The sequence below is a fragment of the Lathyrus oleraceus genome, chromosome 6, assembly GCF_024323335.1.
Source record: "Lathyrus oleraceus cultivar Zhongwan6 chromosome 6, CAAS_Psat_ZW6_1.0, whole genome shotgun sequence".
NCBI lineage: Eukaryota > Viridiplantae > Streptophyta > Magnoliopsida > Fabales > Fabaceae > Lathyrus > Lathyrus oleraceus.
In genome coordinates this window covers 256,144,743-256,216,831 of record NC_066584.1, presented here as the reverse complement: position 1 = coordinate 256,216,831, position 72,089 = coordinate 256,144,743, and the positions used below count along the sequence as shown (strand labels likewise).

At 37.4% G+C, this 72,089-nt stretch overlaps 2 protein-coding genes across 2 annotated transcripts; one reads left to right on the top strand and one right to left on the bottom strand.

Moving 5' to 3' along the window:
• The first annotated feature begins 29,181 nt into the window (after positions 1–29,181).
• Positions 29,182–52,727, top strand: LOC127095018 (uncharacterized). Its single transcript, XM_051033769.1, has 2 exons — positions 29,182–31,881; positions 52,434–52,727. The coding sequence occupies exons 1-2, from the start codon at positions 29,182–29,184 to the stop codon at positions 52,725–52,727; spliced, it is 2,994 nt and encodes a 997-aa protein (XP_050889726.1).
• Positions 52,728–58,382: 5,655 nt separating this feature from the next.
• Positions 58,383–59,933, bottom strand: LOC127094588 (alkane hydroxylase MAH1-like). Its single transcript, XM_051033407.1, has one exon. The coding sequence runs from the start codon at positions 59,931–59,933 to the stop codon at positions 58,383–58,385; it is 1,551 nt and encodes a 516-aa protein (XP_050889364.1).
• Positions 59,934–72,089: the final 12,156 nt, after the last annotated feature.

The following is a 72,089-nucleotide window of genomic DNA, read 5'->3' as shown; positions in this document are numbered from 1 at the left end:
TGATGAATGCTGACAAAACAGACAATTCTAACACAAACAAGTTCAGGAACAAAACGTCCGGTATTATACTTCCAGGGAAATAAACCAACTGGAGAGCCAATCTGCGGAGATCTACATGCTGTAAAGCAAAGATCTGCAAGTACTGCTGAAGAAGCAGAGAATCAGAGATATCGGGAAACAACCCAATCAAGGTACAGAAAGTCACAACGGGCAAGACAGCCACCAAGACAAATCTGTAGGGGAACAAGAGAAATCCCAAAGTATATCTGCAGGGGATCCCAGTGTCAACTGAGAAACAAAAATGCGTTGCACAAGCACGAACTGCTGTAGAAGCAAATCCACATAACTCCGCTGGGGGACAACCCACTGAGGGAGAGTGATATCATCCAAATAGAATCTAACTGCATGAGCAACTCTACTGGGGAAAACTGTCGGCTACTCTCTTGGGGAACAAGCCACTGAGGGAGGACAGATCAAACAAGTAGATTCTGCAACAGACCAATCCACTTGGGGAGAATATGCAAAGCAAACTGATCACAACAAGTAGATTCTGCAATATAGCCACTCTACTGGGGATCACAAACAGTCAGGAATTCAATCCGTTCACTGGAGGCTAGAGCCATCATCCGACCATACCGGAGATTGAAAGAGTATTCAACAGGCGAAACTGCCACAACAAACATTCTGCAGACTATGCTGAGGAAAAGATGATTGTAATACTGGGATGTCAACCCAAATCAAAACTGCTCAGGAAAATAAATCCTGCTCTGCTGGAGAGAATAACTCTGATGGAGAGATAGCAACAATTCCGCAGACGACTTCGCCGGGGAAAAAGGTAAAGTACCGGGTATCAAACCACTGACTTACCGAGTCTTCAAAAAGAAAGCGATCATGCTGAGGAAACAGACAGTTCCGCTGGCACACTGCATGGGGAAAAGCGGTAACAACTCCACTTGCAACCCTGGTGGGGATATTAATAACAGCTCTACTCGCGACTCTGAGGGGAGTATCAATCAATCAGCCATACTCATGACTGCGCTGAGGAGACAAATAAAGTCTGGGGCATACAACCCACTGGAGAAAGTGACGGGGCACCAAGGTGACAAACCATCAACCGCCGAAACTTCACAAGAAAACACCCATGCTAGGGGAAAACTGCTGCTGGAGGAAACAAAGTCTTCAACAACAAATCACTTGCGACTGTACTGGGGAATAGCCCCAACGACAACTCTGTCTGAGGGACAACCTCAACAAAGATCTGAAGAAAGAAGATACAACCAAACCAGGAATATGAACCAATGTCTTACCTGTTGGAAATCATGCCACCCTCGGGAGAGCACTGAGATATTCTTGAGTATCCTTTCAATCTTGTGAATGTTCACTTTGTTTAAAACAAAAATTTTGAAAAATTTGATTTGTTTAAAACAATGACATTTTTATCAATTTAAAACAATGCAAAACATTTGTTGAATTGAAACAAATAAGAGTGCAAATAAATTGGATAAAAAGCTCAAATTGATGTGATGGAATGGTAGCCTGCAAATGGCGAGACTCCATAGATCTGTACAAATTTGAAATCAGTGATATATATTGGAAGAGGGCTACATTGAACATAATGATCCTTTCTCTACCAATTTGAATCTCGATGTATCCGAAGCTTTAGTTGACGACGAATCGAGAATCCTCTGACGAAATGACGACTGATGAACCAGAAAGTCTTGTCGGGATGCAGTTACTTGCCAAAATCCCTAATTTTTGCCTAGATTGCCCCAGGGTGAGGTACTCAATCTAGCGGGATGCAAATATTCTTTTTTTTTCAAGTCTCTAATTTTTGCCTGGATTACCCTTGCGGGTTCTCCACCGAGACGCTCATTTTTGCCTAAGCCGCCCTTTCGGGTTTTCAACTTAGCGAGCTATTCTGTTTTTTCATTCTCTTTCTTCATTTGCATATACTTTTTTTTAGGCAAAGTATCTCTTGACTGCATCTGAATTCACAGGACGAGTGAAATCCTCCCCATCCATTGTTGTAAGCATCAAAGCTCCGCCTGAAAAGGCTCTCTTCACAACATATGGACCCTCGTAGTTTGGAGTCCACTTGCCCCTGGAATCGGGCGCGAAAGACAAAACTTTCTTGAGCACAAGGTCACCTTCTCGGAACACACGAGGCTTGACCTTCTTGTCGAATGCTTTCTTCATTCTCTGCTGATATAACTGACCATGGCACATGGCAGTTAATCTCTTCTCTTCGATCAAATTCAGTTGGTCATAACGACTCTGAATCCATTCAGCATCAGTCAACTAGGGACCTTTGAGGGTATAATCTTTCTTTTTTCCTTTGGAAAAATTTTGAAAAAATTTTCCTGGTTTTTGATTTTTTTATCTTTTTCACCCTCTTCTATTCTTTTTTTTCTTTTTTTGATTGATTGATTTTTTTTTTTTTTTTTTGATTTTTTTTTTTTACCCCAGTTTGACTGTCTCGCTGATTCTCATGATACAGCTGAATGAGCTTCTTTTGTGCTCAAGAAGGCGGGTAATCTCGTCAGGAATCCCCTTCAACATCATCTTCCTCTGCCCCAGATACAAGGACTTCAAGATTAGGAGATGGCGTTGGATCATTATGTTCAATGGGTTTAGAAATCCCTGCATAATGATTCTGGATAATGAAAAGCATTTGTATTTTAAACAAGCAAATCATTTATGCAGATGAAAAAAAGCTGTTTTTGTTTTTTCATGGTTTTTTGTGATCACTGATTTCATGCAAAAGCAAAAAGTGAAAACAAATGGAAAAACAAATGTTTGACAATGCATTAATTGAATGAAAACATCATTGTATTAAAATGCTGCCAACAATGTCATCACTTCTCCTTTTGGCATGGGAGAAGGGTTTTAAACAAAATGAACAATTACTCTGATCTATGGATAACTGTAGGAACGTCCACAGCGACCCAATTGTGGCAGACACCACCAGGAATAACAAAATTGTTCAAATCTTCTGCATCTTCTTCTTCAATGATAGCAACAGCTTCCTCTTCTGCAGGTTGATCAGCATGAATGAATCCTCCACTGGTGAACAGACCTTGCTCATTGCATGCCCCAGAACCATAGCCAATGCCAGCCCGGGAATGGTTAACCAGGAATAAATCCATCAACAGGAATAAATCCATCAACAGCACTAAGGCTGGCAAAATATCCTCCTCGGAGTCCACAACTCTCTTGCTCAGGATGATCCATCAATCTGGCAGAGTTGGCTCTGGTATAATACCGGCAAAGTGCGTCTTCAAAATAAATGAAGATCGCAGGGTCAGACCACAGGACGGGAGACCGGACCAAAACACCTGCTTATGCAAATGATGCATGAAGTGCTTATGCATATGCTTGTTTTTTATTCAAAGGAACCCGAGGGTTTTATTTGCAAACTTTGAAATATTTAAGCATTTTGATCATACATGAGAATGTCTCATCAGATATATCAGGTGAAAAAATTTTCCCGGTTTTTTCATGTTTTGAAAATTTTTGCAAATAAACTCCTTTGAGTTCCTTGAAAATTTTCTTTTTTCTGATGATATGGATGTAGATGAATGCATGAATGCATGAATGCAACAATCACACTCAAGGATCAAGCAAAGCACGCCAAACAAAGGTCGTGGGAAAGCTCATTGTATCCCTAATATCAATCATCCATTTTGGTGGATTTAGGTTTTCACCTTATCGACACCCAAGTTCCATTGATATTAACGGTACGTGAACCGGTTCAAACATTCCTAATATCAACCAGCCGCTTTGATGGATTTTAGGTTTTACACCTGATCCGGGATCCATTGATATTAACAATGTTTGAACGACTCAACCACGAATCACGGGTTTGTTGAGAGTCACGAGCATGGAGTCTCGGTTAAGAACCACCCAAAGGGAGTGTACTAGGGTTTAAACCTGCCAGACATGTTCTATCAGAGGTTCCCATAATCATCGTTCCATCTCTCGAATATTATCGGAGGAACGAATACTCGTATTCCAAGAATATTCTCAAGAGAAACTCTTATGAGTGTAGTATCGCGTAACAATCGTATCAGAACTGACATCTGAACGACCTCCGCACTACGGTCCTAAAAATAGGCCAAGATGGGTTTGGTAAACTAAGGTCCTTGGCTTCTGCGGAACATGATTGAAAGAATAATGCCTAACCACAAATAACTTGTGTGACATTATTAGTTCAACATGACCTCCACCAAGTGAATGGACTCGCAAGTCAACTGGCTAAGGACTACTCCACACCAGTCGACAAGACTATGCCATTCTCCTATCCTAGAGAGCACTCGAGTTCGGGTATAGAACTCATCTCACAGATCACCAAAGCACACAGCAAATGTATATCAAGCAATTCACACATTACAATCAATACATTCATCCCCAATTGTACAAAAATATGTCAGATAAAGAATAACAATATAGCACAACAAGGGTGAAAAGTAAGCAATACAACCAAGGATTCTGGTGAGAGTACTCCTTCATCCCCAGCAGAGTCGCCACTTTTCTGTGACGGTGTATTCGTCGCTATATGATCTATTGATTAAATCATAAGCAAGGTATACAATGAAATCGAGTCGCCACCGCACTTTTATTTATCCAAAGGACTGGCTAAAAAGCGAACAAAAGCCTAAGAAGTTTTACACGTAGAAAACTAATAAAAAGATCAGAGAGTCTGGGTAAGGGGTAAATTACGCAATGGGAAGGTGTTAGGCACCCACTACGTCCTAGGTACTCCTAGGGAGCCCTTTTCACACTTGTTGTGCTAAATGATTATTTGTTATGACAAAAATATTGTGCAAACATGATTGGGATGGTGAGAAAAGAATATACATTTTTATTATTATTGGGTATTGGGTTCGAACGGATGAACCCGTTGCCTACGTACCTTCCATCAAAGGTAAGGATCAGAACGCCGTAGTTCGGCTAAAAGATTTCCAAAAGTGGGTTAGGTTCAATTTTAAACACAAACCCTAGGTCTTACGTTATCCACGGGAGAAAACTCAACCTTATACAAACAACAACGTCCACCATGTGAGAAAAGCTTCAACTTGCCAGGGAGGGGTTAACCCTATAATAGGCGAGGAAGACTTACAATTCAATCACTAAAGACAGAAGGTGAGATTAACATCAACCACTAAGATAAATCAAACCTATAGCTCATGTATGAAAAGATTAATGGACAAAGCCAAAACAAGTGAATGAGTGAAGTTACTGATTATGATTAGGAAAATGGAGTCAAAGTATGATTAAGATCAATTCAAATAAGTATTATGAAAATGAAGTTTGAAAAAGAAGTCAAGGACTTGAGTCCAGGTTTTTAGTTAGAAAACATGAAGATGTTTGCACAACACTTATGCCAAGTTTAAAAGATAAAGTGTGAAAAGGTTCTAAGACGTAATGAATGATGAATGGATGAAGATGGATAGTAAAACTTCTCAGAAGGTTCACTTCTTGAAATCATATAGCAGATGATTCAAGTGTGTCCTTTGGAATAGCATTTAATAATAACAATCAAGCAAAGCAAGCAAAAGCGGATATCGGATGCCAATCACTGGTCTTATACCAATCTCCTAAAACAAAACGGGATATCAGAGGCCACTCAATGGACTTACACTAATCTCCACAGGCAAAGAAATAAAAGCGGATACCGGATACCAATAGATGGATTTACACCAGTCTCCTAAAACAGAACAGGATATCAGAAGCCACTCAATGGACTTACACTAATCTCCTCAAAAGAAAAACAAAGATGAAATGTGGAAGTCAACTGCCAATCTATCTGGACTTAGGTTAACCCCACAGTATGCTCACAGGAAATCCAATGCCACATCACAGGGACTTACAATGGATCCTCACATACAAGAACAAAAGCAACAGTATGATCACAGGAATGCAAATGCCAACTTACAGGGACTTATAATTGCAACCTCTCACACAAACAGATGAACAAACTATGATCACAGGAAAGCAGATGCCAACTTACAGGGACTTATAACTGTATCCTCACATACACACAGATAAACAGAAGATATGAGTGACCAATGAGGTCTTACACTCTATCCTTCCATATCACAGGAACAAATGCCAAAGCAATGGACTTACAATTGTCCTCAATGGGTAAACAACAATAACAAAAGTCACACAGACAAATGGTATGATCATGCACTAATGGCAATTGATGATGATGATAAATGCATAGCATACAGGCAAACAAGTGCACATGAAGCAATCAATTAATCAATGAATATCAAACAGCACACTCTATAGCCAAACAATGGGGGGCTCACACAAGAGGGTTTGACTTTGAAAGTCCACTGTAATGGGTGAAGGTCGCTCTTAACCTGGCCATTGAGGGACTCAGGTGAAGCAGATGAAAAGGAGATGAGGAGTATGCCTCATTGCTTCTATCTCATATCAGAGAGAGCATCAAAGAAAGTGTGGGAGTTCAGAAAGTAGGAACTCTCTCCACATTATTGACTCGATTAGATCTTGGGTATTTATCTCATTGCTTCAACCAGGTACTGGGAGCAAAGAGAGGACACACTGAATAGTGGGGGATAGATTGCTTATCCCTACCTTCCACCAATTGCCTTACTTGAAGGACTTTTCCTGCTTAGGACAAATATAAACAAACACAGGCATTGCCTCTTAAGGAGGACTTCAGACAGTTTGCCCGGTCAAATAACAGACCGGGTCTCCAGACTACATGAAGAAGAAAGGTTTATACCTCAAAGCAAATGCTAAAAAGCAAAGCAAGCAATCAAGTTCAAAGAACTTAGGCAACTAAAGTACCTGCAAAAGTCAGACCAATTATTAAACAGCTCAACAGTCAAAATCAAAAGACAATGAACCAAATAGTCAACCACAGAGGGACCAACTGTGCAAGGCACAAAGACTCAAGCATATGAGTCACCTACAAAACAAATGTTAACACAATATAAACAATTCAAATCAAGCACATTAGAATGATCCTCAAGGCATTGATGCTTAACCTGAAACAGATGAACTCAACATAAGCTTAGAAGACCACTAGGACTAGCCTAGGGTCAAAGATGAAAGAAAAAGGTCAAGGCAGCAAGAAAAGGTCAACCCAAACCAAGTCTAAACATTCAAGAAGCATTCTCAATTAAATTCATAACCAAATCATGTATCATGGTCATTTCATATGCAAAAGGATGCAAAGCATGGCAAGAGAAGCATACAAAAGTCAACAGCAAAGACTTCATTCAAAAGTCAACTCAAACAATCTCAAAAATTATGAAATAAATCACACTCAATCCTAACATCTAACATGGCAAGCATGCAAAATTTCATGGCATTTGGATGAGAGGAAGGCAGTCAATTAAAATCATGAAGTCAAGCCAAGTTCAAGTAAGCATGGTGAAAGTCAACAAGCATGGGTCAACTTCAAAAAAATCATATCAAATTGAAAACAGAAGAGAAATGAATGAGATTAACACCAATGCAAAGCTTGAGATGTCTAGTTATCACATATGAAATTTCATGATCATACAATAAGATATGAGAATATCACAAAAGATTTGGCAATGTATAGCACAAAAAGTCAACAAATGACCACATATGAAAGAAAATTCACAATCAAATGGAAAACAGCAAGATTAATTCCAAGAAAATTCATACACAAACTAGACATGTGATAGATGATTCATGCAAAATTTCAAGTGATTTGGGTAAGAGGAAGCATGTGAACAAAAATTGGGAAAATACATGATCATGGTATAGCACCAAATTCAACACATAACTTCAAAAAATCATAACTCTCAATCCACAAATGATAAATGCACAAACTTTATATGGAAATGAAGGTCATTGTGTCTAGTTTCACCACAAAAAATTTCAAACTCATTGGATACAACATGAGAATTTCACAATTGAAATGGCACAATGTATCATTTATGCACACATGTTGGAAAATCATTTATCATTTAAAATCCAGAACATGAAAAATTAATTAAAATTCACCATAAAATACTAGACACATTCATGAGTTAAATGCAAAAAATCTCACAATTTTTGGAGTAAAAATGAATTTAAAATGAATTGTGGAAGTTGATGAACATTTGGATGAAATATGAAGAACATAGCATAGCAAGATGGTCAACAAGGAGTCAACCGATGGCAGACTAGTAATTCTGCAGTCACTAATCAAAACTGCAGCGTTTTGAGGGAAGGGAACGAAATGTTCCTATTGGCTCTCAGCCAATGGAACAGTGTAATGCGCCAATGAGCTCAAAATCTGGTTTTTCAAAACCCTAAGGTTTCTAACAGCAAGGTTAAGGCATTTCATCCAAACATCAGCACAAACTCGACCAACATAAAACGGCATAGCATTCAGCAATGTTCACCCATCAAGCAATCAACAGCATTCATCAGCATCAACAATCATCATGCAATCAACATGCAAACATAACCAATCAAAATCAACACAAAGCATGTGGAATTTCTGTTTTAGCTGGAAAATAGCAAAGTTCAACAGCATAGCAGCATAAATTCATCATCATGTAACCAAACAAAATGAACAACAGCATTTAACAGAAACAAACATAACATGAATCAAGGTGGATTTCTGGACATGGCAGGTTTAAACAAACAGCAGCATGGTTCAGCAATAGCAGCATAGCATTCATCATCATGTAATCAAAACAACAGCACATAACAGCATAGCAGTTGTACTCAACAGCAACACAAAAATCGACCAGCCACAACAGCATTCAAACTCATGTATCATTAACCAACAACAGCATACAACCTATTTCTCATGGCATAAGTTTGAAAACAACAGCATCATGGAATTTCAAGCATGTTCATCATCTTTAATAAATAACATTCGAAACAAACACCATTCAAAAGCATGGCATAAATGGTTCATGTAGCAAGCAGGTCAACAGTATACAACATAATCGAATGGATTTTCAGGGCAAAATTCATGGAGTTTCAAAAATGCAGCATGGTCATATCAGCAATGGTATCAACATTTGGTTCACCAACATCATTATCAATTGAAATTCCAGCAAACCAACAACTAACAAGCATGTTCATGGGAAATTCTGGGCAGCTCATAAGTTTGGGGCAGCAGCAGCATTTGCTCATCATCATCATGTTATCAAACAAAACAAACAACAGCCAATGTTCATGCAGCATTAAGGTGGTAACAAGGTTAATCATGACATGAACAACAAGGCAAACACAAGCAGGAAAAGTTATGGGCATGGTTTGGTTGTAGCAGCATCAATTTCATCTTCATGTTCATCATTAGCATCAAACAGGTTTTGAGCAAAATCACTCAATGGCAAGGCATATGAACATCAAGCAAACATTAACCAATCAACCAAACAAACATAAATCATGGAAATCCTGGACAGGGTAAGTTCAAGACATCAAGGCAATGGTTTCATCATCATTATGTACTCATCATAACAAACAGCATGGTGCAGTAACAGTACGTTCATGCAATACCCAAAACAGCCAATAAACCAAACACAACAAGCACAATTCAATGTGGATTTTTAGGACAAATGTTCAAGGAGGCTTCAAAAATGCAGCATGGTTAAGCATGGCATCATGTATTCATCACTAATCATCATTCAAACCACCAATCAAACAATCAGCATACATCATATTCAAGAGATTTCCTGGGCGGCTTATGGTTTAATAGCAGCAAAAATTTATGTTGTCACCAACATCAAAACAAAATGTCTCGACCAAAACACACAATCAGCATGGTAATGGTATAGCAACATCATTCAGCAACATTTATCAACCATGAACAGAATAAAGCTAACCAGCCTCAATGCTCATGCAATAACTAACATCAACTAACATCACTCAACAACAGCATAAACACATATCATGAGATTTTTCTGGGCAGGGCAAGGTTAACAGTAGCATGTAAACATTCAATTATCATGCATTCGACCAAGAACAAAAATCCCAGAATCACCAATCAAGCATCCAAATAGCATCACCAAGCGTTCAGTATTACAAACATGGCATTGCTTTTCATCAAATCATTATAACCAAGCCAAATCGAGGGAATATGCATTTGTTCACCAAAATGAAAATCAAGATATCTCACAGCATAGTCATCTGTTTAATGTGATTCAAAGCTTAAATCGAACTACCAAGTGAGACCTACATGGAACATGGCATGGCTTAATGAATGATGAAGTTCGAAATATTACCAAACTTGAAGCACAATGGTGATGCAGTGGTGTTTTGAAGCTGTTGTGTTCGAACAGTCCCTCCTCGTGCTTGGCAATGAAGGATACTTGGTGTAGACAAGCTCAAGAGTGCTTGGAAAATCTCATAGCTCGATTTGCCATTTGTTGAGCTTTGAGAAAACAGGACATGAAGATGGCTATGCAGAGGATGTTTGATGCAGCAAATCACTTCCAAATGGAGTCCAGATGAAGAAATAATGAAGGTGGTTCAAGGGTTTTTGATGTTTTGCTCAGAATTCCCTTTGTGCAAAAATGCAAGATGAGAGGAGAGTGGATGTTTTGGTCTGTGGCTGCTGTCTAGGGTTCCACAAATGTCAGAAAATGCAGCTTATATTGTCTGTTTTATCTCTACTAATCAAATGCTAAACTGGTTTAGTCTTGGTGGAGTGATTTGCATTTTTGCTAATTGAGGAACAAGTGAAAAGGAGGTGTGTTTGTCTGCACAAATTTGGGCCTGAGCATGCTGCAAATGACCATGCCAATTGCTGCTTTTGGTCTGCTGCAGAATTGTTGTATGTGTTTTGTTTGTGTACTTCCTTTTTGCACCTTTTGCCAACTTTGAATTTTAGGTTAAAATGATGGTAAAAAAGTGGTATGATGATGGTTTAGGACTTTGAGCAAGTTTCAAATATGGTTTAAAGCATTTCCCAATTGACCAAATCAAGAAAAAGTCAAAAACTCAAAAAGTCAAAGTTTGGTCAAACTTTGAATTTAAATGAGAAAGGTCCAAAAATGCCATTTTGAATGGTGAGGTTTTAGGTCATGAAATTTATATTTTTGGAAAGAGGATGAAAAATGTGGTTTGTAGGAAAAAAACCCCACCAAATTTGGCCTTATGGTTTGAGAGATATGGCTTGTTGAAGTTCAAAAATTGGTGAAAATGATTTGATCATATCTTGACAACCACACATGGGATTTGGGAGTTCTTGGACTTTTTGAAAATGGGAGAACAAGATCTTCAACTTTCATGTTGGGCAAAAATTCATTTGAAGCTTGTATCATGATGTAAGTTGAGGATCAAGAAGTTTCCATTTTTGGCAGTTGAAATTATAGGTCCACTTTCTATTTCTGGAAAATTTTCTGTTTGACTTGATTTTCTTCCATGATGAGGTTTGACATGATAGATGAGGCTTATACAAGCATGAATGAACTCCTTCAAATCAATTCTATCCATCACATCCTGATTAAATCCACAGTTGACCAAGTTTGACTTTCTGTTGACTTTTCTAGGGTTTTGAGTGACTGGACCACTTCTGATGAATTCCAAACCCTAATTCCTTGAGAACTTGACTTCAAATGATGTCCCAAGATGTATGAACTTTTGATTAATAATCATGATGCCCAAATTCTGCAAGAATGGCCATCATCCATTGCTTTGACTGACCAATGACTGATTTTGACCTAATTGCTGATGATTGCTTCAACTGCAAGCAACAAGGTTAGACTGACAATATTTTTGTACTTTTTGAATGATAAACATATGAAAGCAAAGATATACAAATGCAAAGTATGCTTGGTGATCAAGAAACAAACCTACAAGGCAATCTACCCACTAGGAGGGGACAAAGGCATGCAATGATCCTTGAGGTTATGATATGAATGATATGGGCCATGAGGGATCTTAGGGCCCAAAATTGGGGTCTTACAGACTCCTACTTATGAAGGTCCATATGTTGTGAAGAAGGTCTTCTCCGGTGGAGCCTTGATGCTTACAAATATGGATGGTGAAGATTTTCCGTCCCCTGTTAACTCAGATGTAGTCAAAAAATACTTCGCATAAACTGACCCGCTGGACAAAAAGAATAAAAGAGTCCAGGCAAAAAAAAGGGGCATCCCGGCGAACCAAAAAACAGAAAGAAAAGGTTCGGGCAAAATTTAGGGATAAAATGAAAATAATTTGTACACCCGGTAAGTCGAAAACCCGCAAGGGCGGCTTAGGCAAAAAAGGGTATCCCGGTGGATTGAAAACCCGAAAGGGCGATCCAGCCAAAAGAGGGATTAAAGCGAAGACTACAGTCTGAGTTATCTGTACTTCATCGCGCTTCGTCAGCTGCCATCTCGAAAGATGTGATCGGTCTAGTCATTCTTCTCAGAAAGCAAGGAAGTTGGGAGGAAATTGAGGATCTATGAGTTATAACAGAATTGAGAAATAGTGGATGCCGTGTTCACATTGCCATTAGGATAGTTTATTTTCCTTTTGTGCGCAATTACCTCTTCCTAGGAATTGCTTCCCAATGTATTCGCCTTTTCAGGCACATTTTCAATCAATAAAAGTCGTTATTCAGATAAATAGCTCTTTGTTTTTATTTTTACTGTTTTGTTTGCAAAAACGTCCGAATTTTTGATAAACATTGCATATAAAAACATGAAGGCTGAACAATCACTTGCAGAAAGATAAAACATTTGAAAATCATTTTGAATGTTGAGGACACTTGGGCGTATCTTGTCCACGTATCCCCTGGGGGCATTTGTTGTGCTGTTTTGCAGGTCATCTGTGAGCATTCCCCAGCAGTTATTTCCCCAAGCCAGCATGGAAGCTATCAGAGCTATGTTCCCATGCAAAGGTGTTTGTGGATAGCGCCTTCTATTCCCCAACAGATCTAAGGATTGCCTATCCCCAGCAGGCCTGTATTTGCTGATTTCCTCCCCGAGCGGAGCGGGTTCAATGAAGTTTATCTCCAGCTATTCTCCTAGCTGTGGATTGTTTGGGTCGTCCCCAGCGGAGTGTTTTATTTCCCAGAGCAGAGTTTATCCTACTTGTGGAGTGGTTGGAGCTCTCCCCAGCAAAGTTGCCGGTTTGCCCATAACAAGTTGTTTCATTACTCCCCAGCGAGTTGCCTTGTTTTCCCCTAGCGGAGTTGTATTGATGGTTCCCCGGCAGCTGCCTTGTTTTTCCCCCTAGCGGAGTTGTATTGATGGTTTCTCAGCGCAGTCGTCCTGTGTATTCCCCGACGGAAGTTTCATCATTTTTGCATCTTGCACGTAGTGATCATTGCATCCTCAAATTGTGTAGCATTTCCATTTCATATGGAGCATTACGTCATAGAAAAATTCAAACATATGCATTCATGTGTTCACCCAACCAGACCGCATCCCCAGCAGAGGCGGATCATTTGGTTCAAAATCGGCACAGCACGTCTGCTACAATTGCTCCTGACAGCATTCAGAATTGATATCCCCACAGAGGTTTATTTCCTCGCCCGTTGGTGATAGAAAGCTTGTTTCTCCCCAGTGAGATCCCCAGCAAGTGGTCAGCCTTGCCTTGACGTATTTAAGATGTCGTTCTTGTGATACCGGTAAGTGTCATTACATCACCCGCGTGTGTTCTTTGTTTGGTGTCGGTAAACACCATTGTTTCGGTGTCGGTAAACATCGAGTCTCACTCCAGTCATCGGTAAATGTCTGGTCATTTTTTGGTGTCGGTAAACACCATTGTTTCGGTGTCGGTAAACATCGAGTCTCACTCCAGTCATCGGTAAATGTCTGGTCATTTTTTGGTGTCGGTAAACACCATTGTTTCGGTGTCGGTAAGCATCGAGTCTCACTCCAGTCATCGGTAAATGTCCGGTCATTTTTTTTGATGTCGGTAAACATCATCTTTCGATGCCAGTAAACATCGAGTCTCACTCCATTCATCGATAAATGTCTGGTCGCCTTTGTTTGATGTCGGTAAACATCATCTTTTGATGTCGGTAAACGTCGAATTTCTTCCAGTCATCAGTAAATGTCTGGTAATATCTGGTAATCCCCAGCTAGAAATCCCCAGTAGAGTCGTCGGTAAACGTCCTGTCTGGTTTCCGGTTGCAAATATCTGTTTTTTTTCCTTCCCCAGTGAAGTGTTCACCTCTCCGTTGGTGTCAGTAAACATCGAGTATCTCCCCAGTCATCGGTAAATGTCTGGTCATTTTTGGATGTCGGTAAACATCATCTTTCGATGTCGGTAAACATCGAGTCTCATCCCAATCATCGGTAAATGTCTGGTCATGCTTTACTTTCTTGTTGATAGAATCAAAATCCCCAAGAGTCGTCGGTAAACGTCTTGTTTGATTCCAAATACAATATATCCTTTTCCTCCCCAAGTGGAGACGCCATCGGTAAATGGCCCAATTTTCTTCGATATCGGTAAATATCGAGTCCCCAGTTGGAGCAGCCATCGGTAAATGGTCTTGCCGAAGTTGAAATTGGTAAATGTCAAGTTTCTTTGAAAGCCACCATCGGTAAATGGTCTTGCTTCCTTTTAATATCAAGATGTTTCCCAACAGCCATCGGTAAATGGTCTCGCTGAAGTTGATATCGGTAAATATCAAGTTTCCAGTATTTAGCCATCGGTAAATGGTCTCGCTGAAGTTGATATCGGTAAATATCAAGTTTCCAGTATTTAGCCATCGGTAAATGGTTTCGCTTTTCTGAAGTTGTCGTGCAGCCGTCATCGGTAAATGACTTGGCTTTTCTTGTATTATTCCCAGCAGTGTGCAAATTCTACGGTTCTTTGGTATTCAATCCCTGTTTACCTTGAAAGTCTGACAGCCGTTGCTCTCATCCGTTCAGGTTCCCAGCTGATTGAATAGGGGCAGCTGTAGCACCTCAAATTTGAACCTACCTTTTATACATACATTCTCATATTAGGTCATTAACATACAATAGTCCATAGCATAGCATTGCATTGTCCTTTGCCCAAGTGCAAGTCCTCTGACAAAATTAGGTCAAACTGGTCAGGAGATCAGTCAATCAAGCAAGCAAGTGCAATTTCCATTGAGACAAGGCCCTAGGGTTGGTCCAACATGTTCACATGACCTAGGGGTCCTTTTGAAGTGATTTGGTCAAGGATTGGGTGCTCAGAAGTCATCAGTCATTGTTCGGTCCACCAGAAACCCTAGAAAGTCAACTATGGTCAACTGTGGTCAACTGTGCCTGATTTTATGGATTTCAAGGTGGGAGGTGGTTTGAAAGGGTTCATTCATGTCCATACAAGTCTCATTTGGCATTTCAAAGATCAAGATTGAAGAATTTGAAGTCAGACAAAAAGTTTCCTAAAATGGCAGGTGACCTGTAATTTTCAGCTGCCAAAAATAGAAAGTTTTTCTCCTCAAATTTACATCATCATAAAAGCTTCAAATGAAATTTTGTCCAACATGAAATTTGAATATCTTGCTCTCACCTTTCCAAAAAGTCCAAGAACACTCATTTCTCATTCATGGTTGGCAAGTTATGATCAAATCATTCTCAAATATTTTTGAACTTCAAAGTGGCATATCTTCCAAACCATTTGGCCAATTTGGGTGGGATTTTTTGCTACAAGTCATATTTGATGTGCTCTATCCAAATCTTTCATCACAATTCACCAAAAATCTTTCATTCAAAATGGCCTTTTTCCAAGTGCATGAATTAAAAGAGGGGTGAGTTGAAAAATGGACTTTCAAATAAAAACATTTCCAACACTTTATACCATTTACAATTGTTCAGAAATCATGTTTGGAATTTGTTTAAGGCCCATTTCGTGCATATACATGCACCCCATGCAATTTGGAGTGATTTTTAGCAAAGGACCAAAACACTTCATTTAATCAAAATTGGATTACCACTTGATTAACCAAGCTTAGCAATGTTAATCCAAGTATATAGTGCATCATTTCTGGCTGAGAAACCCTAGCCACACTTCACCAAACCAGATCAAATTCGATTTTCTCTCAAATTCTCATTTCCTCACTTAGAACTTTTTCTAAAAAAAAACTGTCAGAGAACTCTTGTTCCTGAGCATCGTGCCATCGTTCACCATCTTTTTGGAAGCCATTGCAAGCCTTGTTTCATAACTGTAAGGCCAAGATTGCTACTGTTCTATTGAAGCATCTCACATGGCATTTGGATTACTGAGCTGGAATTGAAGCATTGGAACATCCAACCTACTTCCATTCACTTCCTGGAGCATGGTAGGATTTCTGTTTACACAATACAAGGCCAAATAACCACTGTTTCATCACTGCATCTTCAACAAGGTTGGTTTTCGATTCTCTTGTTTTTTGAAATCATGATGTGCTTTAGAACGGTCTTTCCATGCTGATTACATTGAGCTTTAAATCGTGGCAAATGGTTGAATATTGAGAGAGATACATGGATTCAAAGTTGTGTTGTCAAATATGTTTGTACTTGGTTCTTTCTTGATAGCTCGATTTAGTGAAAAATAGGGTTGGATTTGTATTGTACATGTTTGGATGGTTCGAATGGTGTGCTTGATTCCCAAATCTGGGAAAATTGTTCATCAACGATGATGAACATACACTGTAGCATAAAACCCTAGCTTGTTGTGCCCAGAAACTTTGTTTTGATCGTGTTTTGGTTCTGCTTTGCATGAGATTACTGTTCCATTGCCATGAGCCAATCAGGGCACAGCATATCCTTAAGTGAAACGCAGAGTTTCACTTAAGGGACCGGATATTTACAACATTGCCATTGGCCGGTTTTTAATTAGATTAAATCATTTTCATGTGCAATATTTATTTCATTTTGTGACCCAATCTTAGAAAAATCATAAGTGGCTCATTTTTAATCCAATTTTGATGGGATTTTTTGTGGAAAGCCCCTCATGACCTCTAGTTTTTTATGATGTTTTTTCCAGATTTTTTACATGTGTGGATTTTAAAAATGCCTAGGGTTTGCTCATGTTGTCCATTTTGTGTATGTCTTGCCAAATTGCTTGTGAAATGATGATACATTATCCAATGCCTCCCAAATTTTTTGTGCTTAAACTAGACATGTTCATGGTGATTTTGGTGTAGAGTTTGTAATTTTATCATTGCTGGTTGTGGAGATTTGATTTTTTGAATAGGGGTGTGACAATTTGTGTCACACCATGCATGTCCAACTTCATGATTTTAATTACCATGCTTAATGAACTCAAAATGGTTTGGATTTTTGCATGAAGACACTTGTGCATGTTTAGAATGTGTGTGAATTTTTCTGGAATTTTTGAATGCATTTCCTAATTGATTGGAAATTTCTCCCCTGTTTGACCAAATTGTTGACTTTTGTGACACATGATGCCATATGATTTGTGAAATTCTCATGCTTAATTGGATGGACTTGCAATTTGACATGTGCATTGTGAACATCTTGAAGTACATCATGGCTTTAGTCCCATTCATTTATCATGTGTTGATTTTGTTTTATGATTAATTGAAGTTGGTGCATGTTTTGATACTTTGAATGAGTATGCTTGAACTTGCTTTGCCTTTCAGAATTTAATTTCCCTACTTCCTTTGATCCAAATGAGCTGAAATTTGGTATGCCTATCATGTTGTGGATGATGTTTGATCATGATTTATTTGAGGAATTTTTGAAATGTTTGTGATTGGATTTGAGTTGAGTCATTCTGTTGACTTCTTTGAGGTTTTATATGCCATGTTTTGACCTAATTTGTTTGTGAAATGATGATGATGAATGATTTGATTGTGAAACCACTTAGGTTTGCTTCTTGATTGATTTGTCTTGACTTTGGGCACTTGTCCCTTGCTGTTTTAAACTTTTTATCTCCTTTTGACCCTAGGCTTGTCCTAGTGGTCTTGTCACTCATGTTTAAGCTTGGTTTTTCAGGTTAAGCAACAAATGCTTCAAAGAGATCAATACAAGTTGAATGAGTTTGATTGTTTATCATGAAATAACTTGTTTGTTTTGTAGGTTGCCTAGCTCACTTGTTATGAGCTTGTTGCTTTGCACATATGCTTGACTGTGTTGTCTGTTGGCTTATGCTGTTTGTTTTAACTTTGTGTCTGGTATACTAATTGTGCTTGACTGATTTCAGGTACTTTAGTTGCTATTAGTTCCTTGTGAACTTTGCTTTGCTTTGCTTGATAAGCAATTTGCATTGAGGTATAATTTCCTTACTCCAGGTAGTCTGGAAGACCTGGCCTGTTACTTGGCCAGGCGCCTGTCTGAAGTCCTCCTTAAGAGGCAATGTTTGTGTTTGTTTACTTTTGTCCTTGCATTTATTCAAAGACCTCCTAAGTGAAGAGGCATTGGCAGATATAAGGGATGTGCAATCCATCCCCTCCTATTCTGTGTGTCATCTGCTTTGCTCACACCACTGTGTTGATGCATTGCAGATACTAACCCAAGATCTTGTACAGTTGTACAGTCGAGTCAGTGTCAAATGTGTAGAAGGGTTCCCACTTTCTGAACCCACACATTCTTGTCTTAAGCTCTCCCAGGCTAGGGATAAGAGTTGTGAAGTCTCATCTTCACTCACCTTTCATCAGCTTCACCCTAACTCTCAATGTTAGGGTTAAGAGCCAACATTGCCCTGTTACAGTGGTTTGTGTGTTGAGGTTGATATGACCCCTCGACTAAAACCTAACCTTGATTGAGCCCATTGCTTGCATATAGTGTGTGCTACTTGTGCTTGTGTGTTTGCTTTAGCTTGCTTCCTGTGCAAGTTAGGTTTAGTTTGGCTTGCTTCCTGTGTAAGTCATGTTTAGGATAGGCTTGCTTCCTGTGCAAGTTAGCTAGAAACCTTGACTTAGGGATGGTTTGCATGATAACATCTAGGCTCGAGTCGTAGTCTCCCTAGTTGTGTCTCCCTCTGTTATCTGGTTAGACTAGCCTTGTGTCCCTCCGTAGGGGAACTACGTCGCCCTGATCCTCATACCAGATGAGGTACGTAGGCAGGAGATTGAGCTGATCTCTCCGGGCGCCTTTTCTTTTCTTTTTAACCTTTGTGTCTCCACACTCTTTGTGTGTGTTCGTTTCGGATGCTGATGTAAGTCCAGTGATTGGCATTCAGGCTCCACGTTTGCCTTTGCCTGTGTTTGTTTGCGTGCGTGTTAGCCGAGCTACGAATGCTCTGATTCTCCTTCGTCCAAAGGAGATACGTATGCATAGCATGCGATATCCTAGCGAGCATGTGTCGTTTCCCCGGTTCGAACTACTTTGACTCTGATGTCTATGGCTGATAGACTAAGTAGGCCCAGGATGCGATATCCTGCCGAGTCAGTCTTGTTTGTTTTCTTGTGTCTCTTTCAGCCTGTGTAGATGTTTGTGAGCAGTGTTTTGGCAACCATTTTCCTTCCTATTGTGCGTGGATCCCGTCGAGTACGACGTATGCGTAGGGGTGCTAATACCTTCCCTTCGCATAACCGACTCCCGATCCCATTGTCTTTGGTCGCGAGACCATGTTCTTTCCAGGTTTACTCTGAGCGTTTCCTTTCCCTCTTTTGGGATAAATAACGCACGGTGGCGGCTCTGTTGTTCTTGTTTTCCCGTCGGTTTTTCGCGAAATGCGACACCAGGATCGATGTGATGCGCCTTGACAGGGCCGCGTATGTGTTTGCTGCTGAACTGGTAGTCGATGACAAGCCATGGTATCACGATATCATGTGCTTTCTGAAGAATCAAGAGTACCCTGCAGGGGCATCCAACAATGACAGAAAGACTTTGAGAAGATTGGCAGGCAGTTTCTTCTTGAACAAAGACGATGTGCTGTATAAGAGGAACTTCGACATGGTTTTGCTCAGATGCGTGGACAGACACGAGGAGGACAGGTTAATGCAGGAAGTTCATGAAGGTTCCTTCGGTACTCATGCCGGCGGACATGCAATGGCCAAGAAATTGTTGAGAGCGGGTTATTATTGGATGACCATGGAATCAGATTGCTTCAAATATGCTCGGAAGTGTCATAAATGCCAGACTTATGCTGATAAGGTGCATGTGCCGCCAACTCCTTTGAATGTGATGATTTCGTCGTGGCCGTTTGCTATGTGGGGCATTGACATGATTGGAAAGATTGAGCCGACTGCTTCCAATGGGCATCGCTTCATCCTTGTTGCCATCGACTATTTCACCAAGTGGGTCGAAGCAGCGTTGTTTGCGAATGTCACCAGACATGTGGTTGCCCGTTTCATCAAGAAAGAAATAATTTGTCGCTATGGGATTCCCGAAAGAATCATTACTGATAATGGTTCTAACCTCAACAACAAAATGATGAAGGAGTTGTGTCAGAACTTCAACATTCAGCATCACAATTCTTCCCCTTACCTCCCTAAGATGAACGGCGCTGTTGAGGCGGCAAATAAGAACATAAAGAAGATTGTACAGAAGATGGTCGTCACGTACAGAGATTGGCATGAGATGCTACCCTTCGCCTTGCATGGGTACCTCACTTCAGTACGTACATCGACCGGGGCAACCCCTTACTCCCTTGTGTATGGTATGGAAGCAGTCCTACCTGTTGAAGTGGAGATTCCTTCTCTAAGAGTCCTGTTGGATGTCAAGTTAGACGAAGCCGAATGGATTCGGACAAGGTTCAATGAGTTGAGTCTTATCGAAGAGAAGCGAATGGCAGCCATTTGTCATGGGCAGTTGTATCAGAGTCGGATGAAGAGAGCCTTTGATCAGAAAGTGCGTCCACGTTGTTTCCAAGTCGGAGATTTAGTGTTGAAAAGGATCCTTCCTCCTCAGACGGATCACAGGGGCAAGTGGACTCCTAACTATGATGGACCGTATATTGTCACCAAGGTTTTTGATGGTGGGGCCTTAATGCTTTCAACTATGGATGGTGAAACCTTCACTTCCCCTGTGAACTCAGCCGCAGTTAAAAAATACTTCGCATAAAATAGACCCGCTGGACAGTAAAAAGAATAGTCCAGGCAAAAATGGGCATCCCGACGAACCAAGAAAATGAAAAGGTTCGGGCAAAAATTAGGGATTAAAAATGAAAAGATCGTACACCCGGTAAGTTGAAAACCTGAAAAGGCAACTTAGGCAAAAATGGGTATTCCGGTGGATTGAAAACCCGAAAAGGGCGATCCAGGCAAAAGTTAGGGATTAAGCGAATGACTGTGTTCTGAGTTAGTTCTGAATCTCATCTCATGTCGATGACTGGAAATTTTCGAAAGGTAGGAAACAGTCCAATCACTTTTTTAGAAGGTTGATCATCTGGAGGACCTTGAAGACGGGCAAGTCATAGCAGAATTGGAACCCAATAGAAATCCATTTCACATTGCCATTATATTAATTTCTGTTTTTATCTTTTGTGCGATTACCTCTTTCCAGCGATTGCCTCCTAATGTAAATGCTTATTCAGAGGCCATTCAATCAATAAAATCATGTTATTCAGTATATCTCTGTTTTCATTTTCATTTTACTGTTTTGTTTGCAAAAATGACGTCCGAATTTTTGATAAACATTGCATCATGACACCTAAGGGCTTTACATTTAAAATTGCTGTAAATATTAAGTGCTTTGGATCGTCTATTCGGAACAGATACCCTCGGGGCATTTCCTTAAAATCCCCTACAGATGATCGTGAATATCTTCCCCAGTGAAGTCGCCAACAGACGAATCCGGTGTCTTGTCCCTACAGAGCTAATCAGAGCGTTGGATTATTCAATCCCCGGCAGGTTCTCACCATTGTACTTCCCCAAGCCTTTTGTTTCAGGACATACACTCCCCAGTAGAGTTGACAGTGCCAGACTATATGTCCCCAGCGGAGTTGACAGTACCAGACTGTGTCTTCCCAGCAGAAGCGGCTGCTCCCTAGAATTCGATGCCAGATCAATGATCTCGACACCAGATCCATGGTCTCTTTCTTCGAAGCAGAATCTCGGTACCGTATCGGTGTTTGCTTCCCCTGCTGAGTCGTCATCTCTCGCAGATCGTGGTTGCCAGAACCACTATCGCTTTCCCCAACAGCATGTTTTCAGTGTCGTTCTCTCCCCAGTCAGAGTCTCGGTACTTCATCATTGCTAGAACACCGTGTGGAGGGTCATTTCCCCACGTAATTCTTTGCGCTGTGCATCTCCCGCAGCCTTGCCAGGGTCCAGAAGATGGTGATCATTTCCCCAACAGATCTTATTGCCTCAACTCGGCATTCTACCCAGCATTTCGCATCCCTGCATGTAGAATCAAATTGCATTGCATCCTTCCAAATCACGTAGCATTTCCATTTTCATGGAACATTACGCCATTGAAAAATCCAAAGATACGCATATAAAGCATAAAACATTCTCGGTATCCCAAGTGATAGGCTAGAAGTTGTTTCCAGTACTCAGACTGAAGATTGTTCATGACTTACCTTTGTTATCCCCAGCAAGTGTCATTGGCCCATGCGCCGCCTCTATTATCTTTCCCTATTTCTGTCGATGCTGACAGGCATGAAGTTTTCCGATATTCAGATCGAAGTGGCATTTAGGCCAGTTTTCCGGTATTCAGATCGAAGTGGCATTCAGGCCAGTTTTCCGATATTTAGATCGAAGTGGCATTCAGGCCAGTTTTCCGATATTCAGATCGAAGTGGCATTCAGGCCAGTTTTCCGATATTCAGATCGAAGTGGCATTCAGGCCAGTTTTCCGATATTCAGATCGAAGTGGCATTCAGGCCAGTTTTCCGATATTCAGATCGAAGTGGCAATCAGGCCAGTTTTCCGGTATTCAGATCGAAGTGGCATTCAGGCCAGTTTTCCGATGTTCAGATCAAAGTGGCATTCAGGCCAGTTTCCGATGTTCAGATCGAAGAAGTGTCCGACATTCAGGTCGACACAACTTGTGGCGTTTAGGCCAACCTCTCAGTGTTCAGACCGATATTAATAATCTCATGTCTTCCGATGTCCAGATCGAAGTCCTTTCCAGTATTCAGACTGATGAGCAGCATTCAGGCCATGGCTATTTTTGGTGTTACCATTTATTTTGGTATCGAGGTCAATATTCTTTATTTTGGTATTCAAACGGACTTTCACTATCCTGATAGGCATTGTTACTTCACTTCACTTCAGTGCAAATTTTTGGGCTTTTATTGTATTCAATCCCTTGATACCTCGAAAGCACAAAGGCCGCTGCTATCTTCTTTCCAGGTCTCCAGTTGATTGAATAGGGGCAGCTGTAACACCCCAAAATTTGCCCTCCTCATTCATGCATTCATTTTTTAGGTCATTTAGTGTTTCATATTACATTGCATCATGTCAATCAGAATCAGCTCAAGAAGCTTGAACATCATCCAGGATACTTTGTGGGTTCTATTTAAATAATCAGTCAACACAAGGAAAAGACTTGAGGTACTACAAACAGGACCAAATGGGGCCTATTCACCGTACAAATCGCCGAGCTGGAAGAAGCAAGAATCTGCTGCTGAGCTGTCATGCTCGCTAGGCGAGCAGATGCTTCGCCTAGCGAAGAGCACTGTCATGCTCGCTAGGCGAGTAGATCCTTCGCTAGGCGAAAGGCGCACATTTTAGAAGATAACAGAAAAGCCTTGGGCCTCAGCTGACCTCATTCCAAGCTGTCGCACCCCAAAATTTGACTTTGGCTTTGTTGACCATATCCTGATTAATCTCGTTGTCTCGTATTCATCTCAATTTCTTAAACTTCGCATGACAACTGGTTTGATTAGGTTTTGTGTGTTTTCGTTGCTTACCGCGTTGTATTTCGTTGTTTTAGCAAAACCTGGCCGATATCGTTGCCTCGTATTTATCTCGCTTATCTCCTTTGTGCGTGGCATCGCTTCGATTAGGTTTTGTGCGTTTTTATCTATTTAATTGTTTGTTTGTCAGTATTTTGACTGTATTTCGAATATATTAGGGTTTTCGTATTGTCCGATTATTTGTGATTGTGTTTGTCAGCGTTTTCGTGATGTCGTGTTGATTTTATTATTGCCTAGGTTTGTTTATTTAATTACGTGTCGTGCCGTGTGTTTTAATCGAGTCCGGTAGTGTCGTGTTGTTGATTTTACTGGTTTAATGGTTTTTATCAATTTGTCTGGTTTGCTGTGAAATTGTCATCGTTTTTATCGCATTCGTGTCGATCGATTTTTATCGTGTTTTAATCGTGTGCCGTTTATTATTTGTGTTTAGTATTTAATTGTGTTTAGATATTAATTAGGTTTAATTAGTTTAATTATAGTTTATATTATTATTATTATTATTATTATTATTATTAATATATAAGTTTATATATTATGATTTTTTAGATATTTTGGTAGAAAACCTTCACCTTAAGTTACGTTTACACCGCCATAGTTGCTTTTGGACATGATATATATATATTAAGTGGTAACATATAAGGTAGGGGGGAGATATCAGTAAGTAAGAAAGTAGTGGCGGTAAAGATCAGTAGAAAAAAAAGAGAATATCAGAAAAATTTCCAAAGCCATCACTTTCACCTTGTTCATCACTTGTTCTTCATTTTCGGTAACCCAAAATCGTCCCGATTATCCACCGAAATTCAGAACCGACAACATATCCGTGAAGTTCGTCGAGTCCAGGTCACAAATATCCAAGGTTCATTTCATTCCGGTGTCGTTTCACCGATCAAAAGTGACGTTGAAGTCAGTTACTCGCGAAGGTAGCCAGCAGTGCGTCGGTGACGGTTTCCAGCTTTCGGTCGATCATTTGGACGATCAGAAGTTCATCCTCTTCACACAAGATAAGGTTCTTCACTTATCTCTGAAATCGGCAAAGTTCCGACTTGCCGACATGTGTTTTAATATATATATATATATTATATATATTATATATATATATATATATATATATAATATATATATATATATATATATATATATATATATATATATTATTTTTGTCTATTATATATTATTTATCTAAATATATATATATATATTATATATATATATATATATACATATATATATATATATATATATATATATATATATATATATATATATATATATATATATATATTTATATTTTAGACAATAAATATATAGTAGACAAAAATAATATATATATATATATATTTAGACAAATAATATATAATAGACCAAAAATATATATATATATATATATATATATATATATATATATATTATATATATATATATATATATATATTACTTTTGTTTACTAAATATTGTTTATCTTTTATTATTATTTTGCATATATGTTTTATTTAAATGTTAGTTAAATTAATTATTTGTTTAAATATTTATTTTAATTAAATGTTTATTTATATCAAATGTTTATTTTGTCTAAAGTAAATGTTTATATTGTTTTTTTATATTTGTTTATGTTGTTACTAACCGTTTCGTTTCAGTTTCGTTTCAGTTTCAGCTCGATTAACTCCACTAACTATTCGTAATACTAACTATTCATAGCTAACTGTGTTGTAATAATTTACTTTCTCGCATTTTTTTTTATTTTTGTATCGTGTGTTTAATTGTATTGTTCACGTTTTATGTTAAAAATCGAAAAATCCAAAAAGAGAAACCCGATGCGATTCCAACGGTCGCCGTTTAAGAAACCCTTTTCACACACTCATAAGCTTACTCTTGGGCTTTCCTGTAATGAGCCCATTTATTTATTTCTTTAGGGTTTAGGCTCGTTCAAATCTAAAATCAACAAAACAGACTTTCCCCTTTTCTTTTGGGAGAACTACGTGGATTCTGATTTCTCCATTGCACCTTGGAGATACGTAGGCATGAAGTCTACGACTTTATCGAGTCCAAAAACAATAAAATCAAGTTCTTTTCTCATCTCCCCAATCAAACGATCAAAGCGAAAAAAGCAAAGCATTCACATAAACATAAGCAAAAAGGTTCCTGTGGAGTACCACAGATGTAGAGGGTGCTAATACCTTCCCTTTGCATAACCAACCCCCGAACCCGTAACTCTAAAGGGATTTATCGTTATTTTTCCCTTCCTCCTTTTGGATAAAATAAAAGACGGTGGCGACTCTTGCATTTAAAATATTTTTCAAACGGGTTAAGTTCAATCAATACTTAATCTCGTGAAAAATCCCGCCGCAACAGAATGGCGACTCTGCTGGGGATTCAATGATTAAACTTATTTGAGGGTTTAGCCTATCTTTGCTTGTTTATATGTTTGCTTTGTGAATATTTGCTAAATTGTATTGTTTGTAATGTTTGTTATTTTGGGTTTTGGGGGATACTTGTGATAAATCCTATACCCGGATTTGAGGCACATTTGAGATAGGATGGATGATAATTCAGGTTGACTTGATAGGAGACAATCCTTACCGAGTTGACTTGAGCCTTTGTCCGCTTGGTGGAGGCCTCTTTGAGGGTGATAGTGCTAAACAAGTCATTTGTGAGGCATTGTTGCTTTCGACGGGCCCGTGAAGCCAAGGACCTTAGTTTACCTTTACCCCATCTTGGCCTTACTTAGGATGTGATGCGGTGACCACTTCGGACCAAAAGTCTGGTTTGGTTGATACGCGATATCACACTCAAGCGAGATTCTTTTGAGAATAATATTGGAAAGCGAGCAGTTGCTTAACCCGGTATTATCCGAAGAAGGATCCATAACCTTGGGAACTTTTAGAACCCGTTTGGCAGGTGAACCTTAGAACTTATCTTGGGGCTTTGTCCTAAACTCCATGTTGGTGATGAATTTTGAGCCTTGTATTGTTTGACCATGTTTGTGTTTGTTGCATTCATGCATGACATGCATTCATTCCCATCATTTCAACCTTTTTCCAAGGAACTTAAAGTGAGGATTGCAAATATTGCAGGAAACATGGATTTTGGACGGAGAAGTGTGAAAAAGTACAATCTCATCAATCCAAAGATAGATGAACTAAAGAAACTGGTTTCTTCGATCGCAGATCCTATTGGTTTCAGAGACAGATATGGGGCACTTATATCTTTATTGACACTTAGGATGGAAGAAGGGTTATTGCAGACATTAGTACAGTTCTATGATCCAGTCTATCACTGTTTCACATTCCCAGACTATCAACTCATGCCTACATTGGAAGAGTATGCCCAGTTGCTTCACATCCCAGTTGCTGATACAGTACCTTTCTCTGGTTCAGAAAAGTTACCCGAGCACAGTTTTCTTGCAAAAGTGTTGTACATGAAGAAGTCAGAATTCAAGAATAACTTCACCACCAAAGGAGGACTTCCAGGTTTCACTGCCAAGTTCTTAATGGGGAAGGTTTCTTATTTTGCCAGTCAAGGTTGTGATATTATTGTGGAGCATCTGTTCGCCTTGTTGATCTACGGTTTGTTACTATTTCCTAATATTGAAGGTTTTGTGGATTCATATGCTATACGCATCTTCCTAAGTGGTAATCCTGTTCCAACTTTGCTCGGAGACACCTATCATTCCATCCATTACCGTACTTTGAAAGGAGGAGGAACCATAGTCTGCTGTATACCGTTACTCTACAAATGGTTTGTCTCTCATCTTCCTAAGTCAGCTACTTTTTGGGATCGCAAGTCAGGACTTTAGTGGTCACAGAGGATTATGTCTCTTACCCAGTCAAATATTGCATGGTATAGTAGAGTTTTAGACGATGTGAAGATCATTGATAGTTGCGGGGAGTTCCCCAATGTGCCCCTCATGGGCACAAAGGGAATCATTTCTTATAATCCAGTACTTGCTAGGAGACAACTCGGTTACCCTATGAAGGACAAGCCTCCTAACATTCTTTTAGAAGGTATTTTCTTGAGGGATAACGAGGAGGACCCTACCATGAAAGAGAGAGTAGTAAGAGCTTGGCATCATGTTTGTCGCAAAGGGAGACTTGAATTGGGTAAGAAAGATTGTACCTCCTATGAGCCGTACCTCTAGTGGATCAGAGCCAGAGCTATACAGTTGAAAATGCCATACCCACATCATGATCCTATCAAACCCGCTCCGTTGAAGACCCCCTACCTTCCGCTAGATGACAAAGAAGAACTCCAAGCCACCTTGGAGAGGGTCGAGAAAGAGAGAGACGCTTGGAAGGATAAGGCCCAGGTGCTCGAAATGGAAAATGAAGAACTTCAGAGACAGTTAAAGGAGCAGAGTGGAGAAGATCGTGCAGGTAAACGTCCAAGGGTGCAAGAGGATTTATTTTTCTCAGGCACAACAGATTACTCGCAGATTCCACCGTCCTCAGGTGCATGGAAAGGTCTTCTAGACAGTTTGGTGAAGGAGAAAGCTTTTATGCAGAAGGCCTATGAAGAAAGAATTGAGAGACTTGAAGGACAACTCCTACTTGTTTATGCTCGTCCTGATGACACATGTCCTTAAATGGTTTTCTTGGTTGTATTTTGGGTTGATAACTTTGTATATTTTGATAAAAATGCTTAAAATGAAAAATTTTGTTTTATTATCAAAAATGTTTGCAATTCTATCTTTTCCTTCTCTTAGAGTTCCTTGGAAAATCATTCATTTTGCATATCCATGCATCACGTGCATACAGGTTGTCTGTCTTGGTCCAGTCTTCTAACAGTTGCTTCCCGCCAGCAGATCCATTTCAAGCTGACGCATAATTACAACACAAGAGCCAACTACAAAAGAAGAATGGAGATAACAGATAACGAGAACCGAGAATTGAAAGCTCAGGTTGACCACCTTTCTGCTATGGTCGAGACATTGATAGCAAACCAAGCAGCCCAAGCTGCTCAACTTCAAACAGCACAAGCTCAGGTTGTCGAAGCACAAGATGCACAGATCCAGGCGCAAGCACAGGCAGCAGAGATGCGCAACCAAATTTTAACCGCCCGTCTACAAGCAGAGGAAGCCCAGGCTAGGGCTCAAGTTCATAATTCAGGACAGACTTCGGCACAGAATCAACCTCAAATTCAGAATCAGACAACAGCAGCACCCGTCACTACAGTCATCGCTTCAGAAATCAACGCTGTCCCAGTCACTTCTGTTACCATCACAGCATCCCGTCCTTGGGAAATACCCAGGGATCTTAATCAAGATAGATATCAACAAGAGTTCGTTCCACCAAATGCTCCTGTCTTCACTAATGTGCCTCCCGTTGTTCACTATACTCCTCACCTAGGAGAACCTGTCTATCACGGCCCTACCCCAAGTGAGGATCCTGGTCTCAATGATAGAATGGATGATTTCCAGGATCAGTTTGCGGAATTACAAAAAGAGATAAAAGCTCTTCGTGGGAAAGAACTGTTTGGCAGAGATGTAAATGATGTGTGTTTGGTTCCAGACGTAAGGATGCCAGCAAAATTTAAACTACCAGAATTTGAAAAGTACAAAGGAAGTTCTTGTCCACAGACCCATTTGGTTATATACGTGCGAAAGATGTCAATGTACACCAACGACCAAAGGATGCTCATTCATTGTTTTCAAGACAGCCTTACCGGTGCAGCTTTACGCTGGTATATGGGATTAGACAGTTCTCAGATCAAGACTTTCAACGATTTAGGCGAGGCCTTTATCAAACATTACAAATACAACCTTGATAATGTGCCAGACCGAGATCACTTGAGGTCCATGCAACAAAGAGAAAAGGAGACATTCCGTGAATACGCGCAAAGGTGGCGCGAAATTGCAGCACAGGTTGTTCCACCTATGGAAGAAAAGGAGATAACGAAAGTGTTCTTAAAGACTCTTGATACTTTTTATTACGAGAGGATGATTGCAAGCGCTCCTACAGACTTTACTGACATGGTAAACATGGGAGTCCGTTTAGAGGAAGCGGTTCGAGAAGGGCGTCTAGTCAGAGAAGGAAGTTCATCTTCAAGCGGGGCAAAGAGGTACGGCGGTTTTATGAAAAAGAAGGAACAAGAAACTAATGTTGTGTCCTATAATCATCCAAGAAGGATCAATTATCCTTACCATTCCCAACACCAACATATAGCAGCCGTGACTCCAGTAATCACTTCCGCTCCAGTTCAAGTCCAATACCCTCAGCAGCGTACCAACCGCTTCCAACAGAATACTCAGTATCAGCAACAACATCAACCTCAACAACATCAACATCAGTTACAACAACGTCCACCACAGCAGCAAAGAAGAACCAATTTTGATCCAATTCCAATGTCATATGCAGAATTGTATCCAGCTTTGATCACTAAAAACCTTGTGCAACCACGACCACGACCTCTTGTACCAGAAGTGCTACCTTGGTGGTACAAGCCAGAGGTATCTTGTCCCTTTCATCAGAATGCTCCAGGTCATGACTTAGACAACTGTTTTGCTTTAAAGTTGGAAGTACAGAAGTTGACAAGAGCAGGTATCCTGACCTTCAAGAACATGGGTCCAAATGTGAAGGACAATCCAGTGCCAAGTCATGGTCCTTCATCAGTGAACAATATAGAAGTTTGTCTCAATGAACAACGTGTTACGAAGATAGAGGAGATTCGGCGGTCTTTGGTTGAAATTCATTCTGTTTTATGTGCTCATGGTCTATTCCAACATGACCACCAGATCTGTGGTACATGTTCAGTCAATTCAAGAGGTTGTAGGAAGATTCAAGATGATTTGCAAGGCGTCCTTGATCAGGGTTTGATTCAGATTTCTAGACAAGTGAGTTCTCCAGAATCACAAGAACAAGAAGTGAATGTCATCATTCCTTGCTTCAACATTCTAGAGAAAGTAGAGATAGCTTATCATCCGAGGGAGCCGGTGGTGATTTGCCCTCCGGGCTCAATGCCTTACACTTCAGATAAAGCGGTCCCCTACCGCTATGCAGCAACTATTATTGAGAACGGTAAAGAGGTCGAGATTAAAACCTTAGCCTCAGTTACCAATATCGCAGCAAATAGCCGAATGACGCGCAGTGGCCGCGTGTTCGCTCCGCCGGTTATCCCAAGTAGAAATGTTGAGAAAGATCCAGTAGTCGTGGTACCAGTGACAAGAGAAGCAGAAGGGCAAACAAGCAATTCAACCCTTGACAAAGAAACAGATGAACTACTCAGAATTATCAAGCTCAGTGACTACAAAGTGGTAGATCAGTTGCTACAGACACCATCAAAAATCTCGATCCTGTCCTTATTATTGAACTCAGCTGTCCACAGAGAAGCACTACTGAAGGTGCTTGATCAAGCCTTTGTAGAACAGGATATAACAGCAGAGCAGTTCAATAATGTTGTAGGCAGCATCACTTCGTGCAATGGCTTAGGCTTTTGTGATGAAGAACTGCCAGAAGAAGGAAAGAATCACAACTTCGCTCTCCATATCTCAGCCAATTGTCAAGGGGATTCTTTGTCTAATATCCTAATTGACACCGGTTCATCTCTAAATGTCATGCCCAAGTCTACCTTGTTGAAGCTAAAGTACAAAGGGGGGCAAATGCGGCACAGTGGAATTATTGTGAAAGCGTTCGATGGATCAAGAAAAACAGTCATTGGAGAAGTTGATTTGCCTATTGGTATTGGACCACACGTATTCCAGATCACTTTCCAGGTTATGGACATAGTGCCAGCTTATAGCTGTCTACTCGGACGCCCATGGATTCATGAGGCGGGTGCCATTACATCCACGTTACACCAAAAGTTAAAGTTTGTCAAGAATGGGCAAATAGTGACGGTTAATGGGGAGCAGGCTATGCTGATTAGCCACCTTTCATCGTTTAGTGTGATAGAAGTAGATGAGACGGCTGTTGAAACTCCATTTCAGACCCTGACCATTGATGATCACAAGAAAAGTGAAGGTTCAATCGCGTCATTCAAAGACGCCCAGCAGATTGTCAAGACAGGTCCTACAGAAATATGGGGCAAGGTGATAGAGTTGCCAGAAAACGTTAACCATACAGGATTAGGCTTTGTTGGTGGAAAACAAGTGCAGACTTCAGTGGTGCGATCTTTCAAAGATATCTTTCACAGCGGTGGGTTTATCAACATGGTAGCAGTTGAAGAGGATAATTTTGAGAAAAAGACAGAAGACGAAGGCCCCAGATTTGTGACACCAGGAGTAGTTATGAAGAACTGGACCGCAGTTGACATCCCACATTGTGTCCACATATCAAAGTAATTAAGCTCGTCAGTTTTCAAAAATCTTCCGCTTTAGCCCAAAGCGCGAAGCATTAATTTTGTAAAATGGGCACTTTTGTCAAAAACGTACTATCAATGAAAAAGATCTTTTGTGTTCTCATACACTTGTGTCTTTTTATCTTTTCAGCCTTTTCGGAAAATGGTAACAAAAAAAAAAACCTTAAAAAGAACACATTTTTGCATGTCATGGTCAGTCCTCTAAAAACAATTGTTTGTGCAGGTTACTTAAACCCGTTGAACACAATGACATCATGCCCTCTCCCAACTTTGAACATTCTGTATTCGAAGCTGAAGAGGAAGAGTGGGATGAGATTCCGGAAGAGGTCGCCCGCCAGCTTGAAAATGAAGAAGACACTATTCAGCCATACAAGGAACCTTTGGAAACAATCAACTTGGGTTCGGAAGAAAATGTGAAAGAAGTCAAAATTGGAGCATTGTTATCCCCACAGGTCAAGGAGCGATTGATCAGCCTGTTGAAAGAGTATGTAGATGTGTTTGCTTGGTCTTAATAAGATATGCCTGGTCTCGACACTGACATCGTAGAGCACAAGCTACCTTTGAAGCCAGAATGTCCACCGGTCAAACAGAAATTAAGAAGAACACATCCAGATATGGCCTTTAAGATTAAAGAAGAAGTTCTGAAGCAAATAGATGTTGGTTGTCTTGCCACTTCAGTGTATCCAGAGTGGATAGCAAATATTGTGCCAGTTCCTAAGAAGGACGGGAAGGTACAAATGTGTGTCGACTATCGTGACTTAAATAGAGCAAGCCCAAAGGATGATTTCCCCCTGCCTCACATTGACATGTTGGTAGACAATACAGCAAAGTTTGACATATTCTCCTTCATGGACGGATTCTCCGGGTATAACCAGATCAAAATGGCTCCCGAAGACATGGAAAAAACTACCTTCATAACACCATGGGGAACATTCTGTTATCAAGTAATGTCGTTTGGGTTGAAGAACGCAGGTGCTACTTACCAGCGAGCCATGACAACGCTCTTTCACGACATGATGCACAAAGAGATTGAGGTTTATGTGGATGACATGATCGCGAAGTCTCGTTCAGAAGAAGGTCACTTAGTAGATCTATTGAAGCTGTTTCAACGATTGAGGAAGTTCCGTCTTCGCCTCAATCCGAACAAATGCACATTTGGCGTCAGGTCAGGTAAACTCTTGGGCTTCATTGTCAGCCAAAAAGGCATTGAAGTTGATCCAGATAAAGTAAAAGCTATCTAAGAGATGCCCGCACCAAAAACAGAAAGGCAAGTGAGAGGTTTTCTAGGACGATTGAATTACATATCCAGGTTTATTTCTCACATGACTGCCACTTGTGAACCTATCTTCAAATTGCTGAGAAAGAGTCAGAATTGTGTTTGGACAGAGGATTGTCAGAAAGCATTTGACAGTATCAAAGAGAACCTCATGGAGCCTCCTATCTTGTTACCACCTGTTGCTGGAAGACCGTTGGTTATGTATTTGACAGTGCTTGAGAATTCTATGGGTTGTATTCTGGGTCAACAAGACGAAACTGGAAAGAAAGAGCATGCCATTTACTACTTAAGCAAGAAATTTACTGACTGTGAATCACGATACTCCTTACTCGAGAAGACATGTTGTGCATTGGCTTGGGCTGCTAAGAGATTGAGGCAGTATATTGTTGGTGTAAGCCCTAGAGGCCAATACATTTTGGTACTTGTATCGAATAATAAAAGGCATTCTCTTTATTATGGTTGATTAATAAAGTCCCTGGAATAGATAGTCCGTTTAATGTATTAAGTGTGACTTAATCATGAGAACACATTAAACATAAGGACACTATTCCTAAAGTATCCGTAGTCGAGCTTTAGTGTGAAGTGGGATAACATTAAAGCATTAAGACTATTATGTTTGTAGACTGATGATCATATCTCATGGATCATGGATAAAGAGTTATCAAGTCTTAAACATAGATATGAATATTAGGAGTAATATTTATACCGGATTGACCCGCTATGAGAATACTATATAGAAAGTTATGCAAGGTGTCATAAGTTATTCTCATGGTGATAATAGTGTGTTCCACTCTTCGACCTGAAACCACTATGGACCCTAGATGTAGAGTCGAGTGCTTTATTGCTGATCCAACGTTGTTCGTAACTGGATAACCATAAAGACAGTTGATGGGTACTCCACAAAGCATGCTGAGGGACATGAGTGACCTAGATGGAATTTGCCCATCCTGCATAACAGGATAAATGTCTATGGGCCCAATATTGAACTGGACAAGGATGACACGGTCTATGCCTTGTGTTCAATATAGACATAAAGGCAAAAGGGTAATTATACACATAATTATTATCACAGAAGGAATTGTCAGATCACTTGACATTTTCGTGTCTTGGGTAGCAGTGATGTGTTGCTAGATACCGCTCACTGTTTATTATGTTAAATGCGTGATTTAATATAATTGCCAACGTCACGAAAACCTACAGGGTCACACACAAAGGACGGATTGATGAGAGATAGAGTAACTAAGGAGTACCGTAAGGTACGGTGCCCTTAAGTGAGTTATAGAGCATCGTAAGGTACGGTGTACTTGAGTAGAATACGAAATATGGTAAGGTACCATGGGCTTAAGTGATTTTGGGCATATTATAAGATATGGGCCAAAATACACTTAAGTGGGCTTTTAGCTTGAAGCCCACACAAGTGGTTCTATAAATAGAACCCTTGTGCAGAAGCAAAAATTTGCGGTTGCATTATTTTCGTTTTCTATCACTCTCTCTCTCTCACTCAAAGCCTTCATTCGTACCAGCTAGCACTGAGATTGAAGGAACCCGTTCGTGTGGACTGAGTAGAGACGTTGTCATCGTTCAACGTTCGTGATCGCTTCGTGGATTTGCATCAAAGGTTTTGATCGTCACAAGAGATCTGCACCAAAGGTTTCAACCGTCACAAGAGGTAAATATTCTATCACTGATCATGACCATTCGTAAGGATCTCTAAAGGAGAAAATTTTAATTTCCGCTGCGCTTTGGGTCGCAATTCTCCTTCATATATGTTAAGTCACACCACTTGGTTGATATCCAAAATGGATCCAATCAAGTACATTTTTGAGAAGCCTGCACTCACTGGTAAGATTGCAAGATGGCAGATGCTGTTATCAGAATACGACATTGAGTATCATACCCAGAAAGCTATCAAGAGCAGTGTGTTGGCTGAGTACCTTGCTCACCAACCCGTTGAAGATCACGATGATAATGAGGATGAGTTTCCTGATGAAGATGTCATGTTCCTAAAATCCAGAGATTGTAAAGAGCCACTTCCTGAAGAAGGACCTGAACCAGATTCTCAATGGGGTTTAATATTTGATGGAGCTTCCAACGTTTATGGACATGGAGTAGGTGCAGTCATTATCACTCCAGAAGGTTCTCATATTCCTTTCACGGCAAGAATTTGCTTTGAATGTACAAACAACATTGCTAAATATGAAGCCTGTATCATGGGTCTTGAAGAAGCCATTGACCTCCGCATCAAAAATCTTACTGTTTATGGTGACTCAGCCTCAGCGTTAGTTATCGATCAGATCAAAGGAGAATGGGAAACACGCCACCCTGGCTTGATCCCATACAAAGACTATGCAAGAAGATTGTTGACTTTCTTCACCAAGGTTGAATTGCATCACATTCCTCGGGATGAGAATCATATGGCGGATGCTCTAGCTACGTTGTCTTCAATGTATCAAGTGGGTTTTCCAAACGAAGTACCCAGAATTGTGATCAAGCGACTTGATAGACCAGCACATGTGTTTACAGCTGAGGCCAGTTTTGATGATAAACCATGGTACCACGATATCAAGCATTTCCTTCAGACTCAGGAGTATCCTCTTGGAGCAACAGAAAAAGATAAAAAGACTTTGAGAAGATTGTCAGGCAGTTTCTTCCTTAATCAGAATGTGCTCTATAAAAGGAATTATGACATGGTCTTACTCAGATGTGTTGACAAAAAGGAAGCAGAAATGTTGATGAAAGAAGTTCACGAAGGGTCCTTTGGTACTCATGCAAACGGCCACTCTATGTCAAGAAAGATGTTGAGAGCTGGTTACTACTGGTTGACCATGGAATCAGATTGCTACAAATTTGTAAAGAAGTGTCACAAATGTCAGATCTACGCTGATAAGGTTCATGTACCACCAACCTTTTTGAATGTGATTTCTGCTCCTTGGCCATTCTCAATGTGGGGCATTGACATGATCGGTATGATTGAACCCAAAGCTTCCAACGGACACCGTTTCATTCTCGTGGCAATTGATTACTTCACCAAATGGGTGGAAGCAGCTTCGTATGCAAAGGTGACAAAGCAAGTGGTGGTCAGATTCATCAAAAATAATCTCATTTGCCGATATGGCATTCCAAACAAGATCATCACTGACAATGGCTCCAATCTGAACAACAAAATGATGGATGAATTATGTGAAAGTTTCAGGATCGAGCATCACAACTCTTCTCCTTACCGTCCCAAGATGAATGAGGCAGTTGAAGTTGCAAATGAGAATATCAAGAAGATCATTCAAAATATGGTTGTTACCTACAAAGATTGGCATGAAATGCTGCCTTTTGCACTACACGGATATAGAACATCAGTCCGTACTTCAACTGGGGAAACCCCATTTTCACTTGTATACGGTATGGAAGCTGTGTTACCGATAGAGGTTGAAATTCCATCAATGAGGATACTAATGGAAACTCAGTTGTCAGAGGCTGAATGGTGTCAAAGCAGATACGATCAGTTGAATTTGATTGAAGAAAAAAGAATGACTGCCTTGTGCCATGGACAGTTATATCAAAAGAGAATGAAGCAGGCATTTGATAGGAAGGTTAAGCCGAGAGAATTCAAAGAGGGTGACCTTGTGCTCAAGAAGATGATACTATTTCACAATGATTCTAGGGGCAAGTGGACTCCTAACTATGAAGGACCCTATGTTGTCAAGAAAGCCTTCTCAGGCGGTGCTTTAATTCTTACAAACATGGATGGTGAAGAGCTTCCACGTCCCGTGAATACAGATGCAGTCAAGAAATACTTCGCCTAAAAAATGAAAAGAACAGCTCGCTAAGTTGAAAACCCGAAAGGGCGGCTTAGGCAAAAATGAGCGTCTCGGTGGACTGAAAACCTGAAAGGGCGGTCCAAGCAAAAATTAGAGACATAAAAAAACAAAGAGAATATTATCCCGGTAGATTGAAAACCCGAAAGGGCAATCTAGGCAAAAGTTAGGGATTTCAGGCAAGTAACTGCATAACAGAGATAAGATCATTGAAGTATCAGAATATTTTCAACAGTTCTCCAACTTTCTCAAGGCTGCAATACAGGTCAAAAGTGGAAGAGAGAATGATGTCATTGTAGTTCAACGTACCCTTTTTCCACGAAATTACCATTTTCCAATTTGTAAAGATCTATGGAATCACGCTGTTAGCTGATTACCATCCTATCAAATCAATTTGAGCCTTTCTATATTTCTTGGCACTCTTAATTTTCATTTCAATTTACGAAAGTTCTTTTACTTTGACATATATGTTTTGAAACAAAAGTTTTGAATTAAAAACAGTTTTTGAAAAATATAAAGATTATTTATTTGGATTTGTGGACATCAATAAAAGGATTGAGACATGTGGTCCCAGTAATTCTGAAATCATGTGATTCCAACTAGACATGTTCATGTTACTATCCTTATATGTATATGATGAAAAAATCTCCACAGGTGTCTTGGCAGTAATATTTCTCCAGCAGAGGTTGTGATTCTGGATATCCCCAGCTATGCTTCCTAGTTTTCCTCAAGAGATCATGCAAGAAATATTTCAAGAAGTTTATTCCCTTCACTTGGGGCATGAAGACTCCCCAGTTAATTGATCATGAAGACTCCCCGGTTAATTGATCATGAAGACTTTGATCCAGGTTTTAAGTTACAGATTTGGCCTATGGGATTACTACAGGTATTTCCCCAGTAATTTATTAAGGAGGGATCAGCAATGTCCCCAGCAGAGGATGAGAAGGAAGATTTGATTTCCCTGAGCAGGAGTAATACAGAGGTCTCCATCCCTCAGCGAGTGAAGAAAGTTGATATTCAGAAACTACATGGAATCTCCTGTTGTTCTCTGTCCATTCAATAGAAGGATATGTCTCCTCCTCAGTAATGTTTTGTAGTAAAAGAAGAGTGTGTTATGCATTTTAAGCAAATTCAAGAATTGCAGGATTTCTCCTGAATTCTCATTTATATTCAAAGGTCAGACATCACTGTTCCCCGGCAGAGTCTCCTAGAGGAAAGATTTCGTAACCAGATATCAGACACCATAATCCCCTGCAGAGTCTTCAGATACAGAAAGTTTCCATGATAATTAAAGCAAAAAAATCAAGGATAGATTTCCCCTATATTCTTATTCCCTGGAAAGATACCACCTATCCCCAACGGACTTTATCTCCAGCGGAGTCTTCCAGAAGAATAATCCCTTCTGCATTATCAGCAAATTCAAGAATTGCAGGACTTCTCTTACAATATCATCTTATTTCCAGAGGATAACACCTTGTATCCCCAGCGGAGTCCTCAGAAAGGTCCAATCCTCATATACCTCACAAATTCAAGAACCACAGGGAATCTCCTGCATTTTTGAAGTAGAAGGCATCTCCATTCTTCTACGGAATCCTCAGCAGAGACAGACTTTTAAAGAAACCTGGATATGGTGCTTTTGTACCAATTCCCCAACAAGTCTTTGTACTACTCCCCAGCGAGTCTCAGTGCAAATCTCCAGCAAGTCCTTATGCAGCTGTTAACATTTTCAGTTATTCCTAGTTTTGTCTATCCATCATGCATTCATTACTAAATATTCATGCATATCTATGACATATCATGCTTGCATTCATATGCACCTTGTTTCCTTGTTTATATTGTGGGTTGAGTCAATCTCTCCATATAGAGTATCCTCATAAGCACCAAAATACCTTTTATTGGTCATGTTCCCCACAGAGATCTATGCCTCGTGGAAGATGGTTGTTTCAGTTGTAAATCCTGATGAGTTCATTCCTCTTCAGTTGAAGTCTTGTTTGACCGTTTCATTCTAGTTCTATCCTAGTTTGAACCTCGTGTCTCCAGATAAAGCTCAGAAATTGCCAGTAAAAGAAGGCAACAATATAGGCTTTGTGACTCTCATTCAGTAAAACAGACATGACAGATATTGTGTCCAAGTCCTTTATACCTTCATCTTTGAGTTGGTAGCCATTACAAACTTGAGTTACCTACATCCATGAGTGGTAAACTTTGTTATCCCTTGGATAAATTAATTACTATCTCCATCTATGAGTTGATAACATCCTCACAGAAAGTTCCATGGTTCTACCTGCAACTTTGAGCTGGTAGCGTGCTTTCGTCTTTGAGTTTAGCACAGATTCCTTTTGATTCCACCTTCATCTTTGAGTTGGTGAAGTACCTGCAACTTTGAGCTGGTAGTATGCATTCATCTTTGAGTTCGCACATTTTCCTATGATTCCATCTTCGTCTTTGAGTTGATGGAGTACCTTCATCTATGAGTAGGGTATGTTTGATCCTTGTTGAACTGATAGTGTGCTTTCATCTTTGAGTCTGCACAGATAACTTCTGATTCCATCTTCGTCTTTGAGTTGATGGAGTACCTTCATCTATGAGTTAGGTACATTTTGTCCTTCCACCGTCATCTTTGAGTCGGTAATGATAAACATCTCCAGGAGAATATGTTCTAAATTCTTTTAAACACCTTTGTCAATGAATCGGTGGTTGCCTTCAACTTTGAGTCGGCATTTCTCTGTCTACCTCATCAATGAGTTGGTAGTGTGCATTCAACTGTAAGTCTGCACAATGATCCTTAGATCTGATTCTTCATCTACACCATCATCAATGAGTTGGAATTTGATTTCCCTAGCAGTGTTATTATCAATCTTTTGAAGCTTGCCTTCAACTTTGAGTTGGCATGTCCTGTTTACCTCATCAATGAGTGGGTAGTGAGCTGTCAACCATGAGTTAACGCAGTTCGGTTCTTATTATGCCCTTGTTATACCTTCATCCTTGAGTTGGTATTCATCTTTTCTGTTACCTCCATCTTTGAGTTGGTAATGTACTGTCACATCAGTACTCTTGTTATATTGATCTTTTCCCACTTTCATCTATGAGATAGTGATGTATCGTCAACATTGAGTCGATATCTCTTTTCCTCCTATTTTCCATCTATGAATAGGTAGTGAATCTTCCCCAGCTAAGTATTCTCAATGTTTACCTTCATGCATTGAGTCGGTGTAGGTCCTTCCCCAGTAGAGTTTGCACTCCTGTGTCTCTGTGTCTGTCTGTCTTTTGCATCATGCATACATGCATTTGCGGTCAAATTTTGTGGCGTTTGTCATATTTAATTACCTTACGCCATTCGATAGCCTCCGGCTATCTGGCGTAAGTTAATTAAATAGGGGCATCTGTCGCACCCCAAAATTTGACTTTGGCTTTGTTGACCATATCCTGATTAATCTCGTTGTCTCGTATTCATCTCAATTTCTTAAACTTCGCATGACAACTGGTTTGATTAGGTTTTGTGTGTTTTCGTTGCTTACCGCGTTGTATTTCGTTGTTTTAGCAAAACCTGGCCGATATCGTTGCCTCGTATTTATCTCGCTTATCTCTTTTGTGCGTGGCATCACTTCGATTAGGTTTTGTGCGTTTTTATCTATTTAATTGTTTGTTTGTCAGTATTTTGACTGTATTTCGAATATATTAGGGTTTTCGTATTGTCCGATTATTTGTGATTGTGTTTGTCAGCGTTTTCGTGATGTCGTGTTGATTTTATTATTGCCTAGGTTTGTTTATTTAATTACGTGTCGTGCCGTGTGTTTTAATCGAGTCCGGTAGTGTCGTGTTGTTGATTTTACTGGTTTAATGGTTTTTATCAATTTGTCTGGTTTGCTGTGAAATTGTCATTGTTTTTATCGCATTCGTGTCGATCGATTTTTATCGTGTTTTAATCGTGTGCCGTTTATTATTTGTGTTTAGTATTTAATTGTGTTTAGATATTAATTAGGTTTAATTAGTTTAATTATAGTTTATATTATTATTATTATTATTATTATTATTAATATATAAGTTTATATATTATAATTTGTTAGATATTTTGGTAGAAAACCTTCACCTTAAGTTACGTTTACACCGCCATAGTTGCTTTTGGACATGATATATATATATATTAAGTGGTAACATATAAGGTAGGGGGGAGATATCAGTAAGTAAGAAAGTAGTGGCGGTAAAGATCAGTAGAAAAAAAAGAGAATATCAGAAAAATTTCCAAAGCCATCACTTTCACCTTGTTCATCACTTGTTCTTCATTTTCGGTAACCCAAAATCGTCCCGATTATCCACCGAAATTCAGAACCGACAACATATCCGTGAAATTCGTCGAGTCCAGGTCACAAATATCCAAGGTTCATTTCATTCCGGCGTCGTTTCACCGATCAAAAGTGACGTTGAAGTCAGGTACTCGCGAAGGTAGCCAGCAGTGCGTCGGTGACGGTTTCCAGCTTTCGGTCGATCATTTGGACGATCAGAAGTTCATCCTCTTCACACAAGATAAGGTTCTTCACTTATCTCTGAAATCGGCAAAGTTCCGACTTGCCGACATGTGTTTTAATATATTATTTATCTATATATATATATATATATATATATATATATATATATATATATATATATATTATTTTTGTCTATTATATATTATTTATCTAAATATATATATATATATATTATTTTTGTCTATTATATATTATTTATCTAAATATATATATATATATAATTATATATATATATATATATAATATATATATATATATATATATATATATATATATATATATATATATATATATATATATATATATGTATATATATATATATATATTTATATTTTAGACAATAAATATATAGTAGACAAAAATAATATATATATATATATATATTTAGACAAATAATATATAATAGACCAAAAATAATATATATATATATATATATATATATATATATATATATATATATATATATATATATATATATATATATATATTACTTTTGTTTACTAAATATTGTTTATCTTTTATTATTATTTTGCATATATGTTTTATTTAAATGTTAGTTAAATTAATTATTTGTTTAAATATTTATTTTAATTAAATGTTTATTTATATCAAATGTTTATTTTGTCTAAAGTAAATGTTTATATTGTTTTTTTATATTTGTTTATGTTGTTACTAACCGTTTCGTTTCAGTTTCGTTTCAGTTTCAGCTCGATTAACTCCACTAACTATTCGTAATACTAACTATTCATAGCTAACTGTGTTGTAATAATTTACTTTCTCGCATTTTTTTTTATTTTTTGTATTGTGTGTTTAATTTAATTGTTCACGTTTTATGTTAAAAATCGAAAAATCCAAAAAGAGAAACCCGATGCGATTCCAACGGTCGCCGTTTAAGAAACCCTTTTCACACACTCATAAGCTTACTCTTGGGCTTTCCTGTAATGAGCCCATTTATTTATTTCTTTAGGGTTTAGGCTCGTTCAAATCTAAAATCAACAAAACAGACTTTCCCCTTTTCTTTTGGGAGAACTACGTGGATTCTGATTTCTCCATTGCACCTTGGAGATACGTAGGCATGAAGTCTACGACTTTATCGAGTCCAAAAACAATAAAATCAAGTTCTTTTCTCATCTCCCCAATCAAACGATCAAAGCGAAAAAAGCAAAGCATTCACATAAACATAAGCAAAAAGGTTCCTGTGGAGTACCACAGATGTAGTAGGTGCTAATACCTTCCCTTTGCATAACCAACCCCCGAACCCGTAACTCTAAAGGGATTTATCGTTATTTTTCCCTTCCTCCTTTTGGATAAAATAAAAGACGGTGGCGACTCTTGCATTTAAAATATTTTTCAAACGGGTTAAGTTCAATCAATACTTAATCTCGTGAAAAATCTCGCCGCGACACAAGCCCACAAGTCCACGAGAATTAGTCTATAAATACTGAGGTTTCAGTAGAGGAAAATTCACTTTGAAATAGACTTAGAGTTTCACTTGGGGTTTCACTGGAGAAAGATCTTGAGAGAAGGAAACCTAGGAACTACTCTGCAGCAACCTTCAGGCAGCCCTGAGAAGTTCACTCCGCCTCACGCAAACCCTAACGCTGCTCTGCGAATCCTGCCGTGTTTGTCAATTTTAACCGGTCTCTCGTCAGGTATGCCTTTGTTCCTCTTACTTTATGCCTTGGATTTGAATACTATGAATGTATGAGGTAACATCAGGTTTTGCCCACAGGTTTATATTTGTGTATGAATATGTGAATAATGCCTTGGATGTTTAATTAATTTCGTTTCTGAGATGAATGCCATAGGGTTTGGAGTCCTTAAAATCGTACTGTTATCAATGAGAAATCCAAAACCCGCAGGCGCTCGCTAGCCGCTTCGCTAGGTGAGCATGCAACGAAGCTTCGCTAAGCTTTCGCTAGGCGATGCAGTCGCGAATGTGACAGCATCCGTCCTTTTTGTTCTGTTTTGTTCTAACCTGTCTTGTGTCGCCATGGCATTGTTTTCTTTTGATTTCATCCTGTTTGCCTAACCCTTTTTGTCGAGTTTTTGTGAGGGCTCACATACTCTTGCAGGGATACCATCCGGAGGTTTATTCCGATTACCCGTACTGATTGGTTTTCTTTGATGGTGTTAGCTTGAAAGGATCTCAGGGTTGCTTATCCTTTAATTGCTGTAGCTTCGGATCTTTATCCGTGTGGTATTTTTACTTCTTCCCCTTATTTTACCGTTTTCTTAGCTGAAAGACCTCAATAGGAGGAAATGTTTGAGCCCCTTGGTGGCATTTTACTTTAAGATACATGTTTTGTGTGGTGTGATTGTTTCCCCATAGGATGCGAGGTTTCGCACAGTCTCCCGTTTGCATGCCAATTAAGGTAGCACTGTTCCTTCGCCTAGGACTTCCTTTTTTGCATAAGCGTTCCTAAAACGCAAACACCTCAACGCACGTTTACTCCTTCTACTACAGGCGAGTAAGTCTCCAAAGGTCGAGCATCCGGTAGATTGCGTAGTAACGTCGTTTGTCCAAAACCCTATCCATAACCCCGTAGTTAGCCGAACTACGGCGTGCTCTGATTCTCATTCCAGATGAGATACGTAGGCATAAGACGCGATGTCTTAGCGAGCACACAATCCCCCAAACCCATAGGTCAGCCAAGCTACGAAGACTCTGATTCTCATATTCAGATGAGATACGTATGCAACGGATGCGACATCCGTGCGAGTCATTTTCCTTTAACCCCCTTTTTAGTAAATAGTATATTAGATAAACCCATACCCTTTAGACTAGAACTACACAAGCGGATCCCGTAGAGTACTACGGATGCGTAGGGGTGCTAATACCTTCCCTTCGTATAACCGACTCCCGAACCCAAGATTTGGTTGCGAGACCCCGTCTTGTCCTTTCCTTTTTCAGGTTTACTTCGAGCGTTTCCTTTCCCTCCTTTGGGATGAATAACGCACGGTGGCGACTCTTCTGTCATTTTCTTTCGCCGGTTGTTTTTTTTTCGCGCACTGTATTTTTCAGGTTGCGACAGTATATTATCTACGTTTTGACGGTAATAGATAATATATCTCATGTACTCTTTGGTCGAAGCCTTCTGTTCTTCCGCAGTTGAGTAAGATTCGTATCCCGTTTTGGAATCGAATGACCATCCCATAATAGAGTTTGCTTTTTGCCCTCTTTTTGGATGATGAGTTTTTTTAGGGAATATTCCCCAATTCACGCTTTGGTTGGTCACCTATTATATGCCCAGTAACCGGCATCCCTGGTGTTTCCTTCCTTCTGCTCCCTATTATGACTTTTTGTCCCCTGTGGAGTCAGATTTTCCTGAGCGGAGATTTACCTTTTAGGTCTTCCTCAGATGATTTGGTTGATTGATATCTCTCACCCTTATACCGGTATTAGATATTCATTCTCCTGGAGCATGTCTTTCCCTCACCCTTATACCGGTGAGATTACAGGATCTCTTTTTGAGCTTTTTACCCAGTAACCGGTAATACCTCATCCGTTGTTTCCTCAGCTGAGTCCTTAAGTGGACACCCGCCTGAGTCCGGATTTTTATCCGAAGTACCCGTTGTGGATAATTTTTGTTGTATTGGCATATTCCCCAATACATGCATCTTTGGGTCGGCTCGAGTCCTTCCATTGATTTATTTCATGGATTCTCTCCGTGTCTCTCAAACAAGTTTTAAGTTGTGACCTGCTCACGCATTTTTACCCTTTACTCCCCGATAGAGTCTTTGTCCCATAGAATGACTTACTCATATGGATTGTCAGTTTCTCCAGATTTCTTTTCTTCTTTGTGGACACATATCCCCACATGAGTTTTACCATTTGCATGCATACATCTGCATCGTGAGGTCTCTTAGGGACCAAAATTCGTCTCTTTGTTATTATTTAAGCCCATTCTACCCCGTCGAGACGAAGATTTTAACCTTCACTTCTCCGGCTAGAATGACCTTAAATAGGGGCATCTGTAAGACCCTAATTTTGTCCCTAAGATCCCTCATGGCATCATAACATTGCATCGGCATGGCCTCAAGGACCATAAGCATCTTAGTTCCCTTTGCCTTTGGGTTGGACCTCTTGTGAGTGGTTTAAGATCATCAAGCATGCTTGAATTGTGTATCATTTGCTTTTCTCATTTTTGTTTACTAACCAAAAGCACAAAAATATGTCACTAACATCTTTGGTTTGTAGCTTGAGCAATCACAAGGCCAAAAGTTTCAAGGAAATCATTGGTATGGTCAAAAGGAGATGATAGCAAGCATGGTAATGGTTCCCAAAGCTCTCCTCCATCAAATATGCCTCCCTAGCATCTCAATTCATCATTTTGATCAAAACAAGTCAAAGGGTTTGAGGTTTGTTCCCCAAGGAAACCCTAGTTCATCTGATCATCCACAATGCCTTGCTCTTGAAGCAACTTCAGCCAATGATCAATTACAATAAAGGGAAGTTATTTAATTCATAATTTCATACATATTTGAACTTATTTGAGTGTCCTCAATCATCAATTCATCAAGATATGAGTCATGAACTTGAGAAGTTGATCAGTCAATTCATCTGACTATTCTGAAATGCACTGAGACCTAACTTTTTATGTGTTGGTCAAATGGAGATGGTTCCAAAATCAAAAATGTTCTTAAGGACAATATGAACAACTTTCAGGTTCATCCAAAATTGATTTGAAGCTTGGAAGGCCATCTCCCATTCCAATACATTATAGGTCATTTTGATTGAAACCCTAATTTTGGGTCAACTTCCCAAGGACATAACTCATTCATTTTTTATGATTTTGAGGTGGGATCAAATTAATTGGAGAGCTTAAGATGTCTACTTCAAATGTTATGTTGAACAAAATTTCAAAATCTCAAAGGAAATACATGTGATAATGCAAGACATTATAGGTCCTTTTGGGCCAAATGCATTGAAAGGCAAAAAAGTCCAACTTCAAGTGCCCATAACGTCTTCATCAAAAATCCAAATCCATTTTGATTGTCTTGGAAAGACCTATAACTTGGGTGTTGGAGGTTTTTTCATTTGAAGCTTTCATCATTAAAATAGAAGGGCTTGAACATTGGCCAAATTTAGAAACTTTGCCTTTACATGTTTTGCACCTTGCACTTTAAACTCCAATTTCACCAATTTCCACACCTCAAATGGATTTTTGCCCAACATAACAATTGTTCCTTACATCAAAACCTTTCTAACCATTACTCACATAATCATGTTTGGATTTGGCAATTGGTATTTTAGAAGAGGGGAAGTTTTTGGTTCAATTATGCATAACATGGTGAAACTTCATATGCAAGCAATTGGAATGCAAACCACACGTTCAAACCTTCTCCAAATCATTTCAGCATCCATTTGCATTGGCTTTTGGGCCCTCCATGCGCCTGTACAGGCCCATGCATGGAGGCCTTCAACTTTCATGCACACGAAATTCACCTTGCTTGCATCAGGTTTTGCTATAAATAGAGATGCATACCTTCATCAGAAACGAACCTAAAGGTGTCTAAAACCCTGCTGAAGTGATTCCCCAACCTGACCAAAGCTATTTCACTTTTCTTCATTTTTTTTCAGATCCAAAATTCAACTAGATCTGGTTGAATCCTTGGATCTAAAGCTTCTAGACCTTCATCTTTCATTCCATTGATCTTCTGTTTTGATAAAGAAAGAAAAGAATCAAGCTCAAATCTCCAGAATTCAAGTTTGTTCTTCAACTGGTATTTTCTTCGAAACTCATCATATATTGACCTATTTGCTTGGATCTTGTGTTGGCTGAAGTCCTCTCAATAGAGGCATCATGATTGTGCATTTAATTTTTGAAATCCATTAAGTTCATGATGAACAACACAGAACTTCCATCTCTGATTTCTCTCAATATAGAGATCTAGAGTGGAATTGAGTGGCACAGGGATGATATACATCATCCCAGCTTTCCAAAGATGTATGGATCGTGCGTTTTGGTTTCCATTTGAAGCTCTGCAAATTTTGGACATGGTCAGAGGTTGGCCGGAGAAGACGGTGGCGCTGGCCACCGTCTGGTCTCTAGATTCAATCAGGAGCGTCCATTCCTGTTTCCAGATTGAATCTCATGCATCCAATGTTATGACTTTTTTAAAGGCTATGTGTGATGTTGTTGACTCAAGTACACCATGCGCGCGTCTCCTTGCCTTCAGATATGCCACGTCAATTAATGAATCCAGATCTGACGCCTCTGGATTTTTGGCATTTTTGATTTTCTGATTTTATTTTCTCTATTTCCTTTTATTTCAAAAATTCATATCTCTTTTATTATTGGTCCAAAAATTATGTGACCAATTGCATTAGTCTCCAAATAATTTCTAGTTTCTATTTCTGATTTTTAATTTTTTTTATTTTGTCATTTGATATTTTTTGTGAATTTTCTCTTTTCTAGTTATTTTTAATTCATTTTTAATAGTTTTTGATATTCAAAAAATACAAAAATATTTTCCTAACCTATTTGAATGATGATGGATCTATGAAAAATATTCTCATCAATTTTTTAATTGATTTGAGATTTATTTGAGATTTTAGTTCAATTAGGTTATTTTTATTCATTTTTAATTGATTAAAAATAGTTTCTGACTTTTAAAAATGCTAAAAAAAATTGTCAAACTTAGTTTGACCTTGTTGAACTTGGGATAAATCACTTGGACCTTTCAAGGTGGATTTGAAGTGATTTTGAAGTTTGACCTTTCTTTTATTTTTAATTCAAGTTTATTTTAATATTAAAAATGCCAAAAATATTTTGCTTATTGTTTGATCTCCAATCTTCATCTAATTTCTGATTTCTCATTGTTTGACTTTGACCTTCAATGTCATTTGGTCAATACACATGGATTGGTACATTTTATTTGACCTTATGCATTTTGATCTTTCCATTTCCTTATCCATTCTTCATCTCCTTCTTCTTCTTCTTCTTTCTTTTTGATCAATGAGTTGAAGGTTGATAAGTTAGCATTGATTAGGGAGACTTAATCTTCCTTGATTCAAATCTAATTCATCTTGATCAATTGATCAAGTGAATGGCTTTCCATTAAGGATAGGTTGTTTTCTAAATCATGCAAAAGGCTTAAACCAATACAAGATCAATTCTCTTTTCTTTTTTTGGCATGGTAAGTTGTTAGAACTTGGTTCACTAATCAAGACTTCTAACTTGTGTTGTTGCCTATCTTATTATTGACCGGCCTCAAATAGTTATGACTTCTACATAAGTCCAATTACGATTGCTTAACATAGCGCTAAATTTGCCTTATGGCACACTAACTACTAACACTAACTATTAACAATTAACATTTACTTATTGCACTTTACTTTTATGCAATTTAATATTCTTGCACATATTATTCATTTGCTTTTCTCTTTGCTCACTTGAGCACATGTTTATGTTAATGTCATTTCCCTTTTGCTCACTTGAGCACATAATTGTGTATAAACTATTGTGCTTGTGTTTTGTTTTGATTGTTGTGGACCAAATGCAAAAAATGGACAAAATGGACTTAGTTTCTAGGACATTCCCTATGCAAAATTGGAGTAAAAGGACCTCAATGATGAAGATGGATTAGAAGGACCAAATCTCTAAACTCACTCTTGTCCATTCTTGATTTACTTCATGGAACTTTTGATGTGTGTGCTTTTGTGCTAGGGGATTCTATGAGAGCTTAAATTGGAGGACCATTGCCATGATCATCCAAAGTGAAAGACACAAGATATATTGGGGATTTTCTTAGGAGACTTGTTTGATTGCTTGAGCTTACTATTATTGTGATTGGTTATTCCAAAGGATGGGAGCTACTTGGATCATCAATATGATCTCAAGAGATGAACTCCATTGTGGTTTTGTTTCTTATCCCTTACCTTTTGCTTTACATAGGACTTTAGCCATTCTTCTTCTTCCCTCCACTCTAACCCAAGCCAAAACCTTTTGTGCAAACATTTAACCTTTTTTTTCAACTATTAGAAACCTAAGCCTTATGCTTTTGATTTTCAAACTTTCTTTTCATAACACTTATTTTGAATTGAACCTTTAAGTCAACTTTGACCAGTTTGTATATACTTCCAATTGGTAAATATAATCCATTCAAATGTCTTTTGTGGTTCCAATGGCCACTTCCTTAATCAAATCTTTCATAACCTTTAGCTATTAGGTTTGAGTTATCTTGGTGGTAGATGTAATACTCACCTATATCCTTAGTGATGGACAATGAGTCTTCCATGCTTATTATAGGGTTAACCCCTCACTAGCATGTTGAAGCTATCCTCATATGGTGGATTTGTGGTTTGGTTGAGTTTTCTCCCTTTGATAACAAAAGACCTTGAGGCTTTTGGACCAATTAATTCACCAACTCATTTTTGAGAGTTTTACCCCGAACTACGAGGTTTTGATCCTAATCTTTTTATAAGATGGTACATAGGCAATGAGTTTATCCATCCAAACACAAAAATGTAAATAAACTTGTATATTCTCCTCTCATCTCTTCAATCATGTTTGCACAAACAAATTTTCACAAAAAACAACAACCTTTACAACAAGTGTGAAAAGGGCTCCCTAGGAGTACCTAGGATGTTTTGGGTGCCTAACACCTTCCCATTACATAACCAACCCCCTTACCCAGATCTCTGTTTCTCTTTTACTAGTTTTTTTGGTAAAACTATTAGGTTTTTGTTTGCTTTCTAACCATTCCTTTGGATAAATAGAAGTACGGTGGCGACTCGACTTGTATGGTTTACCTTGGATTTTGTCAATATCTCTAATGGTAACGAATACCCCGCTACATTATGCCTTTCAAATTTAAATTTTGTTAAATCAATGCACTCATTTTGAAGTTTATAGCATGAACTATAAGGTTTTGATCCCTCATTTTTATGTTGGTACGTAGGCACAAGACCGAAGGTCTTGTCAAACACAAAAAATATAACTAATGAATTCTTTTCTCGTCCCCCCATTCTATTTGTTTGTAAACATCACTTTGAACAAAATACATATGCACACAAAAAGGGCTCCCTAGGAGTACCTAGGACATTTTGGGTGCTAACACCTTCCCTCTGTTTAACCAACCCCCTTACCTGTGATCTCTGACTTTTATTAGTTTTTATTTGAAAACTTCTTACTTTGTGGGTTTTGTTCGTACTTTTCCCCTTTTCCCTTGGAAACAATGAAAGCGCGGTGGCAACTATTGTTAATTGATCTTTAGCTTTTCAATAGCTTGATGATCATGAATTTCTCGCTACACTTATAATCCATTCATGTTATATAAGACACAACAAGAAAATAGTAATATATAGTACTATTAGCATGACATTATTTTACTAAGACATACATGATATAGATTTAACTAAAGGAAACACACAACATGCATATCACTTACATATAATAATGCTTATATTATATGCGTCTTTTACTAACTTTGGCCTTATAACCCTCTTTCATGCGAAGGACAATAGAAACCCTTGGAGTTATAGATTGACCTTCCACCACCATTATATTAAACTTCCATAACATAACAACTGCAATCATTTTTATTTGAATTATGCTAATATCTTTTCCCAAACAACTTCTTGGACCTGCATTAAATACTATGAACTTGTAAGATGGAACATGTATAATCTGTCCTCTATCTGATATTCATCTCTCTAGCTTAAAATCCAAGCAATCCTCTCCCCATATTTCTTTCATCCTTCCCATTGCATACAAAGAATATATTAACTTTGTATTTTCCCTAACCTGGTCTCCACTAGGTAGTATATTAGATTTGAATGCACACTTCTGCTCAAATGGTACAGATGGATAAAGCCTTAAGGCTTCACATATAGCTCCAGGAAGATACACTAGCTTATCGATGTATTCCGTTCTTAAACTTGTAATATAATTCTCCTATTGTGCTAATTAAATGCAATTATAGAGAGGTCGATTGGGGAACTTCCTAAACAAACTCTTGTGTATTCTCTATCGTTCTCTATCTCTTTTATTTTTTGATTCACAAACGGCTGATTGCTTTGATCACAGGAACAACATAGTTTGGATCATAATTTTGATTACATTTTGAATCTTGTGTTTTTTGTATTTATCACTAACCATTTGGTTGTAATTGGATTTCTTAGACAAAAAACACCATATAAAATTCCAAAGTTTGTTTTTCGCACACCAAGTGTTCGACAAATTATTTGACTTAGTTTTGTGTGTGGATATCATTAGAGATAGAGTTTTACTATTGTAGAGTATTAAATTAGTTGTGCTTAATTGTTGTTGATTGACTTGTGGATTATTATCATAACATTGAAATTATTACGCATATTTGGGCGTTTCAATAGTAGGTTCGATTAGACGATTTTTGATTCGGGAAACATTTGAAACTTGCTTCTGCGCCATAAATTTTTCTAAGCCAAATTCTCGGATAAATTTTTAACTTGGGATATTTTAACCCCCCCCCCCCCCCCCCCCCCCCCCCCGCCTCTATATCTAGGCCTTTCGTCTAACAAACTTTTTGTAATCTGAGCACTAACCATTCTTTGTGGCTTGTTCTTCTCATAATTTACAATCTATCTCCTTGGTTGTGCATGAAGCGCAAATATGTGATGTTAAGTATGATGATTTCTAAACCAAGACAACCTAGAAACGATATAGATGTTTATCTAAGTTCATTAATTATGGATTTAAAACTTTTATGGGATAAAGGTGTTGATGTTGATGATGCATATTCTGGTAAAACGTTTAAGATGCGTGCAATATTATTTTGCATAATCAACGAATTTCATGCATATGGTAATTTGGATGGATATAGTGTCAGAGGACATAAATCATGTCCTATATGTGAAACTGATACATGTTTGCACTAGCTTGAATTTAGAAAAAATACCATTTACCTTGGGCATCAGAAACTTCTAAAACCCAATCATCCTTATTGTAGATTGCAGAAGGCTTTTATTGGAGAGCAGAAGTTTGAAAGTGCTCAGAAACATTTAAATGGAAATGAATTTTATCAACGGAAAAAAAACCTTAATGTTGTATTTGGAAAGAAAAAAGACGGTCTCCTTGAGAGAAATATTTTGAAAAAGATATCGATGTTCTTTGATCTTCCATATTGGTCTACACTCGATGCAAGACATTGTCTTGATGTGATGCATGTGTAGAGAAATGTGTGTGATAGTTTGATAGGATACCTTTTAAACATTTCATGCAAGACTAAAGATAATAAAAATCCCCGTTTAGATATGATGGAGATGTGTATACGACAACAGTTGACTCCACAAGATAGAGAAAAAATATCTTATTTGCCTCCGTCATGCCACACTCTATCTAAAAAGGAAAAAACGTTTTTCTGAGTGTTTACATGATATAAAAGTTCCCCAAGGTTACTCTTCAAACATCAAGAAACTTGTATCAATGAAATATCTCAAGTTAGTTGGATTAAAATCTTATGTTTGTCATGTCTTGATGCAACAACTTCAACTAGTGGCTATATGTGGCATCCTTCCAAAAAAATGTAAGAGTACTATAACAAGATTGTGCTTATTCTTCAATGATATATGTAATAAAGTTCTTGATTTCAAAAAATTACATGAGATGGGGCTACAATAATATTGTGTCAATTGGAGATGTATTCTCCTCCATCATTTTTTGACATTATGGTTCACTTACTTGTTCATCTAGTCAGAGAAATCAGATATTGATGCTTAGTTTATTTAAGGTGGATATATATTATAGAGAGAAACATGAATATATTTAAAGTATATATGAAGAATCTTCACCGAACGGTAGTTTCGATTGTTGAAAGGCACATCACTGAAGAATCTATTGAGTTTTGTTCAAACTATTTCTCGGAAACAGAGTCCATTGAAATTCCAAAGTCTCATCATGCTGGCAGATTTAAAGGTTGAGGTTCTCAAGGTTTAAATATTAAGTCAATAGATCGGGATGTAGTACTTCAAGCATATTTCTATATATTGAATAATCTTAGTATAGTTGAACCTTACATAGCTACTCACAAAAAAGTTATAAAGAAAAAATATCCCTAAATGAATGACAAGTTTTTGTTGACATGACATAACAAGGAATTAATAAGTTGGTTTAATATGAGGATTTCTAATGATGATTGTGCATCCGAGATGATTAAATGGTTATCCTACATGCAAAAATATATTATGGTAAGTTGGAAGGCATACGACAGTTCTAATTATTCCTTTTATACAAAAGCTAAAGATGATCATAGTACAATGCAAAATAGTGGGATTATGGTTGAGGACGAATCTATGTATTTCTCTAGTTCGAAAGATAAGAATCATATTTTGGTAATCACCACTTTCTATGGTGTCATTGAGGAGATTTTGGAGATGGATTATGTTATTTTCAAAGTGTCTTAATTTAAATGAAAGTGGGTTCCCAATAAAAATGGTGTACAAAGTTATGAGTTAGGATTCACACGGGTTGGCCTTGGCAAGACAACTTATACACCGAACCATTCGTCAAGGCTACTCAAGCAAAACAAGTTTTTTATGTTACCGACCCTGCGAACTTTTTGAAGAGATGGTCAATGATTCTCAAAGGAAAACACATTCCTTCTAGTGATGATGAAAGTTTTTATATTCCTTCCATTCCTTATGCAACCCAAGTTCTTAATTCATATGAAGAAGTTGATAGAGGTGATGTACATGCTATTCATAACGATAATCAAGAAGGCATATGAGAAAATTTAAAATTAAGTATTTTATATTTCTCATTCATAATTAGTGTATGTTATAATTACTAATGATGTTATCTTCTAACAACTATTATTATTTGAAATTATAGGCGTTTAAAATCAAGACACCAAGTGACAAGACACCAAGACAACAAGATAGTATTATTTGTTGTAATGATGTGTACATTGTATGTTTCTTTTTGCCATTTTGGTTTTGATGTAATATAATTTTTTTGGTTCCTAATGTAATAGTGTCACTGATGTAATACAATTTTTGGTCTATTCAATTCAAAAATGGTTGTATTGTTGTTTCTAGTCTGATATGATTCAGAAATATTAGGTTTAAAATTTGGGAATAAGGTAAAATTGAAAAATATATAAAAAAGACAAATTATATCACAATGGTTTTTAATTCAACCATTGTTATAAGTAGAATGTGTTATCCATTATAATAAAAGACAAGAATGACGAGGCTGAGATTCGAACCAAGGACCTATAAATTATTTGACAAGGTTGTTTGAATAAACCATTGTTATAAGTAGTGCGCTACCTAACTTATAACCACAGTTTCTCGCCCGTTGTGGAAACCATCATACATAATCACACATTATCTAACAAATTGATATGCAACCGTCATTATAAGTGTTTCACAATCGTGATTATATGTGTTTTTCGTAGTAGTGATAGCCGCATTAAACTTATGCACAATAACATATCTAATGCTAGTTTTTCTTCTCATATTTTGTCTATCTGTGTGCTAATATATACTAAGGATTTGATAACAACCGCCTGAATTTTTTTTATTGAAAGACATTTCATCACGATTCTTTATAACAACCATTGTGAAACACATTTTATTTTTTATATTTTATTGAAAAATATTAATATTAAAATACTTATTACCACAGTTATTACAAGAAACAGTTGTAAATAATACTTACATTTCATCTCTCACACACACACACACAAGCACACGCACACGCACACGCACACGCACACGCACACGGACGCACGCACACACACTCACACATACACACACACACACACACAAGCGAAGTTATCAAGCTTTCGCACAAAATAATAGTTACTCTCAAAACAAAACCACAACATCTCTCTATTCCACATGAAGCAAACTCGTCCTCATAAGCTTCTTCATACTAAAATGTACTCAAGCTCATATGCTTGATCATTCTTCTTCTTCTTCTTCATAAATTTTATTCCATGTTATTCATATGCTTTCTTCCATTATTCTATGTATAGGTTCTTCCATTTTTCTTTGTTTTTCATATGCTTTCATTTAGCATAATTTTTGTGTTTTTATTTGGTAGAAAGCTAAGGGTTTAGGGTTTAGGGTTCCGGATTTTCATTTGACATGTTTTTTCGTATTTTTTGGATTATCTTTACTTGAATCTCTGTTATTGAAATGAATCTCAGTTACCATATTTGTTCCATGTATGACACTAGTTCTCCTTAAAAATCTAAAAGTCTATATTCAATAAAGACATTAGTGTATTAAACACTACTTGAGTTTCCATTTATGTTAACATGCTAGTTAATGACATACTTCTGTGAAAGACCCAGACCATCGGAAAAAGTTTGTCGTTCTCACTTTAGCTTCATCCTCTTTTCATTATGAATTCCATTGTGGATAAATATATAATTCTTTGTCTTCATTCGCCACGAATCTTTTCAATAAAAAGTACATTTGTGAAATATTTTATGAGTTGATATGTTATTGTTGTTCAAAATGTTTTCCTCGTTTTTTAATTTTAATTGAGTTTTTTATATCGTATGTAGATTGTTTGTTTCACTAACCCCTCACTATACATGAATTCATTTAAATTGAATTAGAAAATGATAATATGAAAATTAGATTATATATTTGTAAACCAACAAAGATGAATTAATGTTTTTCGAATTGCATGCATCTTGTAATTCATTTATGGTTCTTTAACATATAGAATTTGGTTAAATGTCCCAAGTTCTTCAAAGAAACAATTCATTTTTCTTTTATTTTATATTACAAAAGATCAAATTTGTTAAGAAATTTTGAATCATCTTCATCATTGTCATCATAATAATCATTCTCATCATTTAAAATAATGATGATGATGGTGACGACGATGATTTGAAATTAGTTAATAAATTGATGTTTTAAAAAAAAAACAATAACATAATGAACTTTACTTTAATGACCTTGGGGTATTGAAGCAAATTCTACATGCTAAAGAGCGAGAGTTGAATTACAAAATACATCCAATTCGAAAAACAATATAGCATCTAAGTTCTTTTCAAGAATAATTTAATTTTTTAAATTATTATATTCTAAATCAATTTAAATGGTTGTATATGTCTATTAAGAGGTAAGGAAAATCGAACAATCTATTTATTTTATAATAAACAATCTATATATTCTCTGAATTAGGTAATACACCACTATTATTTAGGAAACAGAAACTTCTTGTTCATAGTGTTTTTGCAGATCAGTCACTATTTTTAAATGCTAGTAATTGCATAATGTAGTTCTAGTTTTATTACAATATTATTAATTTAGTGTTATTTCTATTGCATTATTGTTAATTTAATGATATAATAAGTTGAATATAATTTTGTTTAAGGAAATTATTGTATATGAAGGTGAACTTGATTGTGTTCATGGTAAAGCTTAAACGAATAACGTGTTGCTTTTGAAATTAAGACTTACAAGCACGTGAGTAAACAAACGTCCTAATTAGATGTTGATTAATACGAGCCTAATGAATCACTTGTTATGACTTAAGAGTCTATTTTTTATTGACAATCTTATAGTTTTAGAGTTGTATCAGTTATACATTACTATGACTTGCCATAGATTCTTATCACACATAAATAACTTATCTCTTTCCTAATTGATTAGTTTTTTGAATCTAAAAGTGTGTCATGATATATCATGACAGGTTTTGAGGTTCCCATATACTTTACTATGACTTGCCATTAGAAATTTGTTGCCTTAGACACTTTGGAAAAAGTGTCCCATATTCGCACTAAGTAGGCAACGTTTATGGATAGTGTGCCTATAGAGAATTAAATGCATAGACCTACACAATAGATAACGCTCGTATAAGACTCTTGAAAAACATTCTCTATTCTTTTAGACAATATTTTTAACAATTTTGTTAATATTTTTAAGAGTTTCTAGAGACATATAAAATGTTGTAGTCGATCATATTAAAGAGAGAGGTCAATATCTTAGTATATGAAAGAGAATATTGTCGATTAAATGATATATAAATGTCATGATTCTTATTGATCTATATTTTTAATTATGTTGAATGATGAAGTCAGTACATGTGAGGCTTCATAATACGTATTATAATTTATGTTTTCTTAAGTTTCACGAGTCAAGTAGAGTAATTTAAAAATATTTAATATGATTCATGTGAAGAGGTATTATTCAAATAACACGAATGAGTGTTATTCAAATAGTATGAAAATGTATTCTTTAAATAATATAAAAATGAATTATATAAATAACATAAAAGTATGTTATTCAAATAAAATAAAAAGATGTTATGACTTTCATCTAATCACAATCATATATATATATATATATATATATATATATATATATATATATATATATATATATATATATATATATATATATATATATATATATATATATATATATATATATATATATATATATATATGATTGTGATTAGATGAAAGTCATAACATATTATTGCACAAAACATTTTCTTTCTTTCATAATAATTTCTCTATCAAATAGACATTAAGAAATAGTTTAGAGAAAGTACGAATCGGAAAGAGATAGATTGAGTCTCGGAGGATTACAATCATTTTTGCTCATCGTAATAGAAAAAAAAAGTACGCATTTTAATATCTTATATGTTTGTGAGATTCATATATCCTAAAACTGATTATAGTTTTTTAATGAATTGCATTGCATAAATATGAAATATTACTTATAATCCATTCATGTTCTATAAAACACACAACAAGATAATAAAACTATTAGAATGACATTATTTTACTAGGACATACATGATATAGATTTAAAGGAGACACACAACATACATAGCACTTATACATAATAATGCTTATATCATATGCTTCTTTTACTGACTTTGACTTTAAAACCATCATTCATGCGAAGGACAATAGACACCCTTGGAGTTATAGATTGACCTTCCACCACCTTTATATTAAACTTCCATAACATGGCGGCTGCAATCATTTTCATTTGAATTATGCTAATATCTTTTCCCAAACAACTTCTTGGACCTGCATTAAATACTATGAACTTGTAAGATGGAACATGTATAATCTGTCCTCTATCTGATATCCATCTCTCTGGCTTAAACTCCAAGCAATCCTCTCCCCATATTTCTTCCATCCTTCCCATTGCATACAAAGAATATATTAACTTTGTATTTGCCCTAACATGGTTTCCACTAGGTAGTATATCAGATTTGACTGCACACTTGTGCTCAAATGGTACAGGTGGATAAAGCCTTAAGGCTTCACATATTGCTCCATGAAGATACACTAGCTTATCAACAATGTCTTCCATTCTTAAATTTGTAATAGAATTCAACTCTTGTGCTAAATAGTTATCTTTGATCTCTTCAATGATTTTAGCTTCCACCATAGGATGAGTTGAAACAAGCCAAAAGAACCAACTGAGACCTGAGCTAATAGTTGCACTTCCTGCACTCAAGAGATTGGCAGCAGTGTCTCTAATATGCTTCTCATTTCCAACCATTTCATCCTTTCCTAAGCCTCTCTTCATTATTAGTTCCTTTAGCAAGCATGAACGACTTTCATCAACATCTTCATTGCTTCTCAATCTTCTTTTCTCTTCATCACCTTTGCATGTAGCTACACATTTAGACAGGAATTGTTCAAAGTTCTGTTGAGCTATCTTGTTCTTCTTCTCTTGACCAATTTGTAGCCATTTTTGTAGCTTCCAAATACATTTTGGAATATAATGCCTATACAACATTGTATCCTCAAGCACAGAAATCGCTTTTACATAAGCAATATCTGAGACTTCATTGAAATTATAAGGAAGGCAAACGGAATCAAAACCAAATAAAAAAGTGCAACTTATATCAAAGGTAAACCTCTCGAGAATATCTTGTAAATCAAGCACTTGTTCACCTTTGGTTGCATGATGATCGAGAAATGGTAATAGCCAATTCTCTAGCTTCTGTTGAATGTTTTGATGAAGTGATATCTCAAAACTTTTTGTTTTGAGCAATGAATGAAGTAGTGCTCTCTCTTGCTTCCATTCATTGGAATCCAAATTGAAAATACCAAAACCAAGGTTTTCGAAAATCTCATGGAAATCAATCCCTTTCCCATAGTTGCTGAAATTCTTGCTAGTAATGTATTGAACATTCATGGGATCACCAGTGAGGATAAAGTTAGCAATGTTTGTGAACCAAGGTCCTTTGAAATGAAAAGTGCCTCCATGATGTTTCACAAGTAATGTTGCAAAATCATGAATACGGGATTGATTATACAAAATTGATGGTAGCATGCCAATTATAGGCCAATTTGGTATAACTACATTTTTGTTGCGTCTCCACGTGTAGTAGATTATGAGGAAGAGAATGGTTAGAAATAAAGTGATATACTCAAACAAGACCATATTGTGATTCTTATTGTCTTTTTGAATGATAATAATGAAGAAGAAGATATGGATATTTATATCTATATTGAAATTTATATTAATTTCTCTAATTAATGACCGCTTGTGTCTTGTACATTTCACAATTAATACCAAAAATAAAAACATCACCGAACATGTAATGTTACACTATCAAGTATTTATTAACATAGTCAAGGTATTACTCTAAGGATATGCATTTGTCAATTTTAAAAGGAAATGTCAATATTTATGCATCAATTACATGAGTGACATCAATGAGGCTCACCGAGTTATAAAATAATTCTGGCATTTGCAAGAAAAAAGTATTTAAAAAATTGCAATTTTAGGATCCATACTCTCTCCATCTCATAATAGGGATTCTCATTTCTATTTTTATTTTTCTCAAATTATTTATCCCTTTAAAATATCAAGGTGATATTTATTATTATTTTCATTAATTTAACCTTGTTTATTATATTTTAAATCATTTAACTATTCTACCATCTATTATTAATAAGGTTATTTTAACAAATAATATATTTTTTATCATTAAAATTAACACAATTAATTATTATCTTAAAAAGTGTAAAAATCTCAAAGAGAAAACCTATGAAACGAGGGAGTAATTTATAAAACATAAAAAAATACTCATTTTTTTGATATTTTTACTCAACTAACTCACTTTTTCAAAAAAAAAAAATCCCAAAATAACCCACTTTTCAGATTACTTCTCAAACTACCCCACTTTGAAGAGATGGCATCAGATGAATTGGCGCTTGCTCTCTAAGTTAAAGAGTTGATGCCAATTGGATTGGTTAGTGCACCAGATGTTCACAATTCAATTGGCGCCCATGTGTAAAAAAAGGAGAGGAGGCGCCAATTGGTATGGCGCATAGTATTGCGTATTTTTTTAAAAAAATAATGTACGCTTTAGATAAAAGTCAAAATCGGACCAATTGATATTAATATTAATATTAATATGTGTTTACATATGAATACCATAAAGACTAATGTCGTTGACCGGGATGACCTAACCGACCTCCGGTACCACATCCCCAAGCTACTCGAACGCGCGGCCCTAACTCACGCTGATGTGAGTTTGTTCGTTGATTAGACGGAAACATACGTAAAGGCAAAAAAATTAGAAGTATTGAGAGACTCGACGCCTTACGTGGATGGGTGCGAGTAAAAAATGATAAGGATGTTATGAAAGTGATATTTGGACCATATGATATCAGTTTGATTTTTGTAATTAGTTAGAAATGTTGTTATTAAAGTCGTGGTTGTCGCGCAAAAAGTCAATTGTTGGCCAAAAGTCAAATATTGTATAAATGGTCAATTTTGTAGTCTTTGTACATGTATGGACTTTGAATGTGATTGTATGAAATGATATTTGATATTTGAATGCATTGACTGTTTGAAATGAATTGTATGGATATGATTGATATTGAAATGAATGAACATGATAACATGAATCAACATGGAATATACTAACTTGGATGAACAATGCCAAACATGAAACAAAAACTCTAGCAAAGCTCAAGATGTACAATGAACTAGGTCATATTCAAAGATTCATGGACCAAACAACAATGGCAATGTAAATGGCATGAATGACATTAGCCAGATGAAATAGGTTAGGCACGAACTAAGCATAAGGATATGATCAGATGCAATGCTAGGGATGAATTGAATCAAGTGGAAGTTGTGATGCCATGGAAATGGGCTTGAACCAATGAACATAGACAAGCAAAAGATGAACATGTAAGGCCAAGAAGTCAATATTAAATAGACCAAAGAAACCTCCATAATAGACCATGAACAAGTGAGACTTGAATGGATCTTAACCAAGCAAGTGAAGCACACATAATGGATGATGCAACAACCATATCGCTATCAAACTGTTGGTGTAAGCCCTAGAGGCCAATACTTTTGGTACTTGTATCGAATTATTTACTAATAATAAAAGGCTTTTTCTTTATTATGTTTGTTTAATAAAGTCCCCAGAGTAGCTAGTCCATTTAATGTATCAAGTATGACTTAATCATGAGATCACATTAAACATAAGGACACTATTCTTAAAGTATCCGTAATCGAGCTTTATTGTGAAGTGGGATAACATTAAAGCATTAAGACTATTATGTATATAGACTGATGATCACATCTCATAGATCATGGATAAGGAGTTATCAAGTCTTAAACATAGTTATGAATATTAAGAGTAATATTTATACTGGATTGACCCGCTATGAGAATACTATATAGAATGTTATGCAAAGTGTCATAAGTTATTCTCATGGTGATAATGGTGTATACCACCCTTCGACTTGAAACCACTATGGACCCTATATGTAGAGTCGAGTGCTTTATTGTTGATCAAACATTGTCCGTAACTGGATGACCATAAAGACAGTTAATGGGTACTCCATGAAGCATGCTAATGGGCATGAGTGACCTAGATGGAATTTGCTCATTCTGCGTAACAGAATAAATGTCTATGGGTCCAATATTGAACTGGATAAGGATGACACGGTCTATGCCTTGTGTTCAATATAGACATAAGGGAAAAATGGTAATTATACACATAAGTATTATCACAAAAGGATTTGTTAGATCACATGATATTTTCGTGTCTTGGGTAGCAGTGATGTGTTGCTAGATACCACTCACTGTTTATTATGTTAAATACGTGATTTAATATAATTGCCAATGCCGCGAAAACCTACAGGGTCACACACAAAGGACGGATTGATGAGAGATAGAGTAACTAAGGAACACCGTAAGGTAAACTGCACTTAAGTGAACTATAGAACATCGTAAGGTACGGTGTACTTAAGTAGAATATGAAATATGGTAAGGTACCACGTGCTTAAGTGATTTTGGCATATTATAAGATATGGGCCACATACACTTAAGTGAGCCTTTTAGCTTGAAGCCCGCACAAGTGGTTCTATAAATAGAACCCTTGTGCAAAAGCATTTAGTGCGGTTGCATTTTCATTTTCTCTCTCTCTGTCTCTCTCTCTCTCTCTCTCTCTCTCACTCACTCACTCAAAGCCTTCATTCGTAGTAGTTAGCACTGAGATTGAAGGAATTTGTTCGTGTGGACTGAGTAGAGGCGTTGTCGTCGTTCAACGTTCGTGATCGCTCCGTAGATCTGCATCAAAGGTTTCAATTGTCACAAGAGGTAACCATTCAATCACTGATCATGCCCATTTGTAAGGATCACTAAAATAGATGACTGGCTCTATGCAGCTAGAACTGACTCCATCATGGCAGTCAGGCGGGCGATCTCCTCTTTCAGGTCTCTATTTTCTTCCTCAAGATGTTCCACGATTATGGAGTGATTGGCGCAAGTATTATACGGATGAGTCAGCTTGGCTGAAGAACAGATGAAATACCAATGAGACATCTTGCGAAAGAGAAACCTGCTTATGCAAATGATGCATGAAATGCAATGCTTGTTTATTTTTATTTTCAAGGAACTTACTATATCATTTTCATATATATATATATATATATATATATATATATATATATATATATATATATATATATATATATATATATATATATATATATATTTAACAACAATTGCAATAATTTGATATGACAATAAAACCTCTTTTCATTTATATAATTGGAAGGATTACACTGAGTACAATTTCAGAAACCAAATGAAAAAAAATACAAGAGAAAAGGAGACTAGTCATCCTAAGGATCCCTAACAACAACGTCATAAGATCTGGCTGTAGGCGCTTACTTCCTTTGAATGCGTCGAATCTCGGTCTCAAAAGAAGCCTTCATCTGAGTCTTCTCGAGGACAAGCTGACCAACAATATTCTTCCAAGCAACGGAAAGCTGAGGCATGCTAGAAGATGAAACCTCTGGCTCTCTATGTCTCTTTGTTACTCGGTTTTCAAGTAGCTCAATAAGTGAATCTTTGTCCTTAGACTCCAACTGCAACTCCTCATGCTTTTTGCTCAAAGCATGGAAACGCTCCTCCCACATATCCTTCTATTGCTTCATCTTGGCGAGTGTGTCTTCCAACTCCTTTACATCTTGGTTATGGAGAGTTAATGGACAACCACAACCATATACATAGGTCTCTCACAAGGATAAGGCATCTTCAACTCCAAAGCTCTCTTCTTCACCCAAAGAGTGTAAACTTCCAAAGCTACACAATTGCACGGACCAAGCTTGAATCTTCCTTTCCTATGCACATTATGCCATGCATGCATAATCTTCTGCTTCAAATGTTGGGGATCTTTACGCTCTTGAAATGAAAAGACCTTCTAACAAAGTGTTATTAGGTTTGTCTCTCAAGGGGAACCCAAGTTGGCGATGAGCAAAAGCAGGGTTGTAGTTAACTCCTCCTTGTGTACCAACGAGAGGCACATTAGAGAATTCTCCACAACTATCAATAATCTCAAAACTGCTCAAAAAAGGATCATACTAAACTATATCACCATTAGTGAGAGACATGAGTCTCTGAGACCACCGTAGACATTGTTTGTTCTCCACAAAAGCAGGTGTCTGAGGCAAGTGCAAAATAAACCACTTGTATAGAAGAGGAATGCAACAAACAATATTTCCACCACCCTTAGAATTTCTTAAATTCAAAGAGAAATACATATCACCCAACAAAGTAGGCATAAGATTCCCAATCAAGAATGTTCTAATGGTGTTAACACGAACAAAACCGTCAATGTTAGGGAACAAAGCTAATCCATAAATTAGCAACACAAAGATAGCTTCAAAAGCATCCACACTACCGACTTGAGCAAAGGCAGTAGCTTCCTTGATGAGGAAATCAAATGGTAACCCAAACAATCCTCCTTTCTTCACCCAATGAGCCTCTATCTCAGATTTCTTCAGGTGAAAAGCTTAAGCAATAAGATGAGATCTGGAAATCTCTTCCAATCCACTAAATGGTACTATACTAGAAATAGGTATTTGTAAGACCCCGATTTTGACACTAAGATCCCTCATGCAATTTCATCAAAAGCATTAGCATTGGGATCATACCTTGGCATTATCTTTATCCCCCCTTCATTGGGTTTGTTTTGGGAGAGATTACCAAGCACTATGTGATTGTATCATACTTATATATTACGATCTTTACTAACCAAAATACCAAAAATATGTCTTTGCATTTACTCTTTTGTAGGCAGGGCATGATTTCCATTGATCCATCAAGTTCATATCTAGGGTTTAAGACCCTCATGACAAAGATCACAACCATGAATTGATCCAAGAATGGTTATGAGCATCATATATGAGTTCCATTAATTCCTACATGTCATATTGATCAAGTTTTCTTCCAAAGTTTGAGGGTAATTTGCCTTGGAAACCCTAGTTTGATTGGGTATCTTGAGTAACTTCTCCAACAAGCTATCTCCCTAATTTATCAAATATCTCAAGGGACACTTCAAAATTAATCATATTATGCATATATGATCTACCATGAGCCTAGAAAGTCAAAATAATTGAAGGCTAGCAAGTTGATTGATGGTGGTTGGCCAGATGAATTCATCTGATCAAAACTGGGTCTACCTAAACTCTATCTCCTACAATTTTCACCATATGAAAATTATTCCAAGAGAAAAGTTACTCTAAATGACATTTAAAACAATTTTCATGTTGAGACCTAGATATAGTTTTTCTTGGAAAATCATTTTCTATGTTGAAACGTTATAGGTCATTTTGTATAAACCCTAATTTTAAAGTCAACTTCCCAAGGCCATAACTTGCTCAATTTTTATAATATGAAATATTTCCAAGTTTCACAATCAAATTCAAGATGTCTACTTCAAATTTTATGTTTGGAGTGAGAGATAATTCAACTTTTATGAGCATGTGATATGAGGTTACATTATAGGTCATTTTTGACCTATACCATTGAACAAGTGATTTTTCCAAACTTCAAAAATGCATAACTCTATCATTCCAAATCCAAATTACATGAAATTGGTAACTATCTTGAAGGTCTTTGAAATAGATACAAGTTTGATGAAGACACTTTTCTCATTTGAAGCTCACATAAAAAGTTAAGCAAGGTGGAATATTGAGATATATGGCTTGACACTTAGAATTTTTTTTGACATGTTGAAATTTCCAAACTTACACCTCAAAAATTCTCAATTTTACAAGCTTAAAATGGAAAAGTCTGCAACATGGAAGTTGTTCCTCTTGATCTAACCTTTTCGAAAAGTCCAATTTCATCCATTTTGGACAAGATTTAAATGGGCTGCGCATGGCTTGAACATTGCATCATCATTTGGCAAAAATTAAACTTCAAGCTTCCATGTACAATTTCGTAGCACTCCAATTGGATTTTAGACTTGTTCACACTCAATTATGGATCAAATGGAATGATCTCATGGGTCTGTACACGCCCATGCACACATGCATCACTCATTGCCAATTTTGGAAACTCAATTGTAAGGTGCAAATATCATGTGATTCAGCTATAAATAGAGCTCCATATGCTCAAAGTTGAGGACCCCTTGGCGCCAGCTTTGATCCCAAACACCAAACCCTTCCATTTGAGAGGATAATCCTGAGAATTTCCTTTGGAAATTGAGTTGGAATCTCACTGTTTTGAGATTCAAAACTCCAGGGATCCAAGACCTTTTGTGCATTCTAATATACTTCTGCAAGCATCCTGAGCAAGATCAAGCATAAGCCAAAGCAAGAAAAAGTGAATCCAGACCTGCATTGGAGGTATTTTCCAGAAAATTTCATCTCTTCGATTCTCTCTCAATTCCACTCAATTCTCTTGGATCTTAGGTTGTCTGAAGTCCCACCAATGTAGGCAAGAAGGTTGAGTTCCTTAGAGGTCAAATTGAAGCAACTCAGTTGATACACCTCAAAATTCAACTCCTCATATCTTTTTATATATGTGGAGTTAGTTAAAATTGAGGTCAGATTCGTGCTCTACGCCTTTTTTCTTTCAGATCATGTCCTCCTTTTTCATTTTCTTGATGGTGATGAGTGAACCAGTCCGGTGGACTTCGCCTGAGAAGGTGATCGGAGGTCCAGCGCCGGTGGTGTGCTGGACAGGTTCTGAGCCGTTGATCTCACTTGAATTTTTTTAATCTCACGCGTTGCTTGTAATTACCATTTGTGTTACGCATTGACTCGTGACTATGGTAGAAAGCGCGCTGATGGCCACTTGATTTGCCACCTCAATTAATGAGGGAGATCAAGTGGTCCACATTTTTTCTAATTATTTGAATTTCATTTTAATTGTTTTATTTTCATTAATTCATATTAATTTTAATATTGATCCATAAAATATGGGAGTTTCACCAAAAAATTTCAAATAATTTCCTCGTTCATATTCTGAGTTAAAATTATTTTCTGGATCATTATTAATATTTTTCATGATTTAATTGATTTTACATTTGTTTTTAATTATTTAAAAATACTTTTAAGTCTTTAAAAATTCTGAAATATTTTCTCCAAGGTCCTTTGACCTTGTTTGACCTATGATAAATCTCATGGTGATTTCTTTGGTGTTTTGATGAGGTTTTAGGAATTTGAGAAACCATATTTAATTTAAATGCCTTATTTTAGTGTTTTTAATTTGAATAAATGCCAAACAATTTTGTTAACCAATTATATTGACTTGTTTGAGTTTGACTCTTGTTGTTAGGCCTTGGTCAAGGTTGATTTGACTTTGTCAAGTTGATATCATTGGATTTAGGGGATTGATGGAATGTACATTCCATCTCCCAAAATGAATGAATGATATTAATTAGGTAAAAGTCCTCCTTTGACGAATTTGAGTTTTGATCCATTCCCCTTCCTCTTCATCTCATTCCCCTTCTTTATGCATTCATCTCATTTGGCCTATGATATCTCAAAGTCCTTAAGCTAGTTGATTGAAAAATTAACATGAGTATGAATGAGATTAGGCCACTTCTTTTGCATATTTCTTTTTGTGTGTGGCATGTTTCATGAGCATAGTCCATTATATTATGTTTCTAACATGCATTAACACCAAAATTCTATTGCCCGACCTCAAATAGTTGTGACTTCTACATAAGTCCAATTACGATTGCTTAACATAGCGCTAAATTTGTGACACAAAAGGCATAACATTCTAGTTAGTGAGATTGTAAGTCTCCCCTCTTTCATGGTATTGTGTGGAAACTTGGTCTTTTTTCCTTCCTTTAGAAGATGTCTTGGCTCAAGGATCCGTGCTTGTGATAAGTGGGTTGAGTGTTCTCCAAAGAATGACTTAAAATGAAAAGCAAAAGCAAAACAATACTAACTTCTAATTCATTAACAACTAACTTTTAATTTCAAGCCATTTACTTTAATGTCATTTAATTCTAGCCCTCATTCATTTGCCATTGTTCATATCATTCTAATTGTTTATGTTGATGCAATTTTCCCTTTGTCCATTTGGACCATATTGTGTGATATATCTTGTTTGTGTATACTTTGCTTGTTTTGTGGGGTCTTTGACCATTAATGTACATAATAACAACAAAAACCCTAAAAAATTCTTGTGTGGACTGTTGGCTTGATCTTGGACAAATGGACTTAGAACTTAGGCAACATTCCTATGCTAAAGGACTTGGCCAATGCCAACTTATTGTGAAATCAAGTGCTTGAAATTTGAAACTTCATCTGATACATCATTCAAGATCCTTCTGAGTTCAACTGCAACATGATCATTGTGAAGCTATTATTTTGAACCTATGACTCGTAGAATTCATCTGTTACATGGGCCAATTTGAATAAGATCTGTGCATTTGTGTGTTGCTTGATTCTAAATGTCCAAGGGAATTCTGGGTTTCTATTGACATTCTTGTCTATTGGATTGCTACCCATTTGGTCAGATCTTTTTAACTCTTAACTTTTAATTTTGTGCATAAGATTAGTCCCTTCATCTTCTCCCCATTTCTTTAATTTCAAAATCTCTCCTCCCTTTTCAAAATCTTCTTTGGTTGAACTTATTTTGTTCTAAACTTTGACCACTTTGCAAAAAAGATAGAAACTTTGGCCTTATGCCATTGCATTTTCAAACTTCTTTTCTTAAATGAAATTTGTAAATAAACCTAATTAGACTTGACTTAAACTTTCAAAAAGCCAAAAAGAACCAACTTATTCAAACCATTTTAGGCCTTTGTTCCTTTCAAACATAAATTTTATTAAAAGCAATGCATCCACTTTAAAATTTGTATCACAAACTACGAGCTTTTGATCCCTCATTTTTATGTTGGTACGTAGGCACAAGTCCGAAGGTCTTGTCAAACACAAAAATATAATTAATGAATTCTTTTCTCATCTCCCCATTCTATTTGTTTGTAAACATCATTTTTGTACTAAATACATATGCACACAAAAAGGGCTCCCTAGGAGTACCTAGGACACTTTGGGTGCTAACACCTTCCCTCTGTGTAACCAACCCCCTTACCTGTAATCTCTGACATTTTATTAGTTTTGATTTGAAAACTTCTTACTTTTGGTTTTTGTTCGTACATTTTCCCTTTTCCCTTGGAAACAATAGAAGCGCGGTGGCGACTCTTGTTATTTGATGTCTAGCTTATCCATAGCTTGATGATCATGAATTTACCGCTACAGAAATTAAGTGGCGACTCTGCTAGGGAGTAGTCTCTAGTGGGTTTAGCCTACTTTTTATGTGTATATATTTGTATATATGTGATATTTGTATATATGTATGTGTGATATAATCTGCTTGTTGTGCTTGGTGATCTTTGAGTGGTGAGATAAGTTCTAACCCAAACTTGAGTGCAATTAAGATAGGAGGTTGGTATAGTCATGTTCGACTTATGTGGAGTAGTCCTTAATAAGTTGGCTTGAGACCCATCTGCTCAGTGGAGACTCTTTCAATCGTCTTGGTCATCCTCCAATAACTCAAACACATCCCAACTACTCTAGTATGGGTCACGATCTCAATTATGGAGGTAGCGCTTCATTATAGGTGGTGGTGATGTTCCTGGTCCCTTAAATCGTCAAACGCCAAGGGTGAATCATCAATGTGGGTTAGGGTCACACGTTCAGGTAGCTAGGGGATGTGGTACCGGAGGCCGGTTAGGTCATCCCGGTCAACGACATTAGTCTTTATGGTATTCGTATGTAAACGCATATTCATAATAATATTAATTGGTCTGATTTTTACTTTTATCTAAAACGTACAATGTTTTAAAAAAAATTACGCAATATATAGAGGCACCAGACCAATTGGCGCCTCCTCTGCTTTTTTACACATGGGCGCCAATTGAATTGGCAACACCAGGTGCACTAGGCAAACCAATTGGCGCCACCGCTTTAACTTAGAGAGTCAGTGCCAATTCATCTGGTGCCACCTCTTCAAAGGAGGATAGTTTGAGAATTAATCTGAAAAGTGGATAATTTTGAGATTTTTTTTGAAAAACTGGGTTAGTTGAGTAAAAATTTCCATTTTTATTATTACAAATTATAAGAAAATAATATAAACTTTATTTTATTTGATCATTTTATTTTATAAAATTAATATTTTTTAAAATAAAATTTAAAAGATAATTGTATTTAATTTAATCCCTCTCCTTAACAAATGCTTCACCCAAGTTGTTGAAAGTGCAGATGCTCGCACTATCCAACCCCATATACCATCTTAGCGCAGCGCCGGTCAGACTGTCTTGGAAGTAGTGGATTAATAGCTTACCGTTGTCTGTTTAGGTAGACATCTTGCGGGCATACATCACTAAATGACTGAGCGGACATGTGTTCCCTTTGTATTTTCCAAAGTCCTGCACTTTGAACTTCACCGGAATCTTCATATTCAGCACCAGACATAATTCAGCAGCACTCTTCCCAAAAATGTCCTTACCTCTCAAATTTTTCAAGTCCTTGCGCAGCTCAAAAAATTGATCTTTCAGCTCATCCATTTTCTCATATACGTTCGGGACCTCAGATGGATCGGAATGATAAATGGTCTCTTGCACACGAGGCAATGTATATAATACAGGTGGTTGCACAAACATGACCGGGCTAGATGCCAACATAGAAGCAAAAGTAGGCGCAAACTTTCAGGCACAAAGTTAGGCAGCATTCCCCACGGGAATCCGGCAGGCAAAGTAGGAGCGAAATGAGCGATAGAAGCAGGCATGGTAGAGGTAGCCACCTCCGAAATAACAGTTCTCTGAGGAAAAGGAGTGGAGGGTGTTGCAGACGACTGGCTCTATGCAGCTAGAACTGACTCCATCATGGCAGTCAGGCGGGCGATCTCCTCTTTCAGGTCTCTATTTTCTTCCTCAAGATGTTCCACGCTTATGGAGTGATTGGCGCAAGTATTATACGGATGAGTCAGCTTGGCTGAAGAACAGATGGAATAGCAATGAGACATCTTGCGAAAGAGAAACCTGCTTATGCAAATGATGCATGAAATCCAATGCTTGTTTATTTTTATTTTCAAGGAACTTACTATATCATTTTCATATATATATATATATATATATATATATATATATATATATATATATATATTTAACAACAATTGCAATAATTTGATATGACCTTAAAACCTCTTTTCATTTATATAATTAGAAGGATTACACTGAGTACAATTTCAGAAACCAAATGAAAAAAAATACAAGAGAAAAGGAGACTAGTCATACTAAGGATCCCTAACAACAACGTCATAAGATCTGGCTGTAGGCGCTTACTTCCTTTGAATGCGTCGAATCTCGGTCTCAAAAGAAGCCTTCATCTGAGTCTTCTCGAGGACAAGTTGATCAACAATATTCTTCCAAGCAATGGAAAGCTGAGGCATGCTAGAAGATGAAACCTCTGGCTCTCTATGTCTCTTTGTTACTCGGTTTTCAAGTAGCTCAATAAGTGAATCTTTGTCCTTAGACTCCAACTGCAACTCCTCATGCTTTTTGCTCAAAGCATGGAAACGCTCCTCCCACATATCCTTCTATTGCTTCATCTTGGCGAGTGTGTCTTCCAACTCCTTTACATCTTGGTTATGGAGAGTTAATGGCTCAATCACAACCATATACATAGGTCTCTCACAAGGATAAGGCATCTTCAACTCCAAAGCTCTCTTCTTCACCCAAAGAGTGTAAACTTCCAAAGCTACACAATTGCACGGACCAAGCTTGAATCTTCCTTTCCTATGCACATTATGCCATGC

Bases quoted from the DNA above. Each gene is read 5' to 3' on its own strand.
- LOC127094588 (XM_051033407.1), bottom strand. From the start codon at position 59,933: ATGGTCTTGTTTGAGTATATCACTTTATTTCTAACCATTCTCTTCCTC.
- LOC127095018 (XM_051033769.1), top strand. From the start codon at position 29,182: ATGCCAGCAAAATTTAAACTACCAGAATTTGAAAAGTACAAAGGAAGT. The intron at 31,882-52,433 runs GTAGTTATGAAG...TGTTTGCACTAG, and splicing joins CCAGATTTGTGACACCAGGA to CTTGAATTTAGAAAAAATAC.